Source organism: Balaenoptera borealis (genome assembly GCF_965194805.1).
Source record: "Balaenoptera borealis genome assembly, chromosome: 20".
Classification (NCBI taxonomy): Eukaryota; Metazoa; Chordata; class Mammalia; order Artiodactyla; family Balaenopteridae; genus Balaenoptera; species Balaenoptera borealis.
The window spans coordinates 2,245,863-2,316,807 of NC_138879.1; the positions used below are offsets into that span (position 1 = coordinate 2,245,863).

At 41.7% G+C, this 70,945-nt stretch overlaps 1 long non-coding RNA gene across 3 annotated transcripts; it reads left to right on the plus strand.

Annotated features, from left to right (window-relative positions):
• The first annotated feature begins 6,340 nt into the window (after positions 1–6,340).
• On the plus strand, positions 6,341–60,019 carry LOC309617786. 3 transcript variants are annotated; one of them, XR_014238132.1, is made up of 6 exons: positions 6,341–8,153; positions 9,397–9,582; positions 41,540–41,668; positions 41,749–41,847; positions 46,032–46,223; positions 58,233–60,019. It is a non-coding gene; the product is annotated as an uncharacterized lncRNA (long non-coding RNA). The 3 variants fall into 3 exon arrangements; XR_014238133.1 differs by lacking the exon at positions 46,032–46,223; XR_014238134.1 differs by lacking the exons at positions 41,540–41,668; positions 46,032–46,223.
• Positions 60,020–70,945: the final 10,926 nt, after the last annotated feature.

The following is a 70,945-nucleotide window of genomic DNA, read 5'->3' on the forward strand; positions in this document are numbered from 1 at the left end:
GGACTTGAACTGCAACTCTTTCCTGAGTCTCTAGCCTGCTGCCCTCCCCCATCGGATTTTGGACTTGCCAAGCCTCCATAAGTGCATCCAATTGCTTTAAATAAATCAGTCTGTCTGTCTGTCTGTCTGTCTGTCTGTCTCTCTCCCTGGAGAACACTGACTGATACAGTGGTGTGATAGGTATTCTGTGCATATCTCATTTCGTTCTTAGGAGCACAATTCCAGGTCTCATAGATGCTCAGTGGCAGAGACAGTATTCAAATCTAAGTCTGACTTCCAATCTCCTACTCTGCTCATCATTCACTTCTTAGGGTCCAGGGAAGGGCTTTTGAAAAACTGAAACTGGAATCCCTGGCTTCCTGTCTGTGAAGAGTCTAATAGGGGACCTACTGGAGACCCAAGTAACTGGGCTGGCCGCCCCACTGTGTGGTGCTGTCTGAGAACGGCTGGCCTTCAAGGCTGAGAAATCACAGCCTTGGGTCCTTCCCTCTGAGCCCTTCCGTTTCAGTGGAAGGGGAGGTGCCGTTTCCATCCCAGGTGCCTGGAAGTGCAGCTGAGGAGTCCATTATCCCATCAACAGCCTGCCAAAGAGATGCTCCGCTGTTCTGTTCCTTCTCAACATTTCCTGGCAGCTGCCGCCCCCTTTATTCCTGCCTCTCTCAGTCTAAACGTGGGGTTTGGAAAGCACAAGGAGGAAGGATGTGAATTCAGGGTTCAAGGTATAGGAGAGGAACTCGGACCCAGGTATGACCCACGTCTCCCGTATTCATCTTCCCTGTTTAGAACCGAGAAGCAGAAGGCCTGTGTTAAGGAGGGAATTTTCTCATGCTTCCTTTCTGATCTTTGGCAGCTCCAGTTGAAGGATTGCAAAACCAGAGCAGGTTTTTCCATTTGCTTTGGACACCAGACTGAGTCCTCAGTGTCACAGGCCTGAGCTCTCCACTTCTTATATATATATATATTTTTTTAATTTTTATTTATTTTTTAAATTTATTTTTGGCTGTGTTGGGTCTTGTTGCTGCGTGCGGGCTTTCTCTAGTTGCGGCGAGGGGGGACTACTCTTCACTGTGGTGTGCGGGCTTCTCACCGCGGTGGCTTCTCTGCACGGGCTCTAGGCACGCGGGCTTCAGTAGTTGTGGCATGCGGGCTTCAGTAGTTGTGGCGTGCGGGCTTCAGTAGTTGTGGCACGCGGGCTTAGTAGTTGTGGCTCGTGGGCTCTAGAGCGCAGGCTCAGTAGTTGTGGCGCATGGGCTTAGTTGCTCTGCGGCATGTGGGATCTTCCCGGACCAGGGCTCGAACCCGTGTCCCCTGCATTGGCAGGCGGATTCTTAACCCCTGCGCCACCAGGGAAACCTCTCCACTTCTTGAAATTAGGGCCAGCTGTTGGACAGCTGGCAGCTGTGGAAGGAGGGGGTGTCAGCTGGTGTCTGGGAAGTGTAAAACTCCACCAGCCTAACTGGCTTTATGCTGCTTTGAACACTGCAAAGAGAAGGCAGAAAGGGAAGCATACGTTTCTTTTTTTCTTCAAAGGTTTTCTCTCAAGGAAATCTTTGTAACTGTAAATAAAGTGAGGATGATCTTTTAAGTAGTGGGTATATCAAAAGTTACACGTCCCAAGGAGGATTAAACATATGAAACGCTATCAGTGTGGTCATCTTGACCACATGCTTTCCTGAGTCTCTGCTGGAGTGTCTCTTCTGTAGTTGCATCTCTGCCCTCAGAAGGCTTATGTAAAAGCCCAGACATTCATCACAGAGGAAGCAAATTAAGATTAGTATGTCAGTAACTGTAAGTGGGTTAAGTATCATCATTTCCAAAATATGATGGGATTACAAAGCAAAGCCCAACTACAAGCTGACAAAAGAGACACACTTAAAACATAGTGACTCACAGAGGTTGAACTTAAAGAATGGGAAAAGGCATGGCAGGCAAATATAAGTTAAAACAAAGTATGACTCTTCATCTTGGTGTCAAAGTTAAAGTCATGGCGAAGAGCATTAAATGAAACAAAGAAGGTGCTTTACTATTTTAAAGAGAACCATATTTAAAATAACAAATATGTCCCGAGGTCCATGGGGCTGGGAAGATTGTTTCTCTTTTTGTTTTCTTTCCTTATCCAGCATTGTGGTGAAAACAGATTAGAATTTATTGAGAGACTTGAAAAACCAGGTGATTTCAAATTTAAAAACACTCCATATTTCTAGTTTTTCTTGTAAAACCAGAAAATCTGGCAATACTGGGCCTGAATTTTCATGTAGTATCAATCATCTAGGTGGGAATTGCCAAGCTATGTCCTGTGGCCAAATCCAGCTCACCACCCAAAGAAATCCACACCAAAGAAATCTATGCCAAGACCCATAACAACCAAACTCCAGAAAACTAAAGACAAGGAAAAAAATCTTGAAAACAGCAAGAAAGCTTTAACACCTTAACTATAATTTCTTATTGGAAACCATGGAAGGAAGCCAGAAGGAAATGGCATAATAGTTTTCATGTGCTGAAAGAAAAGAGCTGTAAACTCACTACTCTGCATCAAGGGAAAATATCCTTCAAGAAGGAAAGAAAAAGCAAGAGATTTTCAGATGAAGGAAAATTCAGAGAATTTGTCACCAGCAGACCTTCCATAAAGAGATCGGCAGAGTGGTTGAAAAAACATGATCCAAAAATAGGTAAAAATAAATGAAACAAAAATATGATTCTTTGGAAAAATCAATATAATTGACAAATCTCTATCAAGATTTTCAGAGAAAAAAAGAGAGAGAATTAAAAACCACCAATTACCAACACCAGAAATTAAACAGGAGATATCGATACAGACTCTGAAGACATCAAAAAAAAAAAAGTAAGAGAATACTATAAACAACTCTACACACATAAATTCGACAACTTAGGTGAAATGGACCAATTCCTCAAAAGGCACCAAGTATCACAAAATATTAAATAGTTTGAATAGCTCTATACCTCTTAAGTAAATTAAATTTGTAATTTAAAAAGTCCATAAAAAGAGGTCTTCAATTAGATGATCTTGCTGGAGATTAGTACTGAAGTTCTAAAGAAGAAATAACACCCATTCGACATAACCTCTTCCAGAAAAATATCAGAGGAAACACGTTAGATTTAAAAAAGAAACTGAGATGACTCATCAGCTTTCATTTTATGAAACCATGATACTCAAAGTTGACTAAGACAAAACACAAGAAAGGAAAATTATAGGCCATTTTTTTGCAAATACGTGTAAACAGTTTAAACAAAATAGTAGCAAATCAAATCCAGGGATGCTGAAGGATAACTTATCATGCACACTGACACCCAGGAATACAAATTTGTTTTTAACATTTGGTCATCAAATATAATTCACCATGTTAACAGAATAAGGAATGAAAAACATAGAGTCGTATGAATTGATGCAGAATAAACATTTGATAAAATTCAATACCTAATTTGTGATGAGAACTCTGTACAACCTAGGAAGCAAAGAAACTTCTTTAATCTAATAAAGGTTATCTACAAAGAATTTATAGCAAGCATGGTACTTAATGGTAAATTATTGAAAGTTTTCCCCTGAGATTAGGAATGAACCAAGGATGCTTCTTATTACTGCTTTTATTCCATACTCTGTTGGAAGTCAGTGCAATAAAACAATGAAAAAAACCCATGAAAATTGGCAAAAAATGAATAAAACCATCATTATTTTTAGAAGATATATATACATATACACACAAATACACAATTTACAGGTATGTAGAAAATTCAAAAGAATCTGCCAGTAAACAGTTCTAATTAATAAGTAAATTTAGGTTTTGGATTTGGTTGTTGGATACAAAGTTAGTTTGTAAAATCAACTGTATTTCCACCTAGTATCAACAGACAAAAAGAAAATAAAATCTAAAAAATATCTTTTTGCTAGCACCCAAAACAGAAAAAAATAATCTAGGGCTAGATCTAACCAAGATTTTAATAGCTTTACATAGAAAATGACAAAACCACAATTGTGTTAGTTTTCTGGGTCTGCCATGGCAAATTTCCAAAATGTGGGTTGCTTAAAACAAGCTTTGTTTGTTTGTTTTTTATAGATCTTTATTGGAGTATAATTGCTTCACCATACTGTGTTAGTTTCTGTTGCACAACAAAGTGAGTCAGCCATATGCATACACATGTCCCCATATCCCCTCCCTCTTGCATCTCCCTCCCACCCTCCCTATCCCACCCGTCTAGGTGGTCACAAAGCACCGAGCTGATCTCCCTGTGCTACGCGGCTGCTTCCCACTAGCTATCCATTTTACATTTGGTACTGTATATATGTCCATGCCACTCTCTCACTTCGTCCCAGCTTACCCTTCCCCCTCCCCGTGTCCTCAAGTCCATTCTCTACGTCTGCGTCTTTATTCCTGTCCTGCCCCCTAGGTTCTTCAGAACCATTTTCTTTTTTCTTTTTTTTTTATAGATTCCATATATATGTGTTAGCATATGGTATTTGTTTTTCTCTTTCTGACTTACTTCACTCTGTATGACAGTCTCTAGGTCCATCCACCTCACTACAAATAACTCAATTTCGTTTCTTTTTATGGCTGAGTAATATTCCATTGTATATATGTGTCACATCTTTATCCATTCATCTGTCGATGGACACTTAGGTTGCTTCCATGTCCTGGCTATTGTTAATAGTGCTGCAATGAACATTGGGGTGCATGTGTCTTTTTGAATTATCGTTTTCTCAGGGTATATGCCCAGTAATGAGATTGCTGTGCCATATGGTAGTTCTCTTTTTAGTCTTTTAAGGAACCTCCATACTGTTCTCCATAGTGGTTGTATCAATTTACGTTCCCACCAACAGTGCAGGAGGGTTCTCATTTCTCCACACCCTCTCCAGCATTTATTGTTTCTAGATTTTTTGATAATGGCCATTCTGACTGGTGTGAGGTGGTCAAAACTACCTTATCATAGTTTTGATTTGCATTTCTCTAATAATTAGTGACGTTGAGCATCTTTTCATGAGCCTCTTGGCCATATGCATGTCTTCTTTGGTGAAATGTCTATTTAGGTCTTCCCCCCATCTTTTAATTGAATTGTTTGTTTTTTCTATATTGAGCTCCATGAGCTGTTTGTATATTTTGGAGATTAATCGTATGTCTGTTGTTTCATTTGTAAATATTTTGTCCTATTATGACAGTTGTCTTTTCGTCCTGTTTATGGTTTCCTTTGCTGTGCAAAAGCTTTAAAGTTTAATTTGGTCCCATTTGTTTATTTTCGTTTTCATTTCCATTACTCTAGGAGGTGGTCAGAAAGGATCTTGCTGTGGTTTATGTCAAAGGGTGTTTTTCTTATGTTTTCCTCTAAACGTTTTAAAGTGTCTGGTCTTACATTTAGGTCTTTAATCCATTTGGAGATTACCTTTGTGTATGGTGTCAGGGAGTGTTCTAATTTCATTCTTTTACATGTAGCTGTCCAGGTCTCCCAGCACCACTTATTGAAGAGGCTGTCTTTTCTCCGTTGTATGTTCTTGCCTCCTTTGTCATAAATCAGGTGACCATATGTGTGTGGGTTTATCTCTGGGCTTTCTATCCTGTACCACTGATCTCACACTACTATACACTACTATATGTAAACTAGATAATTAATAAGGACCTGCTGTATAGCACAGGGAACGCTACTCAATACTCAATATATGGGAAAAGAATCTAAAAAAGAGTGGATATATGTATATGTATAACTGACTTACTGTGCTGTACAGTAGAATCTAACACAACATTGTAAATCAACTATACGCCAATAAAAATTAATTAAAAAAAAAAGTAGCCACCCAAGCAGAGATTTGGGAAAAGAGCAAGCATGTATGGCTGGTAAGCTGGTATGTCCAAGGAACAGCCAAAGGTCAGCAGAATTGGAACATGGTGAACAAGAGAGAGACAGCTGGAGAAGAAGGGGTCAGAGCTGGGGGAGATCCCGGGGACCCTTGTAGGTCAAGAGAAGGAGCCTGGCTTTTACGCTAAGAGTGAAGGGGGTCCTCTGTTGTATTCGAGCGGGAGAGAACGTGATCTGACTTAGGACTTGGAAGACCCATTCTAGTTATTGATCGGAGAATGGGCCTGAGGTGACAAGGATAGTGTTAGGGGGACCTGGTGGTAGACAACTGGAAAGATGAACTAGCGCTAGTTGGCGTGTTTCTATTTAGAGAAATACAAAGTGAGACCATCAGTTGAGAGAGAGCGATGTGTACACCTGATAACAAGGGAAGTCATGACAGTTCAAACCAATAATTACAACAATGAAAGCAAAATGCCACATTCACCCAACGTGTTCCACGGGACTTTATTCTCTACAGCCCTGCGATATATAACTTCTAATGATACCCTCTCAGTGGGTGGCACATCTGGAACTAGAACCCAGGCCCCTTTGCTGTCAAAACTGAGCCCCTACAGGCTGCATCTCACTAGTCAGTGAGTTTAAAGGCTGCATTTCTAAGTAGCCTCTAGGATTTTTTTTTTCTTAATTGCTAAGTTCATTAACTGAGCAATCTCTTTCAACAGTGTGTTTCTATTTTCTGAGGCAGGACACGGCAGATTCTTTCCCGTGACACTAGTATGTTCTCCATCATCATTTTCGTTTGCCCACGCAGTACGTAACCTCGGGGATACTTACCTCTTAAGCCCAGTAAGTGATCTTGAGCAGAGGAATGCAAGTGTAGAGGGTTTAACTTGAGGAGAAGCCTATGTGAATGTAACCTGTGATGATAGCATGACTCTATTTTGGAATCAGCAAGACTTTGAGGGCTCTGGTTGCCAGGAAGGAACTGTGTCTACACCTCAAATAAGAAAACAAGGTCACGTCGTGAGGGTGGCTTAAGTCCATTTAGGAGGAAGGGAAGGTGGCCGAGTTTTTCTGTTCTGTGGCTGTTCAGACCCCCGTTCCTCCTCTGTTCTGGCAGAAGATTGTACCAGCCTGGGAGGTGGGAAGAGGAACCACTGTAAAACCATGTAGATGATGTGTTGACTTTCAGAATTGGTTGATGACATCAATCCAGGCTTCAGAAATAGCTGGTTGCAAAGGAAAATGGTTCAGCCAGAAACACCTAAAGGCATTGAGATCGTACTCTTTCAACCAGCCCGTAACACCCTTCTACTGCAAAGGCAATCCAAGAAATGTAGAGATTATGGGTTTTTTTTTTTTTCTTCTCTTCAAGGTTGCTAAAACTTGACTTTACCCAGATATAGTTTTTGTTGTTGTTTTTTGTTTTGTGTGTGTGTGTGTGTGTGTTTTAAGAAATGAAAAGAGTCCAAAAACTTACTATATGCCCTTGTGTAAGCTGCTAAACCCCACTAAAGCCTTGGCCTTGTCATAGTTTTAATTGGGGCTGATCACTGCACGCTCTCAAAGAGCTTCTGAGAGGATGTGATGAGAAAATCCATGTAAGGTGCTTAGCAGAGTACCTAGAGCACAGCAAAAACTTGATCAATGATAAACAATTATGGAGGTTTCTTTAAAAAAATCTTTATCAGTTAGTTGTGATTCTTCGATCCTGTACCCTTCGCTGTCTTCAAAACGTCCTATTGGCTTGATTTCATTTTCAGACCTTTTTACTTCTCTTTAAGGGCATTTGGGTATAGAACACGGTGAAGAAATGGAACCGGGATCTCGTCTGCCCTGGAGCCAAGTGCCAATCAACTGTCCGACTGTACTGGTGTTAGGAGGGTGAATCAGGGTGATGAGCGATGAGCCTGGGAATCCTGGCACGAGCTCTGTCCAGGGTTTGCTGCTGTTTGTATAAATAGCTATGTGTCTCCAGGTGATGCGCTAAGGCACCACACCCTAAAAGAGGGAGTTGCAGGGTTTTCTCTGTTAAGGGAAAACAGCCAAAAGAAAACATCTTACTCTCTCTTCACTGCGGGAAGAACACCAGGCATATTCCATGGACAGCCAGAGCCGGTGAAAGCAAAGCCCTCTCACTGCATCCCTGGAATAGCTGAGAATCTGCCCTTGAATTTCATAGATGGTGATTCCCAGAATGTCTGTGCAATGTCCTTGGAGAAGGGCTGCTGGGTGACTGACCAAGCTGTCCAGGGCCACCCGTCCCTCCCAGAGAAGCTCAGCTCTCCCCTTGGAGAGTAAAGCACAGTAACACAAGGATATGTGGATGGACAACCGGCCTTTTAAAGGTATCTGGGATGGATCAGACCTTGATCTTACCCTTCCAATAGTCCTTTTGTAGTTTTTGTCTTTTGGTCAATGTCATGATTACCATGGAGGCTGGCAGAGAATTAAGGGATCTGGTTTTCTTGCATGTTCTGGATAGGGAAGTGGCTTCACAGTAAGAGCCTGGAGATGTAGACAAAGCTAAGAAAGTGGCTGTGCTTTTTCATGTCCTGGGGTGGGAGGAGGAGGAGATGAGAGTAGTTGCTACTTTCTATTGAGAGCTTACTCTCTGTTAGGTATTGCACAGAGTATTTTGGGTGCATTGTCTCATTTAATCCTGCGACAAGTTAGAGACAGGGGCTAGGATCACTTCCATTTTGTGGGTCAGGAAACCAAAACCGAAAGAGGTTAAATAATTTGCTCGTGTTTACACAGCTAGTAGAACTGGGTCTTTTTTTCTCTAATACATCTTTATTGGAGTATAATTGCTTCACAATGTTGTGTAGGTTTCTGCTGTACAACAAAGTGAATCAGCTATACATATACATATATCCCCATAGCCCCTCCCTCTTGCGTCTCCCTCCCACCCTCCCTATCTCACCCCTCTAGGTGGCCACAAAGCACCGAGCTGATCTCCCTGTGCTATGCGGCTGCTTCCCACTAGCTGTTTTACATTTGGTAGTGTATATATGTCCATGCCACTCTCTCACTTCGTCCCAGCTTACCCTTCCCCCTCCCCATGTCCTCAAGTCCGTTCTCTACGTCTCCCTCATTATTCCTGCCCTGCCACGAGGTTCATTAGTACCATTTTTTTTACATTCCATATATAGGTGTTAGCATACAGTATTTTTCTTTTTCTGACTTACTTCACTCTGTAGGACAGACTCTAGGTCCATCCACCTCACTACAAATAACGCAATTTCGTTTCTTTTTATGGCTGAGTAATAGTCCATTGTATATACATGCCACATCTTCTTTATCCACTCATCCGTCAATGGACATTTAGGTTGCTTCCGTGTCCTGGCTATTGTAAATAGAGCTGCAATGAACACTGGGGTACATGTATCTTTTTGAATTATGGTTTTCTCTGGATATATGCCCAGGAGTGGGAATGCTGGGTCATATGGTGGTTCTATTTTTAGTTTTTTAAGGAACCTCCATACTGTTCTCCATAGTGGCTGTTAGAACTGGGTCTTGAATAAGACCCTCTGACCTTAGAAGCTGTACTCTTTAACCATGAAGCTAAGAACTTGTGACTTTTAACAGGACTCAGAGAAACATTAGACGAAGATATTTCTTCAAGAGCAGCAGCTACATCTTTGTTGGGTGTCCTTGATTCTAAGTTCCCGAAAGAGAGGGTCCACGTCTTATTAGAATTTAGTATCCCTGCGCCTGGCTGCTGGCCCGCCGTTGATAACCAATAAATGTTTGTCAGCTGAATCGACTGAACTGGTAAGTTCAATGTGACAGTTTTTCTTTTTTTCTTTAATTTTTTTTTTTTTTAATGTAGACCATTTTTAAACTTTTCACTGAATTTGTTACAATATTGCTTCTGTTTTATGTTTTGGTGTTTTGGCCGCGAGGCATGTGGGATCTCAGCTCCCCAACCAGGACTGAACCCGCACCCCCTGCATTGGAAGGCGAATTCTCAACCACTGGACCACCAGGGAAGTCCCTATGAGACAGTTTCTAATAGCTAGACTTACAAGTTAGGAGATGTGGTCGTCTTACATTCTTCCAAACAAACAAAAATCACTAACCTCTTTCAAGAGTGGAATCTAATTTAATTCAGTTAAAAACCCTCCTTCCAGTTCCTTAAAAACTAAAAATAGAACCACCATATGACCCAGCAATCCCACTACTGGGCATATACCCTGAGAAAACCATAATTCAAAAAGAGTCAAGTACCCCAATGTTCACTGCAGCTCAATTTACAATAGCCAGGACAAGGAAGCAACCTAAGTGCCCATCGGCAGATGAGTGGGTAAAGAAGATGTGGCACATATATACAATGGAATATTACTCAGCCATAAAAAGAAACGAAATTGAGTTATCTGTAGTGAGGTGGATGGACCTAGAGTCTGTCCTACAGAGTGAAGTAAGTCAGAAAGAGAAAAACAAATACCGTATGCTAACACATATATATGGAATCTAAAAAAAAAAAAAAAAAAAGAAAGGTTCTGAAGAACCTAGGGACAGGACAGGAATAAAGACGCAGATGTAGAGAATGGACTTGAGGACATGGGGAGGGGGAAGGGGAAGCTGGGACGAAGTGAGAGAGTGGCATGGACATATATACACTACCGAATGTAAAATAGATAGCTAGTGGGAAGCAGCCAAATAGCACAGGGAGATCAGCTCAGTGCTTTGTGACTACCTAGAGGGGTGAGATAGGGAGGGTGGGAGGGAGACGCAAGAGGGAGGGGCTATGGGGATATATGTATATGTAGAGCTGATTCACTTTGTTATACAGCAGAAACTAACACACCATTGCAAAGCAATTATACTCCAATAAAGATGTTTTAAAAAACAAACAAAAAACACCCTCCTTCCTTCCTTCCTTCCGTCCTTCCTACCCTCCTTCCTGGCAAGATGTTGAAGTTAGAAACATTGTCCCTCTGTCCATCCATTTGCCATAAATTATCAACTTTCTTTGGTCACAAACACCTGACACGGTGCCTGGTATGAGTTTGGGTGATGATATATAACCGCAGCTTAAAAGTACTTGTTAAAACAGGAATGTACCCTTTGCAAGGCTTGACTTAAATATGTAAAGGAACAGCATTGCCAGCCATCAATGCAATACTGAGGGAATTAATCTGATTAATGAGGTGTCACACTCAGGCAGTTATCCTGAATGTCTCTAGACGTAGAAGTTACTAGTCCTGTAAGTGATATGGTTTGTTTTTTTTTTTCCGTTGGGGGTGTGTGTGAGTTTGGGGGATTGGTTGGTTCTTAAAAGAATATATCTGATCCACAGAAAAGGGCTGATTCTATCAGGTTCCCTTGCCCTTCTTAGCTTAACGCTTGTAATTGTTTAAAGAAGAACTAAGATGATTATCCTGATACCAATGTCTGCAAGAGCCACAAAGTGAAGACAAATCTTGTCGTTGGTCCCAAAGCTCAGGAAGAAGCTAGAGAGAACGGCCCGGGATGGGGTGATCACGCTAACCCGGCATTTTAATTCCTTCTAAGTCAGTATATTTTTCTTGGAGATGATCCAGGACACTTCTACAGAGTTGGAAAACTAACATTACATTCAACAACAAATGGCGGCACATAGGGTCATTGCTGTAAAGTCTTTGTGCCCCCAAAGACTTCAGACTAAGTATGTGCTTTTTCTTAGCTCCTCCGACTATGAAAGGCTACCAGGGGTGGTGTAGGGACTTCAGCAATGGGGCAAAGCTTCCCGCTCTTCTGGACAAATAAAAAGGCTGAGATGTATGTTCCTAGAAGAAAGTGGGAGCTTTTATCATTGTAGAGAAAAGAATTACTGCCTCGGGGTTATGGCTTTGTTTTGGAGAGAGATGAAGAACTGAGTGGTGTTTTAGGACTATCCTGGTAATCCAGCTTTCAAGGGACTGAAGGACACACTTCCAAAGGGCTGGAAATGGGAGGTCCCCACTGATTCCAACAGCGGGGCAGCAGGAGGGAGCTCAGGGTGGCCTTGAGTGGAGATGTCTGGTGCTTTGGAAGGGATGGGATGGGGCCCATCAGAAGGAGGAGAGAGTGGCATTTGATCTACTTTCTGCTCCATAATCTCAAGCTTGGAAAACTGCCATGGTACTTGGCTTTTGTCAACCATCAGGATGCTGGGGACACCACAAAAATCTCACTGTCTCTAAGAAGACTAATTCTGTGAACTCTGGAATTCCCCGGCATAGCAAAGTAGACTATGAGTGGAGGTCATTGCCTACACACCCAACCCTAGGCTATGAAGAGACTATAATTTTATACAGCTTTTCCAAAAGGGTATTTCAAGGAATATGATCGCAATGATGTCAACAGAGGGGTACTGTGGGGAAAAGTCATCTATGTTTAAGGAAGTTTGGAAAATATATGGTTAAATGAGTTAAACCATTTCTTTTCTACATGGTTTCTCAGGACTTTTCATCTGCTATCCTGAATTGTGTATCTCTAAGAGGGAGACTGTGTGTATATTTCAAAAAAAAAAAAAAAAAAAAAATCAGGTTTCAATGTAAAAGGTAGGTGATACTTCTCCTTACTTTTGGGTTATACCAGTAACAGAATATCATTGGCACATGGCTTAGAGCTGCAGAAACAGACATGGATTTGTGTACTTGTGTGAATGTGTATACTCTAGAAAAGAACCAAACCAATGCCTTATATACAAGGATAGGATTATTGGCGGGGGATGTGGGTGAGGATGGAGTCGGCGGGGGGGGGGGGGGGGGGGAAGAAAGAGGTTCTTTGTGGCAGAGATTTAGAAAAGTCAGCACCCCTGATTGAAGGTCAAGGGTCCATGATTCTAATTCTGAATCCCCGGATGACCTTTGCAGGGTCACTCGGCCTATCTGGTTGTTCCCCCATACACAAAGCAGAAGTTTGAAAAATAAGGGCATAACAGACTTACGAAAGATTACAAGGATTAAACAAGCCCGTGCTGTTAAAATGTTTGGAGCCCTGTGGTCAGGTACATGGGCTAATGACAGGATATGGTCCTGGCCACCAGCAGGATTAACTGAGGGGTTTGCCCGGCGGGCACAGAGCCTGTTCCGCCAGAACTGCGGGCAGCTGACGTCCTGGCGTCAGGGTGAGTCACACCCCGTGTGCCCCGACAGGCAAGCAGGCCCGCCTGCCGCGCCCTGGGGCTCTAGTGGCTTACCTCCCCCAAAGACAGCCCTGAAAACTGGAGAAGAAAGAAAACCTAGCACAATGAGCCGGCGGCCTGTCTCCTGTTGCAGCCAGAAACAAGACAAAATGGCCCAGCCAACCTTCAACCAACACGGCACCGTCCTTTTCTATTAGCCTCGGGGTTTCATGGGAGTGCCCAAGTGGTTATCTGCTTGGAGCCCCCTAAATCCTACCAAAGACGTGGGGCTGCCAAGACAGGACACATCCAAAAGTAATTTTTTGTGTTGGTGGTGATAGCAAGCTCGTGTACATCATTGGGCGTGCAGCAGTATCCCGTGTCCAAAGGGTATGCTTCCGCCCTCCCGGTGCTGAGTCATTGGGCTGTCGGGCAGTCTGCCTTGAAAAGCCCGTGAGGCCTGGCCTGCCACAGGGAAGCGTGGCTCTTTCGAGTAGAACAAGAGCGCCACCCCGAGTGGTACGTGAGTACTGCAGCCCCTGCTTGAAGGCAGTTCCGAGGCTGATTACCCGAGGCCCTTGGAAGGCTCAGCACTCATTGGAAATCTTAAATTCGAAATTGCCATTTTGATTTCCATCATCAGTTTGGGGCTCCCGGTTAATGATGGCCGCTCTTGCGACTTGGATTATCCTAATACAAAAACTGATCAGATCCCTGAGCCGGTTCTCGGCAGCAAAGAACAGGCTGAATCAAGCCAAACCCACATTTGAAGTGCTCTTTCGAGGGGCTTCTAGCAGGCTGGCCTGTCCCGGTGACTTGTCCCTGTCTGGCCTCTTGCCTTCTCTCCAGCCTCTGACTCTGCTCATGTTACCATGAAGCAAACAAATGTTTGCCTGTTTACATTCTCTACGGAATACTACCCCAATATGAAACAGGTCATCCTGGGCAAGACATCAGTAAGTTGTGATGTTCTCAGCAAAGACAGTCAGTGGATGGGTGATGGTGGTCCCCAGGAATATTAGCTACTGGATATTCATTTCTAGCCTAAGCTTGCATCAGAGGGGCTGTGTAGCTCTCCTCTGGTTGAAGGGACCATAGTGCCTTCGTAAGAACTCAGAAGGCCCGGATTGAATCTCAGCTCTACTAATTTATTCATTCAGTATTAAGTGAGCACCTGCCTCATGTCAGGTTCTGTTCTTTGTGTTGAGGACTTACCAGCTAATAGAAAAGAAAAAAATCCCTGCCCTCATGGAACTTGTGTTATAGCAGGCGGAGGCCAACAGTGAGTGTTATAAGTAAGAAAATTATTGTGTGACAAGGTGATGAGGTCTATGGGGAATATAGCACAGGTCACGGGGAGGGATGAGTTTGCAATGCTCAGTAGGGTGGACAGGGCAGGACTCTTTAAGAAGCCGGCATTTGGGCAAAGACCTGAGGAGGTGAGATGACAAACCATGCGACCTTCAGGGGAAGAGTTTTCCAGGCGCAGAGAACAGCGTGTGCAAAGGCCCTGAGGTAAGACAGTGTCTGATGTGACATCAGGGAGGCTGGAATGGAGGAACTGAGTGATTAGGGGTGGGGAGAAATTTGTAGGGTTTAAGGCCAAGGAGGTATTAGGGGCTGACTGTATAGGGTTTATAGACCATTGTAAGGGGAACTTTGGCTTTTATCCCGAGGGAGATGGGGAGCCGTCGAAGGGGAGTAGCAGGATTTGACCTGGAACTTGTGATGAGATGAGAACTGGTTGGGGGAGGGGAGAGGATGGACTCAGGGAGACCAGTCAGGATCACAGCAGTTCAAGTAAGAGATGGTGGTGTCTCAGACCAGGACGATGGTGGGAAGTGCTCAGATTCTAGATGCATCTCGGAGGTGAAGCCACCTGTGTCTCTGAAACACTGAATATGGGGGATGAGAGAAAAAGCAGAGCTGAGTGCGATTCCAAAGATTTTGAGACAAAGATCCTGAAGGATGGAACTTCCTTTAGTGGAAATGGGCAAGAGTGTGTCTGGAGCAAGTTCGAGGGAGCAAACTCAGAAGTTTAGCTTTTTACATGTGATTCTGAGATCTTGAGAAGGCAGTTTGCTATCTATGTCTGGAGTTTGGGAGAAAAGGCCTGATTTGGAGATAAAAGTTGGGGAGATGTCAGTATATCGATGACATTTCAAACTATGAGCTTAGATAAAATTAGCAAGGGAATGACTATAAGGAGAGGCAACATAAGGAAAAGAAGATTCTAGAACAGAGGTTCTCGGGGAAGGGGGTCTCACTAGTCGCTAATGAGGAGGCTCAGTAGTTCACGGGAGAACTCAAGGATGGCCTGTCAGCGTCAATGGTATTATTCGTGCCTATAACTGCAAGGGAACTTACGTAGGTGCCTTAATTGTCAGTGATGCTTTTTTGTCTAACTGCAGCCTACTTCCCTAAGACTCAGTTCTCCTATCTATAAAATGGGTATAGGTATAATAACTCATAAGGTTATTGTAGGCATTGAATAAGAAGGTATAAGTAGGGTCTTTAGCACAGTTCCCAGCACGAAATATGTGCTGAGAAATGTCAGCTCAATAAAAGAGTTTATAGTATCATTTGAGTCAAGCTTCTGCTGCCCATAGTGGGAGAAACCAAGAAAATGGTTCTCTTAGTAGATTCTGTCTTAGCCTGGCTTATTCTGTTTGAACTTCTGTAGGTTATAGAAAAACAGATACAACATTTGCTACGAGAGATAGGACAAAAACATAAAATATTTAAAGAAAACTCCACACAATATAATAGATATATTTTCAGCAAATATACTGAGGTACTAAAAGATCTAAAGAAATTTTGAGCAAGAAGTGATGATGATGATGATACAGATGGTGAAACTTTTTTTTGATGATGATGAAACTTTTGATAACAGTTAAATTTAGAGAGCATTTACTACGTGTCAGATACTGTTTTAAGTATCATATTAACTTAATTCTCACATCAACTCTTTGAGGAAGGTATTTATATTATGCTTATGTTATAGTTGAGGACAATGAAACACAGAGAGGTTAAGTGACTTGCCCAAGGTCACCCAGCTAGGAAGTGGCAGAGCTGGGGTGAATGGAGTCTGACTCCAGGATCCTGGGAATCACAAGGGTGGACCCTTGGCATTTGAAGTCATTCTTTTTTTTAAAAAATTTTATTGAAGTAGAGTTGATTTACAATGCTGTGTTACTTTCTGCTGGACAACAAAGTGATTCAGTTATACATAAATATACATTCTTTTTTATATTCTTTTCCATTACGGTTTATCACAGGATGTTGAATATAGTTCCCTGTGCTACACAGTAGGACCTTGTTGTTTATCCATTCTATATATAATAGTTTGCATCTGCTAACCCCCAAACTCCCAATCCATCCCTCCCCACTCCCTCCCCCTTGGCAACCACGAGTCTGTCCTCTGTGTCTGTGAGACTGTTTCTGTTTTGTAGATAGGTTCATTTGTATCATATTTTAGATTCCACATAAAAGTGATATCATTTGGTGTTTGTCTTTCTCTTTCTGACTTACTTCACTCTGTATGATCATCTCTAGTTGCATCCATGTTGCTGCAAATGGCATTACTTCGTTCTTTTTTATGGCTGAGTAGTATTCCATTGTATATATGTACCACCTCTTCTTTATCCATTCACCTGTCAATGGGCATTTAGGTTGTTTCCATGTCTTGGCTACTGTAAATAGTGCTGCTGTGAACATTGGGAAGAGGGAAAAGAAGAGGCTACTTCTGTCAGTATAGGGCATTTGCTCAAAGCTGGAAAGGGCATAACCACATGCTTAGGGAATGAGAATATTCCCATTTGCCTTAGTGGGGGGTTTGCAAAGCAATGCCAGGAATGATAAGGTTATGCCAGGATGTAGAGGGCTTCATGCTTTGAGGTCAAGTGGTTTGGCCTTAATCTGATGGCTTGTGGGAAGCACAGACTTATGCTGTAGTAAGATTAATTTGAAAGGGGTTATATCAATGGCTTGAAGGAGAGTAGAGGTAAAACAACTTGTTGTAGGGCTATTTTTATCAACTGCAAATTATATGACCTAACTTAGGAGCAGGACTGCGAAAACACAGCTGCTGCCGTTCGCATGATGCCTCACACGGGGCCCTGTGTAGTGACCTGTTTGGGAGGTGGAGTGAAACTGAGGAAAGCATGGACTTGGAGTCACACGGACCTATGTTGGTTCATTGTCCTTCGCAACTGCCGGGCCAGGAGGCCCTGGGCAAGTTCCTTAAACGCATACGTTGGTTTCCTTACAAGACTGTTTGAGGATTGAATGAAATGGTAGAAACAAGATTGCCCACTGGCTGTATTAACCTCAATGTCAAAGAAGAAAAGGATGAGTACTTCCTTTAAAAAAGATGTTCTTTGCTTGGAAATGATCACCTATTAAACTCCGAGATTCATTTGCCCCCAGTATTTCTCCTTGCCTAAAATGTTTTCAACATTTCACACGTGTTAATTAGGCAAAGTAGCTACATCTAAGGAGGGCAGAAACTAGGAAAATCTTAGGGTTCTGTATTGACCACAAATGTCCGCTGGAAAGGAGAAACCATCCGTGATACACTTGAGTATTGCTAGAATTTGTTTCTTTAGCTTCCCTGGGCTAGAGTTGAGGGTGGCACATTAAGAAAAGATGGAGACGGTGTGAGAGCAGGGGTGTGGTGAGAAAAGAGAGTAACCTGTAGGAAGCAGCAGCGGGATTTTCATAGTGAGAGTTGGGAATTCAAATTCTCACAAGGCCAAGCAACTACCACAATCTCCATTTCCGGTAAAGAAGTGTGCTGGCCCATTCCTGGATGAGAATTCTCTCGCCCTCTGTGGGATGCCTGCCTCATACCTGAAGCCAGAAAAGGGTTAGATTTCAAGTCTGAAGGAGAAGACCTTCTTGAGAAGGAACTCTGGTGGTCCCAGTACTTAGAGCCTGGTAGCTGAGATGGAGCCTTTTGGAGCTCTTGGAGAGTAGACATTTTAGGGGGAATAAAGTGGAAAATTTACTTGGGGGAACGTTGTTCTAGAGCACCCCTTCAACTTTCAGATCCTGGGTGTTTTTTTTTCAGAATCCTAAAGAGAAAAGCAAACAGTACTTCTAAGCACTCCAAACACCCTGGGTCTAAGTCCTCTGAGACTTTTCTCTTCACTGTAGTCATAGCTAGATGAAGAAAAAGGCCAGCAAAGTTATCATAGGTTAAATGAGCGTATCTGCCCTTTAAAATATTTGGAGTTGCCCAAGTTCCTGGACACAGGTGGGGATGCGATCAGACTGGCAGAAACTTCTTTGGGAAAGTCTAAAAGTACCTTAAATACACAACATGACAAGGCTTACTGAGTTGCAGGTGGCAATGGGTCTTCTTTGTAGGGAGTCCAAGATAAGGTCATTGAATTTCAACCTCACCTTTTCACTTCCACCCCTCAAATTTCTGACTTTGTCACACTGCAGGCTAGTAGCAATTTATGACCAGAAATCACCTGCCCTTTTGGTCAGCATGGGCAGAAGCAACCATGGACATCTCCTTGATTGCAGATAGGTTTTCCCATAGCAGAGTGGAAACGGATTGGCAAGACCAGGTCCAGCATCCTTGCGTGAAACCTGAAGTGAAATTTCTCTCTGACTTGTAATGGAAATGGGCACTTGCATCTGGTAGACGACACTTTAATATTTATTTATTTATTTGGTTGCCCCGGGTCTTAGTTACCACACGCAAACTCTTAGTTGCGGCATGTGGGATCTAGTTCCCTGACCAGGGATCGAACCCGGGCCCCCTGCATTGGGAGCATGGATTCTTACCCACTGGACCACCAGGGAAGTCCCTAGATGACACTTTAGACTGAGCTGCTCAGGAGAGAGGAGATGGTATCTTCGCTCCCAACAGCATATGACAGGGGTCTGTGATGACTTTTAGTGGAATTGTAAGTGCTTAAAAAACCCAGAAGGGGGAGAGTAGGTTTCTGGGGCATGGTGCTTAATCCACCCCCCCTTTTTTTTTTTGCTTAAAGTAGCAAAAAAAGGGAACCAAATCCTTGCAGAAGAATTCTCTGTGGAAGATGAAGGTCAAGTGGAAAGGGAAATGTAGCTAGTTTATAATTCACTACTCTTGAGGGCAAAGCAAATTGCATTTCTCCAAGATTTGCTTAACCCTCCACAGAATTCAGCCAGAGAAACCCATCTGCAAATCCCCAGACGATGATTACGGCACATAATTCTCCCTTTTGCTCTCTTCCAAACCGGGAAGCGCAATATCCCACAACAGTGACCGAGAAATATTTAAAGTAGTTATGTTTAGTATGGAAAACATACAAAGTAGTTCTTTTCAAATTTAAAGTTCTAGGAAGGCATCAAACAGGAGAACATGATGAATTTCTTTTTTACTGTTTGTGCTACGAATTTTTAAGGCTGAAAGAGCCTTTAAAAGCCACCCCAGCCCATGCATTCTCATCGTACAGAGAAGAAATAAAGATCCAATTCTGGGGGGAAGAGTGATCGATACAGCAAGAATTCTACCAGGTCTAGTGGAGACAGAATATTACAATACTCAGGTTAGGATACAGCTCTTCCGATACCAGTGGGTTGATTCACTTCCTAAATGGTTTATGGGGAAGCGGATTTTGTTGTTGTCATAACTACAATTGTGCTCTCATTTCCTGGAACTCAGATACTGATTATGGGCAAAGCTTAGTAGGATGGTAAAGATGGGTCCTCAGCAACTCAAGGACTTACTGATTCAGTCTCCCCTCTCTGCTCTCAAGTCATGGGGTTGTTTACGTTGTCACATAGCAACCATGCACTGGGTCCGTGTTAAGGCCCATCTCTCCTGGTTCTGGGAAATTATCATCGACAGCAACAAAACCCTCACATACCTGCTTCTTTATGAGCAACGTTTTCTGTGTTGTGTTCTTTAGAACGCTAGTTCCTGAGGATTCCTTGTTAGATGGTCCTCTCCGTAAATATTCTTTGGCCCATGAAGTTTGAAAATTTTGATGTGAAGCAAATTGAATCTGCTGAAATTTTAATTTACTTCCAAATGTCTCAGATCCTTCATAAGCTCATATGCATTTTACCTCTCCTAGAAGGCAAATACGAAACAGAGTATTTCCCCAACTTGTTGGAGTACAGACACCTTTTTTGCCAGGCGTCTTGAAGGACTGGTGTCCCAAGGAACATACTTTGGGAAAGGCTGTATTATTTCAGTCTGTACCTTAAGACCAAGTTCTCCCGGTAGCTGTCTATTCCTGCAAAAAACAGCTCAAAATGAGGTTTTCATATAAAATTTTGTTAAACAGCAAATAGTTCAAGGATTTACCTTGTGACAAATCAGGTACATATTTAAGCTTATGTATGAATGTGTCTTGATGTCATGCTCCTTTTAAAAACATCTATTTTTTTGTTTCCTTTAAATCTTGTAGTTATTTTATTTTTTAAAAAAATTTAAGAATGTATTTATTTTATTGAAGTAGAGTTGATTTACAATGTTGTGCTCATTTCTACTGTACAGCAAAGTGACTCAGTTATACATATACACATTCTTTTTCATTTTCTTTTCCATTATGGTTTATCACAGGATATTGAATATAGTTCCCTGTGCTCTACAGTAGGACCTTGTTGTTTATCCATCCTCTATATAATAGTTTGCATCTGCTAACCCCAAACTCCCACTCCTTCCCTCCCCCATCCCCCCTCCCCCTTGGCACCCACAAGTCTGTTCTCTACGTCTGTGAGTCTGTTTCTGTTTTGTAAATAAGTTCATTTGTATCATATTTTAGATTCTACATATAAGTGATATCATATGGTATTTGTCCTTCTCTTTCTGACTTACTTCACTTAGCATGATAACCTCTAGGTCCATCCATGTTGCTGTAAATGGTATTATTTAATTCTTTTTTATGGCTGAGTAATATTCCATTGTGTATATGTACCACACTTTCTTTATCCATTCATTGGTCAATGGACATTTAGGTTGCTTCCATGTCTTGGCTATTGTAAATAGTGCTGCAATAAATATTGGGATGCACGTATCTTTTCCAATTATAGTTTTCTCCAGACATATGCCCAGGAGTGGCATTGCAGGATCATATGGCAACTCTATTTTTAGTTTAAAAACTAAACTGATGTGTTTCATCTAGAATAACTAATTCATACTGCTATTTTCCCGTCGTCATTTGAAATATTGATGTTTTTCGCAAAAAGTCCTAGTCATGTTTGGAAGCGTGTCTTTCTTTCTTTTTTATATAATTTTTTTTTTTTTTTTTTTGGCTGCGCTGGGTCTTCGTTGCTGCGTGCAGGCTTTCTCTAGTTGCGGCGAGCAGGGGCTACTCTTCGTTGCAGTGCGCGGGCTTCTCATTGCGGTGACTTCTCATTGTGGTGGCTTCTCTTGTTGTGGAGCATGGGCTCTAGGTGCGCGGGCTTCAGTAGTCGTGGCGCACGGGCTTAGTTGCTCCGCGGCATGTGGGATCTTCCCAGACCAGGGATCGAACCCGTGTCCCCTGCATTGGCAGGCGGATTCTTAACCACTGCGCCACCAGGGAAGTCCCTGGAAGCGTGTCTTTCATATCAGCTTTCTGTGTCTAGAATGGAAACCGCCAGATGGGATGTTTCAGTTATCTGAAAGACATCACGTTTCAGCAGCAGCTGTAAGTGTGCGTGACAAGTCCAACCTATTTCAGATTCCAAAAGTGCTGGTGAATATTGTTCTGGTGAAGGCTGCTGGTCCCTTAAGAATGAAGGACATTCAGGGGTCCTGTTCTCCTTTACTCTTTTATCCAGAGGGACGCAGAACAGAAGGAGTTTTCAGGGCATCCCAGCATCCAGAGCTACCTTGAGGCTGCTGCTCAAGGACTGGAGCCCTTCATACGGCGTCTTAGGACTCAAGAGTCTCAGGCTCAGCTCCTGAAGAGTCTGGTCTTCCGCGAAGCTTACGTGGCGGGCGTGGGCCTGTCTCCCTCCTGTGTAGACCTGCCTTCTTCCTGCTCTGTTCCACGCTGGGAAGGCTGGAATGGATGGTTTCATCTAGATTTTTTTGAGCTCCAGGAAGAAAGTTTGTTATTTTGGTGACTCTTGAACCTGGGTTCATTTTTTCTTGCCTCTTTTCACCCAGATTTTGGCTTAGATTAAGATGTGAGGGCTTCCCTGGTGGCGCAGGGGCTAAGAATCCACCTGCCAATGCAGGGGACATGGGTTCGAGCCCTGGTCCGGGAAGATCCCACATGCTGCGGAGCAACTAGGCCCGTATGCCACAACTACTGAGCCTGCGCTCTGGAGCCCGCGAGCCACAACTACTGGGCCCATGTGCCATAACTACTGAAGCCCGCACGCCTAGAGCCCGTGCTCTGCAACAAGAGAAGCCCGCACACCACAACGAAGAGTAGCCCCCACTCGCCGCAACTAGAGAAAGCCTGCGCGCAGCAACGAAGACCCAGCGCAACCAAAACTAAATAAACAAAATAAATAAATTTATTAAAACAAAAGATGTGAGTCAGGGAGGTCGTTCCACGTTCTGTCTTTTGGGCTCAGGGCAGAGGCACAAATGGAGTCCTGGGGGCTTATATGTAGAAAGTGGTCCACGCAGGGGCTTGGACCCAAAGCCTGTGTTGATAAGCAACGGGGTTTCTCTCCAGTGACTCCTTCACATGTAGCCTCGGTGAACCTTCGGGCATAATAAATAGATGGGGGATTTGAGATCCTGGTTCTCTCTCCCTCCTTCTCTCAATCTCTGTTCATCAGAGTCACAGAAGTAGTTTTAAGTGTGTTCAGACAACTAAAAACCAAGTGGCTTATACATCTGTTGATGCTGGCAGCTGAGAGCTTTTTAGAAAGGCCCTGATTCAAGCCCCCTTTCCCGAGGGTAAACCTACATGAGAGCGTAATGAGTAATTGCTCTTCAGTGGAAAGAGGGGCTTCCAAATAAATAAACATTGAACTTTTGATACTGTCCCATGGTTTAATGTGAATGTAGTTCAAGCTGCCCCCTCCCAAGAGGCCCCGTGTAAATTCTGGGGAGATGGACCTTTCCTATCCTGCTACCCTGATGGCACGGACTCGGTGCCACGCTAAAAGCAAGTAAGGCATCTGCCATGTTGGTGTCCACATTTGACCAGAAGATGGCACAATCCGAAAGCCAATTTCCTCATTTCAGTAGAAGCAAGGCGTTTCTGTTGTTCACATTGAGGTCAAAGATCCAAAGCAGAACTGGAAGAAGACCAAATATTGTAAAAGGCCATAATTCATATCCTGAAGATTCTTGCTCTCCTTGGATGTTTCTTTGGGAGGGCTTGGGGAAAAAAGCAGACAAAAGAAACCTCATATGTACGTTCTAGGAATTTTAAAGACAATTTCCCATGCTCTTTTAGAGAAAGGTACAGAAACATAGCATTTTTATGTTGTAAAGAACAAGTTGGGGTACAGATGGGGAGAAGAAACTTTTCATTCCTCTTCTAGAAAGAGCTTCATGATTCCAGTTCCATGACCTTTCTTGCTGCCCTGAAGGAATAGAAACTTCCTGGCTTCTACTATCAGACCATTTGACAATTCTTATTCCCATGGAATTTAAGAATTGGAAAGGAGTTTTGAGAACATTTTGTCCAAGCTTTACCCAGCACAGCAATCGATCTCTTTAGTCAACGGTAGAAACTCCATCTATTTGCAGACCTCACGAAGGTGGGTAGTACATTCACTCATGTTTCCGGTTCACCCTTGGACCCACTGGTGAGGTTGTTGTCTTAGTTGGGCTGTTGCCATGACTACTACTCCTAGGACTGCCTATTGAGTACTTCTCTCATTCTCAGTCCACTTATTAAATGAATATTCAGTTATTTAATTGGTATTTACCCATGGCTTCATGTGCCCGGCACTGAATGAAACAGGTGGTATATACGGCTTACCTTACTGAACCCCACAGCTAGCACCTGAGACAGATGCCGTTAGCATCTCCCGTTGCAGGGAAGGGAGCTGACACCCAGAAAGATTAAGTAACTTGTCCAAGGAAACAAAGCTAGTAAGTGGAGGTGGTCATGGCAGGGGACTTACTCACAACTGAGTCTGCCTGAACGACTTCATACCCTGAACTACCACGCTCTTGCGTCTCTCAAAGCGCACGTAGTGACCCCTCAGGGGTCCTGTCTTCTCGCTCTGCCATCTGAGCGTCTGCCTTTGAACGTGGACAGACACACGTGCCTTACAGGGCGCCTGGGTCCATCTTGTGGTCTTCGGCTCCCCATTCTTCCCCATGATAACTCTTCAAATATTTGAGTGCTAAGAGCGCGTCCTGGCCTTTCTTAAGGCTAAACAGACCCAGCGTTCTAACTGTTCCCTAAGAGACATGGCTTGCGACCTCTATCCTGTTGACTCTCTCTTAAGGTCAACTTTTGTCAAAGTTCCTCTTTAAAAAAGGTGCCCACAATGGTGCGACCAGGCTAGAGAACAGTGGGTGTGATTGCGTTCCTTGATCAGCCTAGGGTTCTGTCCAGGGTAAGAGGATATGGGCTCTGGGTTACATTCCCACAACCAAACCAGCTATCATTTGACCCATTAAACCAGTTAATCCCTTTGGGGTTCGGTTTCCTGATGTGTAGGCCTCTTTTGTACCCGTTGTAACCGTTCTGAGGCGTGCTGTTCCTCATTTGCTGGGCGTCTGCCGTCCGCATTAGACAGTGCTCTGTGAGGACAGAAGCCAGGGCTGCTCTGTTCACTACTGAACCCCTAGGGCTCACTCAGGTCCCGGCACCGGGTAGCTGTTTAATTGGTAAAATAATGAATCAACCACATGGGAATAATTATACCTTCTTTTCCTCCTTTACTGGATGGTTGAGCAAACAAATGAAAAAATGCATGTAAAATTTCTCTGTCCTCCTAAAAATGCTGCTGCTACCATTACCAAGAAACTCCATCATATATGCTTTTTAAAGAAGTCCTACTGCTGACTTGTGTGGAATGCAAGTCTCCCTGGCAGTTTATTCCTTAATGTATGCAGTTGGTCATTCCTTCTTTATTTATTTTATTTATTAAGAGTCTACGATGTGCTCAGATAATGTACTTTAGTTTAAAATCCTATTTATAAGCTCAGCAAATTCTTCTCTCTTCAAGTTACACTACTTTCCTTGATCCTAATTTTGGCACTTTTTCTATTGTTCCATCTACTTATATCACTGACATGTGTGCAGTCTCAACATATTACTTGTATTACACATGCAGTGAATTAGTTGGGTTTCTCCTTGCCTTAGTTAGATGCATGAAAGCCATGTGTTTGTTTTTGTTTGCTGGAAAAAATCATGTGGGTGGAAAAGGCTATAGAGCCTGTTTCAAATACAGGAAAGCGTTGACGTGTTTTACTCTGTTTCTACCGATGAAGAAGAAGAAAGCGTGGCTTAAAGTGATTTAATTACACCAGGGAAAATTTTTTATCATGATTGAAGGTAATCAGTCCCTAGAGGAGTTTTTCCATTTTAGGCTGAAAGGAGCCGAAAAAGTAAAGACTTTAAGAGAAATTGATACTGATGATGATGGTATTCTTTTCAATAGAAGTCTTTTAATGTAGGTGAAATTCTTTTCAACTTAACTAATGTTTCCTACAAATGTGTTACATGGAACTTTATCAAGTTAGATTCTCCACAAAAGACTTGTCTGTTATGTGCCCTTCTGGGAGATTTATAATGTACTGTCAAGAAGCCAATATAACATTGTTTAACCCATTGTTTTCCAATCTTTTTTTGCTTTTAATTTTATTTTAATTGAAGTATAGTTGATTTACAAAGTTATGTTAGTTTCAGGTGTACAGCAAAGTGATTCAGTTATATATACATATTCTTTTTCAGATTCTTTTCCATTATAGGTTATTACAAGATATTGACTATAGTTCCCTGTGCTATACAGTAGGTCCTTGTTGATGATCTATTTTATATATTGTAGTGTGTGTAGGTTAAGCCCAAATTCCTAATTTATCCCTACCCCCTCTTTCCCATATGGTAACCATAAGTTTGTTTTCTAAGTCTGTGAGTCTGTTTCTGTTTTGTAAATAAGTTCATTTGTATCATTTTTTTAAAGATTCTACATGTAAGTGATAGCATATGGTATTTATCTTTCTCATTCTGACTTACTTCACGCAGTATGACAATCCCTAGGTCCATCCATGTTGCTGCAAATGGCATTATTTCATTCTTTTTTATGGCTGAGTAATATTCCATTGTGTGTATGTACCACATCTTCTTCATCCACTCATCCGTTGATGGACACTTAGGTTGCTTCCATATCTTAGCTATTGTAAATAGTGCTGCTATGAACATTAGGGTGTATGTATCTTTTCGAATTAGAGTTTTCATCTTTTCTGGATATATGCCCAGGAGTGGGATTGCTGGATCATATGGCAACTCTGTTTTTAGTTTTTTGAGGAACCTCCATACTGTTTTCTGTAGTGGCTGCACCAATTTACGTTCCCACCAACAGTGTAGGAGGGTTCCCTTTTCTCCACACCCTCTCCAGCATTTGTTATTTATAGACTTTTCAATGATGGCTGTTCCATCTGGCTTGAGGTGGTACCTCGTAGTTTTGATTTGCATTTCTCTAATAATTAACGATGTTGAGCAGTTTTTCATGTGCCTGTTGGTGATCTGTATGTCTTCTTTGGAGAAATGTCTATTTAGCTCTTCTGCCCATTTTTTGATTGGGTTGTTTGTTTTTTGATATTGAGCTGTATGAGCTGTTTGTATATTTTGGAAATTATTCCCTTGTCGGTGGCATCATTTGCAAATATTTTCTCCCATTATATAGGGTGTCTGTTCATTTTGTTTATGGTTTCTTTGCTGTGCATACATTGGTTTCCAATCTTGACTTCTTCATTCTTAGACATATGCTATTTGCAAAATTCTTCAGCAAAAATGAAAGAGGCTAAAAATGTCTCTTTCCTTCCTGTAATCTGTGTCTGAGATGCAGACATTAAATGAGGCCTCAGGATTCTCTATTACAACAATAATCATAAAGGTCAGTATAAGCCTTGCCCACTCTCTGAAGATTTTTAGTGCCTTAGATACCTAAAGCATTCATGGAGTTCTCGCCCAGCCATGGAGGCTCTATCCTTTAAGTTTGGCCAACATAGTCGAGGAAGCTACCTCTTTGGGGAAAGCCACCTGAGCTGAGGGAAGTGTTCCTTCCACCTCAGAAACTCTGCTTTGGTCCCTCTGCAGAAGGTGGGGCTGTGACCACCCAAGCTCCAAGCCCCGGGGATCCCACACTCCCCAACACTCATGACATTTTTAACTCACGCACCTGGCCCAGAGTCATGCCAAGGGAAACGTGGAGTTTCCGTTCCAGTCTGCATCACCTTTGCTATGGCAAACTCTATTGTTTTACTCAGCTTCTCCCTTGAGGGATCCCACCAGGCAGGATCTCGTAGTCCTGTGATCTGTCTTACAGGAAGAAGAGGCAGCTGGAGCAGTGCACTTTGGGAGACTTAGTCTATTTAGGGGGGGATCTCTCAGTTTCCCTGGTCTTCACCCCTGCCTACCGTGTCCTAGTCCCGAGACCATAGACTCAGTCCCTGACCCCTCCAGGACCAGAGCCCAGTTCTGCCCATCTGCTGATACGAAAGGTTTTTTTCTTGAGCATTCACACAGTGCTGGACCCAGGTCTCCCTGCTCCTAAGCCACGGTTGGGGGCTCTATGCCAGGAACCCTACTGGGCTGAGTCTAATCTCGAACTTAACACTCCACTTAATAAAGAGGAGCTTCCAGGTGCCCCCCCTCAAAATTGGGCAGCCTGGTCCCTGAGTCTTTCCTAATCAGCATCAGTTACTTGACCATGATCTTGCCTGATCTTTTACTCTAGAAGACAGTGACATGCAGTTGGACCCACGGAGCACACTCAGGACTTTACGAGATGGTAAAGCATGGAGGTTATTACATGGACCCTGGGACCAGACTGCTTTACTTCTGGTCCCACCTCTGATGCTCAATAGCCAGTGGCCTCTGGTAAGTCACCTAGGCTTCCCAAGCTTGGATGTCCTCATTATGAATACAAAACAGCAAACTCATACAATAGGGTGGTCTATAGGATAGGGTAATTGTGAAGATTAAATTAAATATTACACTTTAGCACAGTACCTAACACAAAACAGGTTCTCAATAAATAAAAAGAGTTTATCCAGTTGATGGACATTTGCTTTTTCCCACTTTTTGGCTATTATAAATAATGCTGTTATGCACATTTGTGTTCGAGGTTTTGTTTGAACATACATTTTCAAATCTCTACTCCTGGGAGTGGAATTACTGAGTCCTACGGTAGCTCTATGTGTAACATTTTTGAGGAAATAACAAACTCCCACGACGCTAAACCATTTTGCGTTCTGACCAGGAATGTAGGAGGGTTCCAGTATCTCCACCTCATCACCAACACTTGTTATTTTGTGTTTTTCTTTCCTCTTTTTTTTTCCTTTTTAATTGCAGACGTCCTAGTGGGTATAAAGTGGTGTCTCCTTGTGGTTTTGATTTGCATTTCCCTAATACCTAATAACATTGAGCATCTTTTTATGTGCTTATAGGCCATCTGCTTATCTTTAGAGAAATGTCTATTCAAATCTTTTCCTATTTTTAAATTGAGTTATTTATCTTTTTAAGTTGAGTGCAAGATTTTATAAATATATGTTTTGTGTACTGATCCTGGCCGTGTTTGATTTGCAAAAATTTTCTCCTACTCTGTGGGTTATCTTTTTCCTTTCTTGATAGTGTCTTTTGACACACACATATTTTTAATTTTGAAGTCCAATTTATCCATTTTTCCTTGTTTGCTTGTGTTTTGGTGTAATATCTAAGAAACTGTTGCCTAATTCAAGGTCACTAAGAAGTGCGTCTATGTTCCTTTTAAAGAGTTTTATAGTTTTCACTCTTACATTTACTTTTTGGATCCATTTTGAGTTAATTTTTGTATATGGTATGAGGTAGGGGTTCAGTTTCATTCTTTTGCATGTGAATATCATAGAATGTACTCTTGTCTTATACTTTCATGTTGGAAAAGGCCCAGTAAAGTCTTGGCAATTATACAATTTCCAAATCAGGAAACTGACTACTTAATTCCAGTTGCGATTATGTGTAGCTGGAGCCGTGATTTGAATGCCAACTGTTAGGGAGAGAATCACATTCTAACAAATCCCAAGAGACTCTTAAATGACCATATAGCTTTTCTATATAAAATTCTGAGGCTTCAGATTATGTCCCTTTGCGGGGGGCATTGACTAAGGTGGAGACATCTTTTAGGCAGAAGGAGATTTTGGCTGTAACAGCACTTGGTTAATAGAATTTTGCTTCCAGGGATCTTGCAACATTGAGTTCTGGGTCTGAAAATGGATAATGTGATGACAGGGTCAGTTCAGGGCCAGTTTCAGGGAGGTCCAATTTCCTCTAGAGAGTGTCTCTCTTTTTTTCCTGTATGCCATAGGCTCAAAAATATGAGACATACCAGACCCCCTGAAATGCTAAAAATTCCATGCTTTCCACAAAGGTGATTCAAAGATTAAAATGAGAAGCATGGAGAGTTTTTATTCCTACTTGGCAATGGATACACTTTTTTTTTTTTACCCCCTAATGAAAAGCCAGGTTCTGTAGCGCTTTCACGAGGTGCCTCCTTTTTGGGACCATCTCTCCGCTTTTAGATTTGATTAATATTAAGTGTCCAAAGGTTGAATTAGGATCAATATTTGTGACACGCTCCCTTCATCTCTCTTGGCAAAAGAATTGCCATTGGAGAACATTTAAAATGTGAAGCCCCCTTGACCCTGAGGTTTGGGCCAAAAAGTCCCACACAGACAGATCCTTTGAATTAGGTTAAGGGGTTATTTGTTGCTGGGAGTCACTGTGTTTCATAGGAAACAATTGTGGATTGTCCTGGCCCGTGTCGACAGTCTGGAATGGAATGTTGTGTCACCCCTGCAGGTGACAGGAGTTGGGTTTCCATGTAATGAAGACTGCCTGTCTGTCACCAAATGCCAGTCCTAAGGATGTAACCTCCTCCGAGAAGGGACTGCTTGTTCCCTTGGTGTGGAGAAAGCCGAGGCTGTGTTTGTGTGGCCTCGTGTGCCAGTGTCCAGTGGCACTCGAGCAAACGTGTCCCTGTAGGACAGTGTCCAGGACACCTGCGGCCAGCCTCTTGTGAGCAGCCCGTGAGCACGCTGGCTTGAAACACTGGATGGAAAGGATGCAACAGAATGAGGGGCCAGAGATGTTTTTCAGATAAAGCAAAGGAAGCTCCTGTCACTCTGAGAACTTGTCCCTTTGGCGCGGAGACTTTTTTCCACCCTATTTATCCCACTCACTTGTTTGTTCACTGCAAGGGGTTGAAAGACAACAAACATCGGAGTGGGATTTATTCTGATGACAGTTCTGGGTTCCTGGTAGAAAACTCAGAATTGCAGCTTCAGGAAACCACCGCTGTGGAATAAGTGTTCATTATCTTTTTAAATAATTTTTAAATTTTATATTGGACTATAGTTGATTTACAGTGTCGTGTAAGTTTCAGGTGTACAGCAAAGTGATTCAGTTATACATATACACGTATCTATTCTTTTTCAAGTTATTCATTATCTTTATTCAAGGTACTGTAAGACAGCCTCTGGTCCTGGATGCCAACATGGAGGCCAGAGGTCGCCACTGCCATTTGGGGCATAAAGCAGCAGGAATAACAGTTCCGTTCTTCTCCAGTGGAGGAGAAACACAATAGCACTTTGGGCTAAAATGCACATTCACCCCCTAACTCTCTTCCAACAAGTGAGGCTACTGAAGAAAAAGCATGCTCTGAGCAGGGAGCACATTATTTAGAAATAGGATACTCATAGATAAAAATGTGAACAGAGACCCATACTATCGCCGAGAGGAAGCGAATCTGAATTTCCGTTTTACCAACCAGCATTTCGTTCCCCCTGGAGCACTCGTAGTACCAAAATCCCTTTTCCAGCCTGTCTGAGAAACGAAGCCCAAGATCTATGCAGATCAGATTAGATCTTTGACCCCAACTATCATTTTTTAAAAAATACATTAGTCACAGGTAGTTAGGTTATCTTCGTATAAGTTTCTTTTATGCTTTGGAATTTTAGATCCTGTGCTACAATTCACTGCTCTCAAGCCGCATGCAGCCAAGTTTAATGTTTACAATTTGTCCACCTGATTACAAACAGCTTGAAATGCTTTCCTCCCTTTTTCGGGCTCTATTTTCCTCCATTTAACTCTAACAGATTTATTAAATGAAATCAAAACGAATTAAAAGCACCTGACAACGAAGAAATACATCCGAGGCAGTTGGTGAGCAGTAACATCTTTGCGGTATGTCCGCGGTAATGATGTTTCCAGGGTAAAAGCTTGAAGCGTCTGAATTACCGTGAATTGTTCTTCCAGTGGGTAGTGAAGGTGGCTTCTGGAGACGTTTACTGAATGCTCACCGGGGGCCAAGTACATGCTCAACAACAGGCTTTCTGGCCCTCATCTCACTGAATCACTGTGACTGACTTAGAAGGCAGGGACTCTTATTCGTCATCTGTGACTCACGAAAAAACTGAGGCTGGGCCGCCACGGGAACTTGACCCAATTGCCCAGGGAGGAAATGAGCGGGCCAGGGAGTCTGAAGTCAGGGCCTGACCTCTTAAGAACCAATTCCTTGAGTATTCAACTTACTCTCTAGTTTATAAAGTGCTCTCTTCTTTTATTCTGCCCTTGACAAAGGACGATGTTTGGCCTTGTGTCAGGAAATACTGGTGACCAGAAACCCCATTAAGTATCTACCAATCAAACAATTACAGAAAAGGAATTGTTCCAATAAGCCACGAACTGTCTGCCAGCTGAGCTTCCTCTGGGCAGGACTCGGGTGGTGACCCAGCCCCGCGTCTGCCCCCCTGTAGCACCCTGGAAGAGCGCAGAGGTCCCTGCCAACGTCCAGCAGCTGCCTGTGCCCGGACGGCAGGAAACCAAGCCGGACGGAAGCTGGAGAAGGCGAAGGCCACCTCGGCTTGTGAACACTGTCCTGTGGAACTTAAAAGTCGTCTGAAGGACGGAGCGGGCAGGCTAGGCTGGGTTAAGCTTCGTCTCCGTGTTTGGAAGTATGTCCAGGTGTCTAGAGGGGACACTGGTGCCCGTCTCATGGCTCTCATGCATCCCGGGCCATGAATGTCAGTGTGTGAGGAGGATACCTCCACAGCCCTGCCTGGGGATGGAGATCTACCAGCATCTCCTGCAGAGTGCGTGTGGCCAGCGGGTGACGGTCCTTGCCCAGCCCACATTCTTTTTGGGATTCTTATATCAGCCAAGCCAGGGCAAAATACACAGGCATATAGACTTCGCTTTTTCTTTTCTTTTCCTTTCCTTCCTTTCTTCCCCTCCCTCCCCACTCCCTTCCCTCCTTCCCTCCCTCCCCCTTCCTTCCTTCCTTCCTTCCCTTCTTCCTTCCTTCCCTCCCTCCTTCCTTCCTTTCTTCCCTCCTTCCTTCCCTCCTTCCTACTCTCCTTCCTCCCTCCTTTCCTTCCTTCCTTTCTTCCTCCCTCCTTTCCTTCCTTCCTTCCTTCCTTCCTTCTTCCCTCCTTCCCTCCCCTTTATTTTTTCAAAACACACAGTCGAAGGATCCCAGACTTTGGAGCCAGCCAGCCCTCTATTCATCTCAAACTCACACACTCATGAGCTAACTTTCCTTCTTTGAGCTTTAGTTTCCTTATTTGCAAAATGTGGAATGACTCACCCGCCTCACTAAGGCTTCAAAGAACACAACAGGACCATCCCCGGTGCATCAGTCGTGTTTCTTCCTTATGCTTTTCCTAAAACGGACTTTCTCAATGACAAATCTAACGTACACAGCAAACCCCTTTCTTTCAAATGAGGACCATTTAGTTCCACGTTCCCTCCACGTTCATGGAGTGAGAGACTCTGGCGTTTGCAGGAATCGGATAGTCAACCGAGAGGGACAGGGAGAAACAGAGTAGCTCAGACCGTCCTCCCGGTGTGTGAAGTGCAGCGGGAGCCCAGAGGACGGGGCCGAACCCCACCCAAGGAATCAGGGACGCCTCCTTCAGCGCGAATCTCGGAGAATGAGCTGGAGTAGGGGGGAGAATGAGAAGAGGAAGAGAAGAAGGGAGAAGGGGCGGCCAGGTGAAGGGGGGCGGCCGGAGGTGTGAAGCAGCAGGTCCTGTGCTGGAGAGAGTCATTACTGTAACACGCCTACGTCACCGTGAAAATGCTACCCCATAGCAAAATAAGGCCAGAAGATGGTCATACAGTCCAGACGAGTGTGTAGGCGGCTCCCAAAGGGGAAGACCTTCAGCTGGAAGGGAGCGTGTAGGGGATGAAGACAGACGTCATCAGAAAGCAATAAGCAGAGGATATTGGGTTGGGGAGACACAGATTTGCAGGTCACGGGAGGAGGACCCCACTCCAGTAGGCATGATGGTGCCCAGGAAGTCAGGTTTCATCCTCTCAAGTTGTCTAGTCGTTCATGGAATGTTCCAACGTGGGGATCAGCAATTCTTGGAGCTAAAGCATCAGCTGTGGAGGCCTGGCTGGAACTCGGCACAAGCAAACAGATCCAAAGTGGACCCATAAATACCCTAAACTGCCCCCAAGAGTCCAAACAGACAGCAGAACCAGCCCTACCACTGAACCCCCTCTCTCAAGGAGAGGAGGAAGGATGCTGTCATTGGCCAGGTGAGAAATGTAGGGCTTGTGGATAGGAGCTTCTCCTGTCCCCTCCCCTCATTAAAGCCGAGAATGAAAGAGGGTCCTCAAGAGAGAAACTTTAGTAAAGATGAGCGATGGGGGGCAGCTGCACTCCCACCCCTTTTGTGTCAAATATGCAGTTTCTGTGGGTCATGTGCTGGGGCACCAAGGAAGGAAGCTGGGCTGGCGCCATCTTGGCTCCCACAAGCTTGCCTTCAGGATGAGGGCTTTCCGGCAGCTCGAGGCTGCAGGCTGCACTGCTCATGGCAGACTTGGGATTGGAAGTTATGCCTCTCATGTTAGGGGACTGAACAATGGGGTCGGCCCTCTGAACGCAGGTCCACAGCCAGCTTTTCAAAACCTGCCTCTCGGACAGCAACGAGGGCCAACAATGTTGGCAAGAGATGCTTCGTCCACAGTTGACGGATTGAGGTCTACACAGCGGCTGCTTAAGTAGAGACACTCATCCCCACCCATCTCACTCAGAATCCTAGTTCAGTCCTGTGTTTGGCTGGGAGGATTTTAACGCTTGCGGAAGGAAAGGATAAATGACTAGCAGAATTCATATTCAAAGATGGAAATATGTTTGACAAGGATGACAGAATGACCGGAAATGGAACTGTTGTGTCAGACCCAGGGTACAGACTGGGACACTCCCCGTTGACTGAGTCAGGACAGATTTGTCCTGGTGTGCCTGGGACTTTTCCACTTTCAAAACTTAAAGTCCTAAGTCCTGGGAACATCCGGCTTGGGGCAGTCCTGGCTGGTGGATCACCCACCCTGTCAGCTTTCCTGGAGTGACCCCCGCCAGAGGTAGGTCTCCCAATCCCCGTGTGACATTTTCTAGGACTCGAAACGCGCCAGGGACGTCAGCTTATGCAACAATAGCACATGGGCCCCTGGACTCTGCACTGCAAAGTGGGTAATTCAGACGTGAGAGGAAGTCCTTCCTTTTGGCGATTTATCTCTAAAGTCTAAAAATGTGTCAACAGCCGCAGGAAATCAGCAAATAATACCAAACATCTACCTAAAATGTCCAGGCTGGAAGAAATGTGCAAAATACTAAATTCTAAGCTCAACACAGAGATCCCAGCGACCAGGTACAAAGAAAACGGACTCATGTGCCATTGCCAGGCAGGATATTGAACTAGTCCTCACACGACAAGTAAGGAATTTTGTTTGTTATCCGTGATTGATATTTTTGAGACTCAGATGAGACATCGAAGAAAATACTAAATGTTTTATGGAAACATTTATAGGAAAGTCAACAGCTTCTGCCATTTTTTTTTTCCTATCCTTTCTCCCTCATTTCAAAACAAATATGTTAATATCACTCCAAGAGTCAGAGCAGCTGCTTGAGTCATGTGAGGGGGGCGGGCATCGAATAATATTAGGAAAAACTGGATCAGGAATGGCCATACAATGAGGGGCAGAGGGAGTGAGAGAACAGATAAGGAAGCCTAGCCATCTGGGGTGTTTTATAATTTACAAACATTGCTTATCTTTTTCTCACACAGAGTTAGAAGAAGAAAGGGTAGAAAAGTGGGTGAAGAAAAGGTAAAAGCAGAGAGAAAGAGAATAAAATGTCTAGTGCTTCATCTATGTAGAACTTAAATATACGGCAGTTGAAACACTCAGAATGCAAAGACGCAAGCAAAAATGCTTTTCCCATTTGCCACGGTGTTATAAATAATAGTAAGTGGCTAATTTTGTGTTGTTATTTCCATAAGTGTTGTCAACAAAAGGCTTTCATTTGTAATTAGAAACACAACAGAGGATTGTGTATTCCTCTTTTGTTTTGTGGCTCACAGACCACTGGACAAATTTATCTCTGTGATAAATCTTTAAGGAAAACCCAAAATTTTTAACCATACTCTTTGCCATCGTCTTTCCTCTCATAAAATAGAGTTGACAAAAAAAAAATTGACGATACACATCTTGTTAATTTTTCTGCATTCTTGGGCTTGGGGCACATTGTATGATGAAACCCTGGACTGTTCATTCTTTTTTCTAAATTTAAATTTTTATTTATTTTTTTCTTTTCCATTATGGTTTATTACAGGATATTGAATATAGTTCCCTGTGCTCTACAGTAGGACCTTGTTGTTTATCCATTCTATATATAATAGTTTGCACCTGCTAACCCCAAACTCCCACTCCATCCCTCGCCCACCTCCCTCCCCATCCCTCGCCCACCCCCCTCCCCCTTGGCAACCACAAGTCTGTTCTCTACGTCTGTGAGTCTGCTTCTGTTTTGTAGGTAGGTTCATTTGTGACCTGGGCTGTTCATTCTATTTCATATTTCCTCCTCCATCAGATTTTACTTAAACCAGCCACGCCAAGAAAAGCATAATAAATGAAAGTTACAAAGGGCAGCTATTCCATGGACCTAGTCCCATTGCTGGGCAGATCATGCGTGCTGTGGAAGCCACGTTCAGCATCTTTGCCACTCTTCGCCAAAACCATAAACATCAGGTCACACCCTCAGATTCCCCAAGCTTTCATCAGTCATCTTGACTTATCTCAGGGTTTCTCACAGTGACGATTGGAGTAAAAAGGACATCCAACTAGTATTACTAAATTTAAGAATAAATGATAGATTAAAAGTTTATTTTTTTCTAAAATTTAAAAAAAAGGAAGGCGAATGGGTAACTTCCACAATTGCCTTTTCACAGCAAGACATTAAAATACTGAGTGCTTGGGCTTCCCTGGTGGCGCAGTGGTTGAGAATCTGCCTGCCAATGCAGGGGACACAGGTTCGAGCCCTGGTCTGGGAGGATCCCACATGCCGCGGAGCAACTAGGCCCGTGAGCCACAACTACTGATCCTGCGCGTCTGGAGCCTGTGCTACGCAACAAGAGAGGCCGCGATAGTGAGAGGCCCGTGCACTGCTATGAAGAGTGGTCCCTGCTTGCCACAACTAGAGAAAGCCCTAGCGCGGAAACGAAGACCCAACACAGCCATAAATAAATAAATGAACAAATACTTTAAAAAAAAAAAAGTAAAAAGTCTATAAAAAAAAATACTGAGTGCTTTTTTAAAAAGCAAAACAAATTTTCCCTCCTTTGAGCATAACTCTTAAGCACGTGCAATGTTGGTTTATTTTTTAGAAGACAACAGATGTCCATGCACCAGAGCTGCTTTCTCCCTCACGTGGGAATTCTTTCCCCTGAGTGTTTCTCCAGTGCAGCATGGGTCATTATGGATTCTGGCTGCAAAAGGGTACAGAGCATCCCAGTAAGAATATGGTTAAAACATGTGCCAACCACCCTAATAGTTCCCTGTTCCTTGTTCCCAAGTCTCTCAGATGTACCAGAAGGTGGGAGCCTGGACCTTCACCTGACAGGTTATCTGATTCCCGTGTGAGAGCCTAACGTTGTAAGTCTGCAGTGTGGAGCTCCAAAGCGAAGACGCCAGCTATGTGCTTCGAGATGTCTTGCAAGTAAAAATGCTCCTTGGCCTTTAAAAAAAAAAAAAGAAGGGGGAAATGCAACAAAAAAGCGGAAACGTGAATCATCCCATTCTAAGCCACTTGTGTTTGGGTGAATTTGGATCAGGGTCGTGGAGCCTGTGGGCCCATCGTGCTGTGTCTCAGGGCTTTGCAAACAAGTCGTCACAGAGCTAGGACTCTGTGCACAGTGAATTATTTGAAGCCTTTACAATTAGAGACTCACTCCAGGAAACTGGCCACGTTTGCGACAGATTGGCCTGGCCATCCAAATAGCACAGGACTACAGCAGTCACCAGCACTGTGAGACATTGCATTTTAATACTGGGTCACTACCCCTGGGCTGTCCTGGATTCTCTCCTAGGGCTCACATCACGCAAACTTCTGCGAGTGACGAACTTCATTCTGCAGCGTTGTTTCATTTAAATCAAGGACCTTTTCCTTGGATGTACAGAGCGGCCAGGAGAGCACATGCTACAGGCTGACAGGAGAGGGAGTGCTTGTAACTCTGTAATGACAAAAACCATGGTTTTCCCTTTATATAATAGGGCTTTGTCTATTTTTAAAAAACAGCTCTTTCTACAGCAGCGCGTAGCACTAGATGTTCTCATTGTGAGGTTTGGGCACGGAAAGCTTTCTGAGGCCCAAGCACACGTTGTTTCCAGAATCCCCACCTACGCTCTGTTTTTCCATATTATTTACCCAGAACAATCCAGTATTCTTACCACCATGCAACCTGGAAACCTGTGCAATCCCTTAAATGTAGAAAAAATAAACACACGCCAACTAGAAAGAAGAGGATGGAAATGAGGTAAAGAGCTGGTAAATCCAAAAGTAGGGAAGGAAGAGATGTCAGAAAAAGCTGGAAACAGGGCGGAGGAAATGTTTACGCCTGGTGAAGATAATTGGCTGAAAAGTAAAAAACAAACAGACAAACAAAAAGCAAACAATGCCTGCAAACCCTAACTATTCATGTATTTTGTTTCCATTATGCAAATCATTAGGCTTGATGGGCTTTAATTTTCCATCCAAACAACTTATTTACATCTTACAGATGCAAGCACAAAGGGGAAAGAAGACTATGTGAAATCCATGTCACAGCTTGTGTGTCTTTACTATTAGAACCACATGAAATTGCCAATATTTGACAGTTTTTGACCTACAGAAATGGCAACTTCATACAGTTCAAACTCATATTCCTGCCAACGAGACAAGGTTGGGTATAGAATGTGTACACATGTCACAAACTGATTTTAACCAGTTTGGTTATTACAATGATTAACTTCTTCCTAGGAAATATCATAATGAAGGTGGTGACTTGGCCTGTAAGTCAAATCTGGCCTGTTTCGTGTGCCAGTTAAGAGTGGTTTTTATATTTTTAAAAGGTTGTAGAAAAAAAAAAAAGAATATGCGACTGAGACCATGTGTAGCCTGCAAAGCCTAGAATATTTATGATCTGACGCTTTACAGAAAAAGGTTGTGAACAATAAACTCCCCAGAAGGACCAGAACCCACACTGCTTTATCTCATTTTGTCTTATATCTATTTTATTTTTCTTTTATCATGGTAACCACAACCTAGTAACTATTGCGGACTAACCAACCATGTGTCAGGCACCGTTCTAAAAACGTATATGTTAGTCTCTTTAATCCTAACACAATTCTGCAAATAGGTACTATTATTATCCTCATTTTACACAACTGGGAAGATTTGAAACAGGGATTTGAACCCAAGGACCTGACACTGCCAGTGGAAAATGTAATACGATTTCCTTCTCCTGGTGTGATTTCAGACACGATGACATGTAGTTTCAGACAAACTACAAGCTAGTGGTTTGTAAAGTAGGGGCATAGGAAGGGAGAGAAATTAATTTTCTAAGCAAATGAAGTCTTTTTATTCATTTGAATTTTAGTTGTTGTGCCAGCATATCTTGCTTAATGTTTAATTCAGCAATTGACCAAATTATTTATTAGTGATTATTTTGTCCTAGGAGCTTGGGAGCTTTAGGTGGTTCTGATAAGGACTGCATAAAAGAAAAAGCAAAAAATGAAAAATCAAGAGCCCGGCAAAGCAGTTACTGTAGGCAAGCCCTTCCCCCCCCAGAGTACTGTTGGTTGTCTGCTCATTAGGTACTCTGGTAATTAATGGTCCATTTAATGCATTTAGGTAGCATTGACCTACATTCAATCTACTTCTGTGCATGATTTCTGAAAAGGATGAAAGAAAGAGCACATGACCCATCCAAAGAACTACTGGATGAAATCAGGTTGGATCAAACACTGATAGTCAGGAGGCTTCTCATGTGCCCTTTGCTGGATCAATAGTCAGCCTGGGACGTGTCCAGTGTGACTTTAAGGTGGAAGGCAGTGGTGGAGCTACGTCTGGAACATGATCAAAATGTTAGGTTTTCTCCTAAATATTTTTATAATTCGTGGGGTTTTTGTGGATAGGTTTGTAATCAATTTAGGGCTTTTATTTCTGAAAAATGTGAGGTATAGATCTATATTTCCTTTCCCCAAAATTTTTGAAATGGAACTCTTTCCATTTTTCCAGTACCATTTATTAATCATTCTCTCCTCCACAAACAAAATACTCCTGTTTGTGCAGAAATATGTGTAAGAGAATGTTCATAAAAGTTATTTTTGTCATAATAAAAAGTAGAACTTAATTTAAATGTCTATCACTACGTAGATGTGTTTACATCGTATTTATGCTGCTTTCGCTTCCGGAGGGTCTTGAAAATGTAGTTTGATACTTTCATCAGTTTGGGAAAATTCTCTGCTTGTCTTTCTTCTGATACAGCTTCTGCCCCATTCAGTCTGTCCTTGCCTTCTGGGAATTCCAATTGCATGTATGTTAAACCTTTTGACTACATCACACGTATTTCTTGTGCTCTGTCCCAGCTTTCCTTTCTTTTTTTCTTTTTGTGCTTTAGTTTGGATATTTTCTGATGACTCGTCTGTGAGTTTACTAATCCTGTTTTCTGCTGTGTCTCATCTGTTGTTAAGCCTGCTGAATAATAATCAGTATCAAGGTTGCAAAGAACAAAGAACTTTATTTAGGGTCTTAGGAATTGCAATTCGAGAGACACAGACTCAGGTAAAACTGAAAGAGGATTTCAGGGAAGAGAAAGTGGCTTATAAAGGTAAAAGTCACAAGGTATTTAAAACTGTCTGGTGAGAATTGTGATCGACTCTGACACAAGAAAGGAAATATTTATCCTTAAGGGACAGGCGACCATGAGTTATTTAGGGTAAGGGTCCAATAAGTATCTTGAGTTTCTGGAACATTATGCAGATGTTCTGGATCCTACGTTAAGACAATAAATGGTCATAATTCAGATTCCATCTGGGCTGAGACATGCATGAGTCTCACTACCTCCAGAGCCTCCAGGCTCCGTGCAGAGAGCTCTTTTTGCAATACATACTCTGTTTTGATTTTCCTTTCACAAGCCTATGCAATGAGTTACTAATTTCAGATATTATATTTTTATTTACAAAATATTCATTTGATCAAAAAATTCTAGTTCTCTATATAAATTGCGATTTGTTTATGTTCTTTTTTTAAAATTTTTATTGGCATATAGTTGATTTACAATGTTGTGTTAGTTTCTGCTGTACAGCACAGTGAATCAGTTATACATATACATATATCCCCTCTTTTTTAGATTCTTTTCCCATATAGGTCATTACAGAGTACTGAGTAGAATTCTCTGTGCTATACAGTAGGTCATTATTAGTTATTTATTTTATATATAGTAGTGTGTATATGTCAATCCCAATCTCCCAATTTACCCCTCCCCCTTTCCCCCCCCCCCCGGTAACCATAAGATTGTTCTCTTTTTTTTCTTTTAATATTTATTTATTTATTTAGTTGCAGCATGCGGGATGTAGTTCCCTGACCAGGGATAGAACCCAGGCCTCCTGCATTGGGAGTGTGGAGTCTTAACCACTGGACCACCAGGGAAATCCCCATAAGTTTGTTTTCTACATCTGTGACTCTATTTCTGTTTTGTAAATAAGTTCATTTGTACAGTTTTTTTTTTTTGGTTTCCGCATATAAGTGATATCATATGATATTTGTCTTTCTCTGACTTACCTCACTCAGTATGACAATCTCTAGGTCCATCCATGTTGCTGCAAATGGCATTATTGCATTCTTTTTTATGGCTGAGTAATATTCCATTATATATACACCACACCTTCTTTATCCATTCCTCTTGCTTGTCTATTCTTTCTTTTCTTTTTCAGTTCAGGGTGGACATTAAGGTCCTCATCTGCTAACTTCAGTATCTGAAACTCCTGAGGTTCTAGTTCTCTTGTTGGCTGTCTCACTTAGCTGATAGTCAACTGACTCCCTTTTTATCATTGACTGAATGATAAGTTATAAGGGCTCTGGTTTTCCTTCCAGATGGGTTATGTTTTCTTTTGGCAGCAGAGACCCAGCAGTCCCCCCTTGACCATGAGCTGTGTAAGGGCTTGTCTACTTAAGTTTTGCCTTTCTGTTTTTCAACAGAAAACCCCTCTAACTTGGCAGACTTTGCAAGTATAAGGCAGCTTCTGAAATCTCTGTGAGCAATTTCACCCCCCTCTGCTCCTTTCCACTACATTTCTTGGAGTTCCAGTCTACACAGAAGCTGTTCAGGTATACACCGACTATTAATATTCCAGGGAAATTTGTGTGTAGAACTTGGGGCTCACATTTTGTGGTTCCCTCCTTTCTAGGATTAATTTCCAGCCACTATGAAAGCCATGAACTCTGGGCTCTGTCTCCTGAATCCAGTATGACTGCTACCTTCCACTTAGGCTGTATTCCCAGAATTGGTAAGTATTGGAAATGCCCCTTAGGAGAAAAGCTGGATACATATGGCGCTTGCCTAGCATGGGTCCCTTTTTTTACGGATTATATTCTATCCAGTTTTTGTATGCTTTGGTTGTTCTCCACTGCTTTTGAATAATTTCCCTCAAGTTTTGTAAAGGTTATCATCAGGAGGGTTACTCTGACATAAAACTATTTTGTCATGGTGGATCTGGCACACTCTTGTATGGATTTAAGTGTACATTGCCCTCAGAAGAGTAAGACAGGACTTTAAAACTTGACGTGATATGGAGGAGGGGTTGGGGGAGAGATGGAGTGGGAGGCTGGTGTTAGCAGATGTAAGCTATTATACACGGAATGGACAAACAACAAGGTCCTACTGTAGAGCACAGAGAACTATATTCAGTATCCTATGATATACCGTAATGGAAAAAAATATTAAAAAAAGAATGTATAAATATATGTATAACTGAATCACTTTGCTGTACAGCAGAAATTAACACAACATTGTAAATCAACTGTACTTCAATAAAAAAAAGCTGCAAGAGAAAATTTGACATGATAAATTATTTAGGGACTCAAATAAATAAGAGAAATTACAGTATATTGTGTTGGAATAAGCTTCAGATTCCAGGGTTGATGCCATTTTGAATATGTATGAGAGCTGGAAAATACATGGTGTGTGGACTTTTCGTTCCTTTTGGCAGGGAACAGCACTATGGGGCAGCAAACTGTCCCTGGTGTGGAGACTAAATGTATTTGTAGGACATAATGTTGACACTTAAAAGCGCCTTCAAATCTGCAAGCATTACACTTTTGCAATGCTCATCCTGTAGGAATGCATTTCCAGCCCGTGCTTGTCAAGAAGCTTGGGTCAGATTCTCAGAAGATTTGAGACATTTGATGCCACCCAGGTGGCGGGAAGTAGAAAGCAAATATTTCTCTGTTAGTGCAGGGACAATGCATAGTAAGCTTCTAGAAGCATTCCAAAGTGGAAGTCCATGGATATTTAAAAAATCAAACCAGAAGGTGGCACCCTTTGAAAACTTAGCTTGGCAAATAAAAGGAAAAAATACAGAAAGGTATTCCATCAATTCCAAAATGTAATGCAAGCTGGGAAAAGAACAGCATTTTATTAATGACCTTAAATGACATCTTAATGATGGTTTGAGGGATTTTTCTTGTTAAATTGTTTTCGGTTTTGAAAAAATTGGCAACAGAGTCTCATGTGCTTTCTGGGAAAGTTGCAGACATTTCACAGTGCTCTAAAGAAAGTTTCAAAGGTATGTTTTTTGTTGATGTAAATAACAGGATGGAGTCAGAGGCACCTTCTTTTTCATGCTCTCTTTACTACGGAAGAATAGCTACTAGCTAAAGAGGCAGGAAGTGAAATAAAGCTGTCAGCCCTGAGATTTCTTGTACTAATGTTACATGTAGGGGTAATTGACTTTCTAGCAACAATACCTAACATTAAGGTTAATTACTTCTTACCATCAGGAACCAAGACTGGCCAGTATAAGAACTCAGTTAAAATCCTGCCATGTTTAGAAGCTGTAACACAGTGAAATTTCTTTTGCTCTGACTCAGATGGGATTCATATTTTGCACCCATATCTTGAAAATACGATAAGTCCCAAACACAGGAACACAGAATTTCACATTTACTTGGGTTGCTGCTATAGAAAATTGGAAAATGTTTTCGTTCTTCCACATTTCCATACTCCTAGCCTTAACGGTGCTCTTCGTTGACGTTATTTCTGATGATGGAGTTTCATCTCTTAGGGCACTCCGCCTCATCGACCATTTTTCCGGGACCCAGGAGAAAATTTTAAAAAGTAATATGTTGTTCCCAAATTTTGGGAACCCACCCTCTCAGTTTATAGTCTTCAGATATCCTTCTGTGCTCCAGGAATCCCTCTGGCTTTGCTTGGACATCAGCACATGGAAAAGAGAATCTTAGTCTCATTATTATTCCTTCTCCAAATAAATCCACGTCCCTTTCACCCAAATACCTACCTTTGTTTGTTGCCAGGGAGCAAAGCGTTATTTGCTGACGGCTCACAGTACGTGTGTTGAAAGCGAAGGGAACAGGGTATCTTATGAAGAAACCAGAAGAGAAAGCGGGGCTCGTAGTCCAACTCGGTCATTGATCGCAAAGGACAAGGATGAGAGGGAAATGCAGCTAAGAAATAAAAGACAGAGTCCGAAGTCAAGAGTGGAAGGCTAGAGCTTGGAGAGATTGTCTGGATGTAGGAACACTTTATAGATTTTATAAGTTGCCTGGACCCTGGCATACAGGCAAGAAGTTCTCAAGGGCACTTATCTGGCTCAAGGTGGGAAGGTCAGAGTAGGATGATGAGGTCAGTTCATGTCCATATGTTGCCACAGGTTGACTATAAAGATAGAATTTGCCGGGGAATACTTTTCTTCTCTCCCATCGATATCAGGCAATTTTCCGAGTCTCTGGTTACTGTCTGTTTCAAATGATTTTTGCTTGGATATCAAAGGAGTTCAGTTTTCCACCCTTGAGACTTACAGTTTACTGCTCACACCACAGTGAGAGGGTCCCTTTCAAAACATGTGCCAGCTTGAGTAAGGGCTCAAACTCTCCTGTGACTCTCCACCCCTCCCCTCTCCAAGTCCAAGTCTAAGCCCTTACAGCTGCCCCTCCTCCCGCATCTTCCCTGACCTTGGCTCCTGCTTCTCTCCATTGCTCCGTCCATTTCAGCCCCCCAGCTGTGTCTTTTGTTCCTTGCGTATGCCCGGCATGGTCCCATGATGACATCCTTCCCCCACTCTTGTTTCTCCTGCCTGGAAGAGTCCTGCTTGCGATTAATTTCCTCACCATCTTCCAGTCTTGGCCCAGATGGCGCTTGGTGCTCTAACCACTCTATTTAAAAGGGCGATTCACTCTCTCTTGGCTCTTCATTCTCAATCCCCCTTTCTCTGCCTCCTGTTTTCTCTTCATACTTATCACCATTTAAGGTATACTTTACTTATTATGCTTATTTAATTGATTGCCTGAAATAATTAAAAAATGATGGCAATCAAGACATGGAAGCAACCTAAATGTCCATCAACAGAGGAATGGATAAAGAAGGTGTGGTACATATATACAATGGAATATTACTCAGCCATAACAAGAATGAAATAATGCCATTTGCAGCAACATGAATGGACCTAGAGATTATCATACTAAGTGAAGTAACTCAGAGAAAGACAAATACCATATGATATCACTTATATGTGGAATCTAAAATATGACACAGGGACTTCCCTGGTGGTCCAGTGATAGAGAATCTGCCTTCCAATGCAGGGGACACAGGTCCGATCCCTGGTCGGGTAACTAAGATCCCACACGCTGTGGGGCAACTAAGCCAGCACGCCGCACCTACTGAGCCTGCACGCCACAACTAGAGAGAAGCCTGCGCGCTGCAATGAAGAGCCCGTGTGTCACAACTAAGACCTGACGTGGCTAAAAATAAAAATAAATAAATAAAATTTAAAAATAATAAAAAATAAATAAAATAAAATATGCTTTAAAATATGACACAAATGAACTTATCTATGAAACAAACAGACCCACAGACATAGAGAACAGACTTGTAGTTGCCAAGGGAGGGGGGGAGGGAGAGGGATGGAGTGGGAGTTTGGGGTTGGTAGATACAAACTATTACATTTAGAATGGAGAAGCACCAAGGTCCTACTGTATAGCACAGGGAACTGGATCCAATCTCCTGGGATAAACCATAATGGAAAAGAATATTTAAAAAAATGTACATATGTGTGTAACTGAGTCACTTTGCTGTACAGCAGAAATTAGCACAACATTGTAAATCAACTATACTTCAATAAAAAAAATTTAGAAAATGGTGGCAATAATTATTGTTCCATTAGAAGGAATATTTTTAGGTGATGGGATAACTTATCTTGAAGTTTATATCTTTTTGAATATTTACAAGAGGGTACAGGGATCCAAATTGTTTTGCACAACAGATAAACACGAAAGACAGTTTCTGAATGGCCAGAATCTGCTTATAGTGAAAAACAGAACCTTCCTGTGGGATCTGGAGGGAACAGTGGTTCTCAAGCTCAAGCAAGTGAGTGTATTTTAGTCCAAAATAGAAAATCATCAGTTTTGAACTGACAATGAGCTTAGCGATAACACTGTTATGTCTTCATTTTAAAAGTCAAGAAATCACCATGCTGCATCCTCTGCAGTCACATGAAGTTGGATGTGTGTTTTGTTCAAAGAGCAGAGGCCCTGGGACCAATCTCCTGGGTTGGAATCCTGGCTCCGCTTTTACAGACTGTGTAATAGACGGTCTTGGTACCTGCCCGGATCTCCTTCTATGAGCTCGTGCTCTCATCTCCCAGCGACGGTGAGTTTTGTCTGCCTCTGGCTCACAGCTACTCTCTTCTCCCAAGAACTATTTTTGGCCAAATGCGAGCCATTCCACTACCCCTTGGGACGGCCAGCAACCACTGGCTCACTGACACGGGCTACAAAAGACCGGCACGCTTGGCTCAAACGGCACCAGCTCTGGTGGTGCAATTCATTCTCCAGAACTCCTCCTGGAAGCACGCTGCATCCGTTCTCCAGCTGAGAACAATCCTTGCTTAGTTCTCTCCCCTTTTCTGCCCTCTTTCCCTCCTCTGTCGAAATTTGAGCTAAGCCACCCCGTGGCATTGCTACCTCAGCATCCATGTTTTTGGCCCAGTGGCTGGCGGGGACCTGAAATGGACACCCCCCCCCATGCAAGCACATGACCCAGATAACAGCTCATATCACATAACAAAGGCCCCCTTTACATCAAGCCACAGGCCCTGTTCCATCCTTCAAACTGTTTACCCTCCTCATCTCATCTTCAATCGCCCAGGTTCTGACCTTCATGATCTTTCTTCTATTTTATTCTTTGAATTTAGGTCCCATCTCTCTTTTCCTCTAACTTAGAATTATATATATATAATGATATATAATATATATAATTTTATTATTAATTATATTAAGTATAAACATATACTCCATCTTTATATTTATATGCTATTATATAATATATAAATTATAATTGTATACTATAAATATATACTTACATACAAATATAAATATATAATTACATATAAGTTATATCAAATATATTATAAATAATTACACAAGTATTATTATATATCTTGTAACAGAGATACAATTCTAAATTGTCACTAGGAAAAAAGATGGGTATCTAAGTCCAAAGAATAAAATATAATTTATACATACTATATATAAATATGTATATAAAGAATCTTAACATGATATGCATAAAATAAGGATAAACTTTATTTGCATCTTATAAATATAATATGATTTATCTCTAAAACTATCTGGATCTGGGGATTTGGGGGTGTGAAAGATTCAATTATTATTTCAATATCATTAATTATTATTGTTCTATCCAATTTGTTTTATTGATTCTTATGTGTGTCAATTTTGGTATTTTAGATGATTTTTCCAAGGTTTTGTTTACTTAATCCAGGGTTTCATTCTCTTTTGTTTGCTAACAAATTAGCAGTAACTCAATATGACTCAAACGTATATTTATTTTTTACTACCAATTAAGCTTGTCATTTCTATGTTCTCTGCTAAAGATGATAAGCATCTTCACCTACCCCTTCTTGCGTCTGGTCTCCTCCTCCTCCCACTCCTGCCTCATTGGCACTCTGACTTTACTTCTGCAATGTTATGAATAAACTTGTTGGGGTGAGGGTGTTACTGCTTATTTAAATTTTAAAAAATCACATGAATTTACTGTTTTTTTCTTACTTATGATATCTTTTGCTTCATCCTGTATTATTTTTCTCTTCTGGTCTAATCCTTTGTCCAAGAATATTCAAGAAACCGTTTGCTGGTAGACTTTCTTGGATGACTAAGAATATCTTTATTTCAGTGTCACATTTAAGTTATAGTTTAGCTGGTATAAAATTCTAGCTTCTGAGTTCTTTATGTTCAACACAATGAAAATATCACCCCATTCTTATTTCATGTCCAATATTCCTATTGAAAAGATCCTTGACAATAGGGTCTTTATACGCTTGTGTTGGATCTGCTTTTCTTCTCATGAAGCTTTAAAATTTTCTTTTTGTGTTTGATGTTCTGAAATTTCATGACAATGTGTTTAAATGTGAGTTCATTTTTCATCTCTCTGCTGTTTAATGCTTTATGCACTTTAATTTGAATCTTTCACCTTTCCTTAATTCTAGAAAATTTCAGCTAATATTTCTCCAAATATTTCATCCCATTTATTTTTTTCCTTCTTTTGAGGACCCAATTATATTATTTTGACATTTTTCATCTTACAAATCTCCCAAGTTTCATTTTATTTACTTTTATCTGTTTATTCTTTTCTGGGGCTTTGTGAGAGCATTCCTTCACTTGACTCACCATTCTTCAGCTGAATTCATTCTGGAGTTCTAGAGCCTGAGGTCTGAGTTCAGGGTACCAGCCTGGTTGGGCTCTAGCTGTTACCGAGTCCAAACACGTTCTGCTCACCGCACAACAGGCCAACAAATCTGGAGATGAGTTCTTGGGGCAAGGAACAGCAACTTTATTCGGAAAGCCAGCAGACCGAGAAGCTGGTGGGCTAGTGTCCCAAAGAACCCTCTTCCCCGAGTTAGAATTCAGGCTGCTTTTATACTAAAAGGGGCAGGGGCGTGGTTGGTTGTTGCAGACTTCTTGGTGTCAGAATCCTTTGTTCTTGCAGCTGTCCCCGTAGGTCAGGTCACTCCAAAAAGACAAATGTTATTCTCTGTTCTGCAACTCTTTATATGAATGGAAGAGTGTTATACCTTTTAAAGGTCAGAGCCTTGAGAATGGGCTCTTCTGTATATTTCAGGCTCTAGGCAACATTCTTTTACAAAAGGTGCAGTCAGCATGACTAAGCACAGGCACAGAGCACAAAGGTGGAGGTAAAAGAAACAGATCCAACATGGAGTCAGATTTGCTCTTCCCTATTATAGGCCACCTGTCCTATCTGACTAGGACCCCACCCTTATGACCTCATTTAACCTTAATTACCTCCTAAAAGCCTTGTCCCCAAACATATCACATTGGGGGTTAGAGCTTTCACATAAGAATTTGGGGGGGGCACAATTCAGACCATAGCACTACCTTTTATAACACATGCAATTGGAGGTAACATAGACAGTAAATATCTTTTAAAAATCACACTATATTAATTCTGTTAACTGCTCTTAAATGGTGGTATAGATGTGCCAAGTGGCATTATTTTGAAATTTGACATTTTGTATTGAGCTGGGTTTTTTTTTCCTTAAAAATCACAACTTCAGTTGTTCTTGATGTTCCTTAGGATTTGTAACAGTAAAACTATGTCGTTGGCAGAGAGAATACTGTTTATCTTCATATTTGCTAGGGCAGAGTTCATGGTTTACAGATTGCAACATCTGTGCAACATCTGTGAATCCCAGGAAACATATAGGGATTTGAAATTCAGCTATATACAAGTGTGGCTCTGTCACTTAGCTTTTGACTGTAGGGAAAACTTTAATGAAAACTTGTTAAGCCAAGCCTCAGTTTACTCATTGCTAAAGGAGAATTGCTTATTAGGTGATGTGGGTAATCAAGTAATACACAGACGCTCTTAATAAAATATAAGATATTTTACACATCAATTGGTAGGAGTAAGGATCCTATTTCCTGTAGTAAGAGAAACTAAAGAAAGTGTTCTAGCTGTGTTGAATTCCGAATTCAAACGCAGAGGCTGCCTGACTCCTTGTGAAAGGTGGTTTAATGAGCTAGATCCTGGGAACAAGGCTACTAGCCTGGTACAGCCTGTTGCATCATTTCAGCTTTCTTAGTACTCCCTCAAGGTTTTAGAAGTGAAGAAAAATATCTTTTTAGGTAGAGAATTTAAATTCAATAATTTTATAAAATGAAATGTTCCTTCACTAAAGTTGGGTCTCACAGAATCTCAGCTCTACGGGAAGTTCAGGAGAATGAGTATCAAAATGAGGGGAAAGAGGTGGCAAATAGCTGTCACAGACTGAGCACAGACTACACGTGTTCCAGACGTTTTACATACCTGTTAAAACATTTTTTAAAATCATGGTAAAATACATGTAACATAAAATTTGCCATTGCAACCATTTTTAAGTGCACAGTTCAGTGACATTAAGCTCATTCCTATTGTGCAACCATCACCACCATCCATTCCCACGACTCTTTTCATCTTGCAAAACTGAAATTCTGCACCCATTAAATGCTAATTCCCCATCCCTCCTCTTGCATCTAGAAATCCGGGGAATTTGGATCCCAGACAACCTGAGACTGGCTTTTTTTTTAGCTTTGTGATCCTGAGCAAATCCCCCCATCTTGCCAAGCCTTAGTTACCTTCTACATCCTACTCCCCTGAAGAGTTGCTATGGGGCTCAAATCTGCAGTAGGAGCCCTTGGGAATCCTGGCATTCTTTACACACAGCACCTGTAGAAGCAGAAAGCCATGTGTCGCTGTGTGCAGTGTTTGAAATGGGCTAAACACAGTCTAATAGAACCTAAACTTCACTGTCAAACAGGTCACAGCTCACGAAGTGTTCAAATTCCCACTGTGCAGATTTCAGACATGGATTGACTGATTGATAGATTTTTCCAGAAGAGTAAATCAACATTCAGAGAAGACTAGTAATGTAACCAAGATCATACAACTACTAATTAGCCCAGCCAGGATTAAAAGCCAGGTTGACCTCACATCAAGACCATGGTCTCCCCACCACCCCAAGCTTCCTGAGCCCTTGCCAAGCACTGAATAAGAACACAGTGGACCTAGAAAACCCAGTTCTTTCCCTTAATTTCCTCACAATTTTATCAAGAAGACAAATTATAGATACTTAGTGTAAATCAAGGAAGAGGGCAGAACAACACACCATCAAGTGTGCCATCGGTGAGAATATTAGGAAGAGAATTCCATCATGAGGCAGGCAGAACTGACAAAGATTTTTGCTAGGTAGTTAGACATTAGAGCTCGACTTTGAGGAAAATGTACAATCGGGCGGGAAAAAGACAAAGATAAACTAGTGAAGGAGAAGCCAAAGAGCACAAGAGCTGGTTGCCATTCTGCAGGAATATTAAGGACGATTTTCTCTGAGTCTATAACAAAGCCCAAAACATGATTCTTATGCTAATGAGGTTTTAATCCAGGTAGGGAGAGGAAAAAATGGTCTTTAAGAAACAATTCAGGGCTTCCCTGGAGGCGCAGTGGTTAAGAATCCTCCTGCCAATGCAGGGGACACGGGTTCGAGCCCTGGTCTGGGAAGATCCCACATGCCGTGGAGCAGCTAAGCCCGTGTGCCACAACTACTGAGCCTGCGCTCTAGAGCCCACAAGCCACAACTACTGAGCCCACGTGCCACAACTACTGAGCCCACGTGCCACAACTACTGAAGCCCGTGCGCCTAGAGCCCATGCTCCGCAACGAGAGAAGCCACCGCAATGAGAAGCCCGCGCACCACAATGAAGTGTAGCCCCTGCTTGCCGCAACTAGAGAAAGCCCGCGTGCAGCAACAAAGACCCAATGCAGCCAAATAATAATAATAATAATAATAAATAAATTTATTAAAAAAAAAGAAAAGAAACAATTCAGGATCCCATTACATCACTGAATCTATTTCTTGGATGAATGAAGTCCAGTTCTTAGTTGTACCATTCTGAAAAAAAAAAAGCAATTCTGGTCCTAGAACAACCTTCTAAAGATAACTAATATAATAACTATGGCAATGATATGGTCTCAAAATTTCCCCTAAGATAGATGCCCTCTTTCCTCCATTCTTTGACGACAACCATTTGGAAGACACACTTTGAGCTTTACATAAAGAAGGACTTTGAAAATACCTCTTTGGCTTACTGAGCTAAGAAGTCCAAAGAGGCTTGTTGTGCATAAGAGAAGGGCAGTCAGAGCTGGAGTCTGATCTGGGGTGAGGACCTGAGGGATGAGGATGGAGACCAGAGATCTGCCCTGGCTGGGGCGACAGTGTGGTTGGATGAGAATCGATCTTGTATAAGATCATGGTCAGGACTCTTTTGGATCAGCTTTCTGCGTTCCTTCTTTTACCTCCACGTTTTCAGTGTCCATCCTTCAACACGATTTTGACTGTGTTGTCTGCTCCATCAAGTGTCTTCAACAGTGTTTAATCTTCATCAACAATCGCTTGAGACACACAGATGAACAAGCCCCATCCAGGACCTCAGTGGGGTTATAGTTAAGTGGCACAAGCTTAAGGTGTCAATGAATGAGGTTTATTACTGACAAAAATTCATAATTGCCACGTTTGGAAGAACATTTAGCTGGCAAAGGTAGGTATTTGCTGGTAAATTCAGAGGATACTGATCCCAGGAATGTTGGTCACATGCATTTTAGAACAAAGACTAACAGCAAATGATAAATGCTTTTCCTTAAGGGCTGTGTCGTCCTAAATTAAAAATAAATCCCAGAAAAGAGTCAATGTTGTCTTAAAGCAAGAGGAGAGCTTTATTGTTTGCAAGGTTTGCAAACTGGGGTTGGGGAGGGGAAGGAGGGAAGGGATTTTTAAAAGCAAAACCACAGAAGTCACAGTTGGGAGACTTGAAAAGGGGACAGAATGACCCTCTCAGCCTGACCACAAGTCCCGGCAGCTTGACCTCAAGTTTTCGATGATTGGCTGTCATCGGAGCTTCTCTTTAGGGGCGTTTCCGGGTAGGATTCTTAGCAGAATTAGAAGTCCTTATAGTTGTCTGTTCGTGGCTTTGCTAAGAACACAGAGTATGTGACGAAACCCCAGATCTGTTATGACTGCCCAGCTCCATTTTATTTTGGAGCCGCACTGGCTCCGTTTTCTACGTTCTTTCCGCAGGGAATTCCTCTTATTTTACTTTTCCTTAGGGGATTTTGTTTTATTTTTACAGATGCTCCAACAAGCCTTGGTCACATGACCTTTAGGCATCACTACGGATGTAACTGCATTACTCCCTTCAGTACCTTTACATTTTATTCTCACATTCCCGATGGTAGAACACAGAGGCCATATTTTCCCGTTCTCCAAGCAAAACTTTCTTAAAGTTAATTTTGAAGCAAAATGGGATGATCATTTTGTTCAACTGCCTTGTTTAATTGGAATGACATGAATTTGGATTTGCAAACTTTCAAGTGGCCAAACTGACTGGAGATGTGGATTTACTTATCACTTCCACGTAGCACTGAGACACAAACTACTAAGAGGGGGGCCCGACCTCTGATGATTCGAGCCAGTGTTAATGAGAGATTTTTTTCAACAGTTGCAGGAAGTCAACAGCTTAATGGGAAACATCACAAGTGTTTAATCTGCCCAGGGTGACCACGGCACTAAATTCCCACACCAAAAGACAGACCAACAAAACGTTTTTCGATTCAAGCATTGTGAATCAAAGCAGCTGCTAGCCTCTGCCTTCCCAAGCAGTTCAGAGATTTAGGACTCCAAGCCAAAACGAGGCTCCTCTTGGTTGCATAGCAATTTAGTCGAGCGTCAGAGGCCAAGTTGTTCATTTATTTCTTGCAAGATGGAGGCAATATTTAACCCTAGTTAGATTTCTGAATCCAATAAGACAACCACAGACTCTTGTGATCTTCTCTAAGCAAGTACTTCATCATACCCCAAAGCTCAAATGTAACTGGATTCACATTTTAACAGAGAATATTAATTGTGAGTGGTAGGTATGTTCTGTGCAAAAAATATCAGGTGGTGTTAGCTTAGAGATACACAGGAGAAAGAATGAGTTAACAAAATTGGAATTTACTATTTTATAATAATTGAAGTAACTATACTTTATGGGAGCTGGTAGGTAATTTTTTTTAGGCAAAAACTACAGATAAAACTTAAGTATAGGGCTTCCCTGGTGGCGCAGTGGTTGGGAGTCTGCCTGCCGGTGCAGGGGACACGGGTTCGAGCCCTGGTCTGGGAGGATCCCACATGCCGCGGAGCGACTAGGCCCGTGAGCCACAACTGCTGAGCCTGCGCGTCTGGAGCCTGTGCTCCGCAACAAGAGAGGCCGCGATAATGAGAGGCCCGCGCACCGCGATGAAGAGTGGCCCCCGCTTGCCGCAACTAGAGAAAGCCCTAGCACAGAAACGAAGACCCAACATAACAATCAATCAATCAATAAATAAATAAATCTTAAAAAAAAAAAAAAAAAAAAAAAAACTTAAGTATAATCACATCTGGTAGTAAAATTATTTAACTTATTTGCCCCAAATGCTTTGGTGATTTTTTAAAAAATCCTAGGCTATTAGTTCTCAAAGATATTTGTATAAGTAAAAAAGAACCTCTAAATTCACTTTTTCTTTTAATTTGGGTTGAGTATTATGAGACTGTATTCAATAAGATAGCGTGTAATAAGATTCACACTCTCTTTCGATTGTACAGCCAGTTAGGAGAGAGATGGGGGAGGGGGAGAGGAAAGGTTCCCAGGAAGAACTATTAGCCCTTTCTTCTTTGCTTTCACAACACACTAGACACACATTAATTACCACGTCTATTACATTTTATTGGAGTCATCTAATTTGTCTCTCTCACTCAGCTGAGTTTCTTGAGGGTAGAGAGTATATTTTATTCATCTTTACATCCCCAGAATTTAGCAGATGTTAGTGACCCAATAAAGATTAATTGAATTAATGAAAGAAGTGGTTGAAACATGGCAGAAGTAGAAATAATGGTAGATGTACATGTAAGCATAGAGAATAGAAGATTTCGTGGAATAAGAAACTTGTAAAAATGCCCTGATGTGTTAGAGAGAGTCTTTTAAAATTGTGCTGTGATTTTGCAAAAATAGGCATAGTTGATACTTATATGTTGTATAAAGACTGGTACTGCTTGTGTGATGTGGTTTCTCACCCCCAGATTTATGATGAACCTCCTGAAAGTCAAGGCTTTGTGTGGGACCTCGGCATTTATTCCAATGATTGCTAATTCTCCATCTTCCTGGCCTCCATTCTTTCTTTGGATTCTGAAATAAAATTACTGAAAATATAATTGGACTGTTAAAATTGGTAAATATTTTCAAATAACTATAACTATTTGATAAAGTTATGAAAAATTAAACTCTTTGCCATTGTAAAGAAAAAGATCTTTTACTCTTCATCATCTGAAAGATAAAATGATGGTAACACTCTTAAGGAGAGACCCAGAAATCTTTGATGGGTTTTAAATACTTAACTAAATAATGGCACTGGATATTTTAATATATAATTTACATTTTACTAAAAACAAAGTTCTTCTATAAACCACACACTAACACGGCCTAAGGCAAATCATTAAAACCTAAAGAACTGGTCTAACATTTGATTATGTAATATGGTCACTTAATATTCCAGAACCCAGATTATTTCAAAATAAGTGAAGGGCCCAAATTCTTGATGAAGCTAATACAATGCTTAATCACAAATCAATTCCCCTTTGATCAGGATCATTGCTCATGTCCTCAAGAAAACCAGCTTTTAAATTATTCTTTGTCTAATTACATAGTAGTAGAGAGTATATTTCTTAGGAGCTCTAGACTGCTTTAATTCTAACCTATTTGTTCAGTGTCACAATTGACATACTAACGAAAATGACTGCATTTGATCAAAATACTATGTCTGTTAATATTATAGAAATACAGGCACTTCTTTTTTTTTTCCTATATTATGCATCAATAGTGAAGGGAACATTTTTAAATTAATTTTTATTGGAGTATAGTTGCTTTACAAAGTTATGTTAGTTTCTGCTGTACAGCTGTATTTCTATAATATTAACACACTGAATATTATATTTTTATATATTTTGCCAATATCATGTGCTTAAAAATATTTTCTCTCTTGAAAATTGTAAAGCACTATAGAATTTAAAGACTCTTTCATTCAATAAAAAAATAAAAATTTAAAAACTTAAAAAATAAAATAAATTTAAAACAAACAAACACGAAAAGTAAAACAAAACAAAACAAAAATACTATGTCTGAATAAGAGATTTTGTTTTAGTACAAACATCTTTCAAATCATACCCATTGCCACAGTTGACAGGAAATATCACACCACTGGGTCTTCCTAGCTCATTTCTCTCCTATCTGTTTATCCCAATAGACACCATGTTTCTATCTGTGTCCTTGTATTACTTGAGCCTGTTAGGCATAAAAAATTCCAATAACAGGGAATTAATTCCGTGGAAATTCACACTTTTGGAGTAGAAGGCAGTGGCAGACACATGGCCAAGAATGTGAGCCCCTGGGGATGCCAGGGCCAGAGATGTTAGCAGGTAAAATGGTACCATGCCAGGTCAACATGCCCAGGTCAGGAAGTGATGTATTGTGAGCTTCTTCAGGGAAATCAAAGCTGGAACATCCCTGATGAATCAAACAACCCTTGATAAATCAGACCTGATTTAGCTAAAAGGAAAGAGAATCAGGCTGGGGAGAGAAAAATTAATGACAAAGTTTAATGACTTCAGTGAGGAAGAATTTATCACTAATGTAGCATAAACAACCCATGACTGTGGAGAACAGATGTGGCTTCATTTAAGTAAATATCAAATGAAGTGCAAAGCTCTCAGGATGATGGATTCAGGACTAGTTTATCAGAAACGCAGTTTTGGTGCCAATACAACTTTTCACCTCTTTCTTGTTTTATCCCCCATTGCCCTCTTTTCTCTAACCTTTCCCAGCCTTGTTGGATGAACGCTACTGGCCCATGGAAGGTGTTATGTAGGGTCAACCTTTGTAAAAATTCATCTGTCATTTGGCCTTGGGCCCCCATTATTCCTGGTATCCACCCCTGTTACGTGTGGAGCTCCCACTTTTCCTTACAGTCTGCTATGATCTTCATTCTGGGGTAATTTTGCTTTTTCAATGTACTCTTGGTAGCTTTCAGTTTTTTTCATTTTTTTGTTTTTTTTTTTTTACAAATTCTTTACAGTTTCTGGTCCACCAAGGGTCTATTTCTCTCGTTTTTTTATACTCATTATACATTTGTTTTTCTCATCTTTTTCACAATCTCTAAGGATTTGGAGTGGGAGGGAAGGATATATTTATTTTGAAACAGAAATCTTGCACTTAAGATTGAGATAACAAGTAACAAAGAAACCAAGCAGCAGCCTCCTTCCGTTCTCTGCTTCTCATTCACGCAAGACTCAGCACTTTCTGGTATATTTGAGAAAGAATGGGCATGTCACTCTCCATAAAGTCTTCACTGGACATTGGGGTAACCAGTGACAGTAGTGAGAGGCTCCATTATCCTGTTGAAGCAAAACCTTGAGTGTGTGGAAGAAGTTCTTCAAGTCATCATGGGATGGGGTGGTGAAAACTGGACTTACTCTCACCAAAGTCTCAAGAACAAGCAAAAAGATAAAGTGCACTTGATTTTCATTGATTTTTAAAAAGATGATTTATGTAAGGGCCCAAAGGGTTTGTTTTCCTTCCAGCATTTATCAAAGATAAATAGGTTCAGCTCTGAGCCTACTCTTCTGACTTGGAAAAGGCACAGAATAAGTCATACTCAGTCCTTAACGACGTGACTACTGAGCTTCCCAGTAAGTTTAAAGCAAACAGTACTGTGAAGATTTTCTTTCATCGGTCTCTAATATTTATCCAAAGTTTGTGAAATTTTGAATTCCCCTCTTGACCTTGAATAGCTGCACTTGGGAAACTACCCAAATTGTAGAAGCTCCCTTGTTGAAGAAAATGCGCCATAGTTGACTCAAAAACGTACAGACACTGCAAGTTTGGACTTGACAAAAGAAGAGGGAAAAGCCCCAGGGTACAGCTTAAATAGGACGTTGGAATCCAATAAAATTTTTGGTGATTCTGGAGGGTCTCAGCTCTTATCACTGTATCATGAATGTTGGCTCAGGACCAGAAAGAACTGGTCATCAATCTTGTCGACATACAGGAAGTTATTTGAAATCTCTGGGGTGCTTCGAAAGCAAGCAGCAAAGTGGTTTACAGCTACAACAAAGTAGATACAACCAACTACTGACTGAGGTCCCTGGGTCCACATGCTGGGAACTATCAGTTAACCTAAGGAGTCAACCACTGCCATGATTTTGTAACCCTTCTCTCCATCATTAAAGTAGAAAGGTTTCTGAGATCAAGAGTCTATGTTTAGTAAATTTATTTTGATCCAGGGTATTTTATTTGGATATGGAAGCAACCTCACATGGAGTCTAAATATGTAAAAGATTTAAATTTAAGACAGATATTGATTGGTGAGCATCAAGAAGAGTGTAGACGTCCTGGAGCAGTGACAGGAAAAAAAATCAAACAACAACAAAACCACAAAAAAGACTAGAGCAAGAAACTCCTGTGATAAATCTGATTTTTTTTCTATGTGTCATTGAGTGATCTTTCTCCTTTCATACTTTCACAGCTGCTGCTTTTCCAGATGTTCTCTCCTGTGAAGCTTTGTCTTTTAAAGGTACATGTTCTTTCCAGGATGAATCAGTCTCTTCCATTCCCTGAAGCATTACTTCCATCAGTCAAGCCATTTTTCTGATCCTCATGCAACCTTCCTTAAACTGAGTACAACTCTTTCGAACACTGAATTGAGCAACTGATAAAGATTGAGGCTGGGCGGAGGCAGAGCTTGGCTGCTCACTACGGAAGCCAGATGGACCCATCGTCCCTCTCGGCCCACCAGCAGGGTGCCCCGGCTTGAGTCTTTGAACCCAGGATAAGTGGGGTAAAGATGAAGAGATGACAGAGCTAGTCTTCATGGGGCAGTGACCTGGGACCATGGCTGTTGGCATCAACAATCTTGCAGCAGTGGTGCTGGTCCGGTGAGCCCGACCCAGGTTGTTTCTGAGGTGTGACAGCTGCGTTTTGCTATTGCCGAGCTCTTTCTGGTTCCTGACCACTTTCTGAGACCAGGTCTTTAGCTTTTCCAGCATTTCTGTGAGTTCTCCAATATCTTTACAATAAAGCCTTCTACAGTTGCCAGATTTGACTTCTCTTGTTTCAGCTAAGACGGTGTCATTGTCTTCGAAACGATCCCTTGAGGCTTTGGCTTGTGAGTGGGACCCTTCTTGAGTTCCTGGTGGTAGCACCGAGCTGTGTATGTACTCATCTGTGGGTTGTTATATAGATATTATTGGAAGATGCCAGAGAAAAGGAGATCAAATGTGTCCATGTAATTCATTGTCTTAATCTGGGTCCTTTTTCTATGAACAGCACTGTTTTGGTTCAAGGGCATTCAGGAAGGCAGACTCTTGCTGGTATCTGGCTCGAACCAGGAACGCTTCAGTTTTAAACACTCCCGTGCCTTTTTCTCCCCAGTAAGTTCATTTCCACATCAGACACGGTTACAAATTCTTCTCTGTAGGCTGAGAACCATGTTTTGCCTTGTCCTGTGTGTCTCTGTCAAATATATTTTTTATCATGCATGCCCACCACTTGTAACCACAGCTCCTGCTGCTTAGGCTACGTTGCCATGGTTTATAATAAATGATTCTGTTCCTTGTACCCAAGTGCCCCAAAGCTACCTGAAAACCAGAATTGTGCTAGGGCAGAGGGAGCAGTGGGTCATGGGTCAGGGGAAAGCAGGTGTGTAGGCTATGGCTGGCCTCTTAGGGATCTCCCAGCATCTTTGCCTCCAGTAAGACATGTCATAATGATATATTTTAAAGTAATCTTATTTGTAGTAATAGCCAAGCCCAAAATTTGAAAACAAAAAAATCCAACCTGCTAGTTAGAAATAGAAAATCTATGAAACATTAAAGGATGAAGATAAAGTGTTTGTGCTGCCCAAGAAATTACTCTTTCCTCTTCTAAATATGAGACATAGACTCCAAACCATACCAACAAGGTCTCTCATCTCATCCTCCATTTTTTAAGAAAATTCTTGCAGAGAAGCGCCCGCATTTGCTGACCTACACTGACGTTCCTCTTTCTCATTCCGACCTGTTTATTTTAAAAGGAGAAAGTAAAGGAAGTAAATGGGAAGGTCCAAAATAGAAAACACTGTGCAATCCAACCAAAAAGAAGCATCACAACAGCTGTTTCCAATTGCGTGGGTAGCAAAGAAGGGAGCCAAAGAGCTGAAAAACACATGAAGGCATGTTCGAGCTCGGTACCAAAAGAAATAAAAATTAAAATAATTATGAGATACATGTACTTTATATTGGTTCCTCATCAGACTGAGAAAATCAGAGAGTTTAACAGAGCTGGGTATCCAATTTTCTAACGGGGATAAAGGAACTTCATGTACTGCCAGTGGGGGTGACGACACAGCCCTTTTGGTGATTCATCACCAGCTCATTACTACTTGGCAATATCTTGCCGTCAATCAGTTCTGCTCCAGGGTATGTATGCCAAGGAAACTCCCACACGTGTCCATGAGGGGCCCTGTACCAGGATGTTCTTCATAACGTAGAGTACTGTGGCGCTGTGTCGTCAAACAAATTTTAATGGATACAGTCCATAGAGTACTGGGTAGGATTCAGAAGCAACAGATTGGTACCCACCCATCAACATGAAGAGATCTTAAAACGGTGCCAATTTAAAAAAAAAATAAAAGTAGGTTGAGGGTGATACCACAATATCATTTATATTAATTAATACTGCATGCAATACACAGTTTTCAAGGACATCCAGGAACTAAAGGATTTCCACCAGGTAAAATGAAACGGTGACCCATGTCTATCCAACATATATAAACAGCTCCTACAACCCAACACCAAAAAAGTAAACAACCAGATGAAAACATAGGCAGAAGAACTGAACAGACGTTTTTCCAAAAAGGAAATGTAGATGGCCAACAGGCACATGAAAAGATGCTCAACATCGCTAATCATCAGGGAAATGCAAATCAAAACCACAGTGAGACATCACCTCACACCTGTCAGAATGGCTATTGTCAAAAAGAACACAAAGAGCAAATGCTGGAGAGGGTGTGGAGAAAAGGGAGCCCTCGTGCACTGTTGGTGGGAATGTAAATTGGTGCAGCCGCTGTGGAAAGCCATATGAAGGTTTCTCACAAAACTAAAAACAGAACTACCATAGGACCCAGCAATTCCACTCCTGGGTATATATCCAAAAAACCCCACAAAAACACTAATTCGGAAAGATACATGCACCCCAATGTTCATGGCAGCGTCATTTACAATTGCCAGGGTATGGAAGCAACCTACATGTCCATCAAGAGATGAATGGATAAAGAAGAGTGGTACATATACGATGGAATACCACTCAGCTATAAAACAAATGAAATTTTGCCGTTTGCAGCAACATGGATGGACTTGGAGGGCATTATGCTAAGTGAAATGAGTCGGACAGAGAAAGACAAATACTGAATGATATCACTTATATGTGGAATCTAAAAAATACAATAAACTAGTGAATAAAACAAAAAAGAAGAAGACTCACAAAGAACAAATTAGTGGTTACCAGTGGGGAGAGGGAAGGGGGCAGGGGCAATATAGGGGTAGGTAGGGGAAAAAAGGGTTATCGTGGGATTATATGAAATCATGTGTGTGAAACTTTTAAAAATTGTAAAGCACTATGGAATTTAAAGAATCTTTCATTCAATTAAAAAAAAATAAAAGGTGACCAGTGGTAGTGGGAATGGGAGTGGAGGTGGAGTATGAAACTCCAGAAAATAAATAACCAGAACAAGACAGGAGCTTTGTTGGAACCAATCATTCCATTTGCCAAGAAATCGAAAGTATGAGTAACTCAATCTTTATCAACCTTTTATACGTAAAGTCCAAAAAAGTCCCAAGTCAACCATTAAAAAGAAAACAAACAATAAGCCCAACAGCAACAAAACCCAAAGGCAAGTAGATAGAAAATCTCATGAAATTTTAGAGAATTTCATATTGTTCATTATGGCTGAAACAAAGAGAGATTGGAAGTCCTTTGAATATAGGATATTGGAAAGAAAATAATACTAACTATATTTAAAGATGCTTTTCTATGTTCCAGGTAGTTCTAAGTGTTTTATAAAAATTAGTTTAATCCTCCCAATAAACCTTTGGGATATTATTCTCCCCATTTTACAGATGAGGAAATTGAGGCAGAAAGAGGCAAACTCATCAAACACAGCTAATGGTGGCACAACCAGGGGTTTAACCCAGATAGCCATGTTCTGGAGACCTCACGATTAACCAGTGCGCCCAGGGATCAATTCTCTCCTCAGTGCAAGATCAGAGATCCTACCGGCATCCAGCCAGGCAGGGAGGAGACCTAGGAGGGATCCACTCAGCTATTTATTCACAGGCTTCATTTTGTGCAGTTGTTACCAGGAGCCTCCAAATGCTAGAACATAAGGGGAGCTAGATTACCCTCCATAGGTAGAGAAAATACATAATTTTTAAGAGAAAACTTTATTATGGTAAACTGAAGAAAAGTTTTAAAATCTTCCACTTAATGACCATAATAATATTCAAGAAGAAAAAAAGAAATGAAAAGCAAATAACATGCTTAAAATTCCTACTGAAGTCAGTAAAGAACATAAAATCTTCCATGGTACAGAGGAAAATTTTGTCATCCTCCAAATATCGAAAGAAAATTAGAAGGCATTTGAAAACAATGAGATAGATAAAAATACACGAAGGGGAGAAAATATATGATCAAAAGTATTTGGTAAAGAGATATTGGAAAAGAAGAAAATACAGTTGCAAGAAAATACATTATAGAAAATACACTGAAGAAAATTCATGGTAAAAAGTACAATGGAAATTAATTTTTCAGGATAATGGGAAGACATGTATATTTACCAGAAAGGCTCTTCAAGGGCCAAATATAATGATAAAAATTCTATGTTTGAAATGAAAAGATAAAGGGAAAGTCTATAAGAATCAAGTTGATGGCAGGGCGGGATAGTTCAGAAGGGGTAAACAGTTTATAACGGGAAAAACTAGCCCAATATCTTAAAAGTGGAAATAAAAAAGTTGATTTTCTCAATTTCCTTTGAAAATTTTACCAAAATGGACAAAAATAAAGAACTCTGAAGAAATATCCATGTGTGATAAAACTAGACTATGATTTAATCTCAAACCACATAAACTTTCCTCTCCCCCCCCCCACCAAAAATCAGCCAAATTAGTAAAATTTGCCTCTAATTAAGGAAAATAGACCAAGGAGATTTTCAACTCTCCTGACCAAAATGTGCATTATTAATCTAAAATTAATTGAGAACATTAATTTAATCTACAACTATTGAGGAAGCACTGAAACCCACACAATGTTCCTTCACTTGAAATGACCTGTAATGTCAAAGGTGAAGACAGACCCATGGGGTCTGATTCTACACCACGGAAAGTCAAGGAGTTTTTGGGGAAACAAAATCTGCATGGAGACAATACCTCTGTTTTCTTCAGTTCCAAGGCTGGGATACAGAAGAATGTGAAACAGTTTTACACCAATGGTAAAAGCAACAATAACCCACACAAAATTAAAATCCTATTTCCCATGGCACTGGCTAAAAACAGTGTATGCGAGGAACCCTTGATGAACTGAATTCCCAAGAAAAACAAGCCCATGACAGGTGGAAAGAGAGCCACCTTCAGTGGGTTCCAAGCATCTCATCTGGGTGTGCGCAGACAGAGAAGGTACATCTACTAGGAAGAGTATTTGCAAGGATGAGGAGAAAAAAACCAACCCATAGATGCCAGTATGGGCTGGATGGGAAAAGTGGAATCTAGAAGAGTACAAAATGCAAAGAAAAAAATAGTAGCCTAAATAATGTTTCCTTCACCCTATAGCCACGTTGGATTCCCTTTCCCCTGACCCCCACCCCCCCACCAAAAAAGCCACAGTGAAAAAGGGCCTGAAAAATAGAGACTCCTGGAAGCTCTGCATCCCTACGATGCCTGGATTCTGAGGTCCAGCCAGAGATGAACTCACATGGAAGAGGATGGAAATCATAGCGCTGCTATTGCCTCTTGCATCATTTGACCAGTGAGGTTACTTGTGGCTACTAGGTCCATGGCCTGAAAGCCTAACCTGACCCCCTGGGGCAGGAGCGCAGCCATGGACACGCTGCCCCAGCTGGCGTTCACGAGGCAGCTCAGATGGGACGCCACACGCTCAGCGGGCAGGGGCACCTCCGGGGTAGAGTCTAAGCGTGGTTTATTTCAGGGAACCCTGTGCTGCTGCTATTTAAGTCTGAGAGGCAAGGAATAATTGAAGAGGATGTGGTAGGCAGAAAAATGGTCCTGTTCTGATCCTGAAACTTGCAAATATATGACATTACAGGGCAAAGGAGAATTCAGGTAGCAGCTGGTCGTAAGGTTGCCAAGCAACTGACTTAACCAGGGAGATAAGCTTGGATGATCTGGGCAGACCAGTGTAATCACAACGGTCCTTAAACGTGGAAAAGGGAGAAAAGAGGAGGTCAGAGGAAAGCCATGCTATAAGGACTCAGCCAGTTGCTCGCTTCAAAGATGGAGAGAGAAGGGCTTGAGCCAAGGAACGCGGATGCCTCTAGAAGCCGTGAAAGGCAAGAAGACAGCATTCTCTCCTACATCCTCCAGAAAGGAGCTCACCCCTGCCAACACCTTAATTGTAGTCCAGTGAGACTCAGGTCCCACTTCTTACCTCCCAAGCTATACGATCACACATCTGTTTTGTGTTAAGCCATTACGTGTGTGGCCGTTTGTTAACAGCAGCAATAAAAAACTAACACAAGGAGCAGAAGAGAGGTCCGACCACCTGAGGTCGGAGAACAAGACAGAAGAAATCCTGAAGTCGGTCTAGGATGAGGGCTTCCGGACAAAAAGAGTTGCTGGAGGCTCCTTTTATGATGTGCCTCATTTCATGGAACACAAGAGGGCATGGATTCAGGCTTAAAAAGTGTCCAGGAATGAAGGGATTCAGAAGCAATGTGGGTGAGTTCCTGATAAGGATGTCATCAGAGCAGACTGTGACAGCTGCAGACCCCGAATAAAACCAAACTGAAACATTGCCAGTTAGGAAATCAATGCCACTATAAACCATGGTATCTGAAAGGGTTAAACATACTGCCCAGGGTCTGCTCTTCTTTCTTTTGTGGATGAACGTGTGTACTGGAAAATATTTATGAATAAACAATAATTAACGTGATCTAATTGCCATGTTTGTGGCTATTTGTTTCTGGCTGTTAAGACTGATTTTTTTTCCCACGGCACATCCTGAACAGGAAAAAAGATCAGAAAAAAAAAATACTATTCACTGTAGTCACACAAAACTTCTAATTCGCTGAAATTGCTCTGAATAGGAAGTCATGGGATCTAGAAATAATAACTTGGCTGTAAAAAGCCAGTCACTTCCTAGTCAGACAGAATTCCCAGTATTCAGAGAATAGGTGCATCCACAACAAATTAGATCAGAATTCTTCAAAATTTAGGATGATAAAATCAATACAAATATTGCCTTAAGATTTCTTGATGAAACTATTCCCAAGCCAGTTAAATCAATTAAAAACTCAGAAAATCATGTATGCTCCAATGCTTATAAATCCTCTGGCAGCAAAGCTGAAAACAAACAAAAAAAGAATAAGTAATTCCTATAACTTGGGAAATAGCTCATACTTGTAAAGAGGCAACATAAAGTCACATTCCTTTCAGTTTATCCAATAGTTTAATAGATAAGCTATGCTATTTGTCCAAACATGCTTTAGTCATGGGGTAAAAATGAAAAAAAATCTTAGTTCTCCAACTGGTTATTTAGCCAGACAATATAAAATACTCAGATGGTTTGAAAAATCAAAATGACTTGCTAACAGCGTAGCTGCATTTAATAGTTTCGATCCAAATGTTTGGCATTCCCTGTATGAAGTCGCATATTATATTCTCATATGCAAAACAACCACAAGTTTAGAGGTTAACTTACTCTCAGGAAAGCTGGAGAAGAATCTAGAAACAGTCCATCCACGGGTCTCTGCATGTCCTGGAGAAGAATTCACATGCCTTTTGGGTCACTACTACATCATGCTTTTAATTTCATGTTTATTGTGAATAGTTCCGTTTAGAATGACTTCCGAAAAGGATTACGGTCTTAATTCAGCCAGGCTGCCAAAAACTCTTTGCTCACATCACATGGCGACTCTTTACAGTTTTCCATTTCTTTGTCTCCCTGCCAGTTCCTCAGCAGGGAGTTTGTAGTTGCAGATGGCTGGCTGGACACAGCAAAACATTAGGAACTATCAAATCAAGGAGAACCTAGTCTTTGTCAATTAGCTTTTTCATACAAGGCCCCCCAGCACAGTCTTTTAAAGAGACATAAGTAAAGAAACTGTTCTGAGCAGAGCAGAGAGAAGTAGAAAAGAAAAAAAAATTTTTTTAATTACAGTTGCAAATGAACAAACAGGCCAGAAAGTAACTCAAAAGCTTCCACTGAAATTTACTTCTTAAAACCTGGATACAAAAATACAGAAACGCAGTAATGTAATTTGCTTCAGGGTAACAAAATGAACTCTGATTTTCATCTGCCTCTCAGTTGCATTGCATGCAAGATACCTGCAGCATCTTTCTTGGAGTGGAAAATAGGAGAATCCTTAGAGCAATGTCACCTAAAAATACCTGCAATCCCAAGACCTACAGACTTATTTTTGCAACAAGTCCCAGAAAACAAACTACTTTCTCTGTAAGCAACCACTGGTTTTTAGTATGTCCTGTTTTCCATATTGTTCAAGAAACATTTTTAACAGGTAAGAGCTGCCATTCTATCTTTTTTGAGCATTTCAGGTAAGTCAAAGACAAGGCAGTTCCAAAACTTCTTGTAATTCATGGAGAAGAAAGGAGAAAAGGTACCAGCGTCTTTTTGCTTGCTGTCAATCAGTCTGTTAAATTCCTCTGCACTATAATTACTTCCTAAATACATGACTGAAGGAGACTTCCCCTGTGACGCAGTGGTTAAGAATCTGCCTGCCAATGCAGGGGACACGGGTTCGAGCCCTCGTCTGGGAAGATCCCACATGCCGCGGAGCAACTAAGCCCGTGTGCCACAACTACTGAGCCTGTGCTCTAGAGCCCGCGAGCCACAACTACTGAGCCCGTGTGCTGCAACTACTGAAGCCCACACACCTAGAGCCCATGCTCTGCAACAAGAGAAGCCACTGCAATGAGAAGCCCACGCACTGCAAGAAAGACTCAATGTAGCCAAAAATAATAAATAAATAAATAAATAGATAAATACATACATACATACTTGACTGAAGGGGAAATGATGTGCTGGTGTGTCATTCTCAAATCAAAGAGACTCATCCATGTTCTATTGGCCATGAAAATTGCATGAAATCTTCCTCATCTACTTCCCATTTTCTCAATATTTATCCTTTTGCTAATTGTGAGTCCAAAAATTGCTTAACTAGCAAAACAGAGGCAGATTGAACTCATTAATGCATGAGACTGTCAAACTTAAAGAAAAAGACCTCTGATTGTCTCTGTATGTCTGCTGCCTTCTGTAGAAGATACAAAATTATCATATTTAATAACACTGCCAGAGAATATAATGTAGGAAATTTTTTTCAGAAGAGCTTCATATCTAGGAGAGAGCTTATGCCTTCTGGCCCTAGTCAGCTTCTGGACAGTATTCTTTTCTTTCAATATGCTGTTGGCCTCTTTCTTGACCACACAGTAATCTCTGTAACATTGTAACAGAGCAAGCCCGCCCTCATTAATCTTCTTTTTCAACATTTTCTTGATCTAGTCATATGTCTCTACTCTTCTAAATAAGCTTTAGTATCAGCTTGCCAATTAAAAAAAAATAGTCCTATTGGGATTTCAAAAGTGGAATAGCACTGATTTTATAGCATAATGTCCTTACTAAGCAACCACATATGGTACTTATTACATGCACGGCACACTGAAATATTAACACATTTAATCCATATAATAATCTCATGAGATAGGCATTACTATAACCACTCCCATTTTACAGATGAGAAAAGTGAGTCCCTGAGTTTAAATAATCTGCCCAAATTTGCACAGCTGGTGAATAACAGAATCTGGGTTAAACCCCACCTTCAGTACATGAGCTCAAATAACAAATGCTGTGCTGTCTGATTTGTGTATGTTTCTGTTCCCTCAGTGATTCTCACTTGAGGTGCACACATTGCGCAATGCTCCTTGACTTTTGCCTCATATATTTTGCAGCAATATTCTCCAGTGCCAGAAGCCTTATAGATGTCAAATGACGTATTGATACTCTGCATGGAGCTAAAACATTCCTCTTGGGTTCTCTCCTGGCCACTTGTACAGAGTACCTGACCCCGTGGGACCTGTGTGCAGCACCATACAAACACGTAAGAAGCTGATCTGCAAAGAGAGAACGTAGCAGCCCAGCAGCCTGATAAAGAGAGATGGGGAATGTCTGCTCGTTCCCCAGGGTCTTCTCTGTTCTTGCCCTTCATCCTAAATCAGGCCCAGCTGCACTGCCTATGGGATGTCTCTTGGAACGGTATAATTTTATTTTTCTTGCACCTCCTCTGCAAATCTCTTACTTTCCACACGGGATGTAAGTCCCTAGGATGACCGACCATTTGATCCAGTCATCTGATTGTATAGTCTCTAAATTAAGCTTTCCTGTGGTTTTCCATTTCCCCATTCCTACACCGATCATGTTTTTTTCTCTGTTGCTTTTTTAGGTTCCCCTTGCCTTTTTTTCCTCCTCTCATCTGGAAAGTTCTGAGTGAGAACTTTCTGGTATTTCGTTCTACTGGTGCTCACCTGTAAATGCTGGTAAATGTATTTGAACCTACGTCACTCTGGCGATGTAAAAAATCAGCCGTATCTCTACCTGTCCTCCCTCCATGGCCTGCTATGGGCCAACGTGCTTCCTTCCCACCCCTGACAGGATAAGTCCTTCAGCACATTTGACCTTGAAACCTTAGCTTTACTCCAATGCTGGGCAAGTGATTTACTCTGGAACCCTCACTTTCCTCAGCTGTAAGAGACAAAGAATACAATAGTATCCAACGGGGTCATACAGAATTTAAAAATTTAGGATTTGGGGGGCAGGGTAGCAAAAGACAAATACCGTACGTTATCACTTACATGTGGAATCTAAAAAATAAAACAAACAAATGAATATAACAAAACAGAAATAGACTCACAGATCTAGAGAACAAGCTAGTGGTTACCAGTGGGAGAGGGAAGGGGGGAGGGGCAGGATAAAGGTAGTGGATTAAGAGGTACAAACTACTATGTATAAAATAAACAAGCTGCAAAGATATATCGACCAGCACCGGGAATATAGCCAATATTTTACAATAACTTTAAATGGAGTATAATCTACTAAAATTTTGAATCATTATGTTGTATACCTGAAACTAATAAATATTGTAAATCAACTATACTTCCATTAAAAGAAGTCAAAGAACTTGCATCTGTTTTTAAGCTCTAGGAAATTTTCAGCTAACACATTGGTCAAATATTGCCTCCCTTCTAGTCTTTCTATTTGTTTCCTGAAAGTTCACTAGGTATTTGAGATCTATTTTCCTTGTCTTACCTTCTGCCTGTCTACCATCTTGAAACTGGAAAGCAATCCATTTCACACCACACATAAATAACCACCGTACAGTTTGTATAACGTCACTCCCATTGTTCCACTCACAGTGTCTTGGTTTCTCTGCAGGGATACACGAGACTTTTCATCATCTGGTCCCTTCTCTTTGCAGCCTTCCCTTGCCCTAACCTTTCCTTCAACTCCGGTCATACCTAGACATGCTTACTTTTTTTAAGTGAATGCACTGCGGAGATACAATACATCGATCTGCCTAATTCTTACTTGTCTTCGGGTCTCAGGTCTGGCCTCTGCTCCCCGAGGAGGTTTCCTGACCCTCCTCCCGTGTGGCTTAGATGCCCCTCAGAGGTGCTCCTGGAGCATTACCATGGTTACTGTGGACTTCACAATATTTTAAACTAATCATGCTCATCTCTCTCCCATCATAGATTGTAAACTTCTGAAAGGAACCACAGAACCCTCACTGCTGTACACACCACAGAGTCTGGGACATGAAAGTTGTTTAATACTTTTACTTTGGGTTTTAAATGTGTCATGTTGAATGTGAGGTAGGGAAGCAAAAACAAACAAACACACAAAAACTAGATTTATATTTTCCAGAAACCTGGTTATGAAAGAAAAGTTTTTCTTGGGTGGTAGCCAAAAATAGTTGTTTTGATCAAGGGTAGGTTTCTTAAAAGATGGTATTTAGAAGGGGAAGGGAAAAGGGAAATACTGAAAATATAGAAGTAATCAAGTAACAGAGAGAACATTTCCTTTGGGGGGGGTGGGTAAGAAGGGACTGCATCAGAACCAAGACGAGAAGACAGCCTTGAAAAGGAAAAGAGAGAGTTTCTTTGTCACAAGAAAAAAAGGAGGGGAAAGTGAGAACTGAGAGAATTTCTAAATATGACAACATCCAGTAAAGATTTCCCCACTGAGGGTTAAGATATTTTTCTGCAGATTCTAAGCACAGACCAACAGATGTGCTTGGCAACTGAAGAGAGGGTGAGGAGTCTTGAAAAAGCTCTCAGGAGAACGGAAGACATTTACCTTACACTTGATGGGGATTCTCCAGTCACGCCGAGAGCCCTGCCCAGGTAGGTAGAATGCCTCAAAACAAAAGGAAAAAATATGAAGTTTGCCTTTGAACCAATGACTCAAAATAACACATTTTCAAAAGTCTTCTATTGCTGTCACTCCCTCTTGCGAGAGCACCAGAATCACAACTGTCTGCTGGACAATCATTGACAGGAAGACCCTGGACTTCAACAAGGAGGATACCCCACGTCCAAGGACAGAGGAGAAGCCACAGTGAGACGGTAGGAGGGGCGCAATCATAGTAAAATCTAATCCCATAACTGCTGGGTGGGTGACTCACAGACTGGCGAACACTTATACCACAGAAGTCCACCCACTGGAGTGAAGGTTCTGAGCCCCACGTCAGGCTTCCCAACCTGGGGGTCCGGCAACGGGAGGAGGAATTCCTAGAGAATCAGACTTTGAAGCCTAGTGGGAATTGATTGCAGGACTTCGACAGGACTGGGGGAAACAGAGACCCCACTCTTGGAGGGCACACACAAAGTAGTGTGCACATCGGGACCCAGGGGAAGGAGCAGTGACCCTGGGGGAGACTGAACCAGACCTACCTGCTGGTGTTGG